At 37.9% G+C, this 72,089-nt stretch overlaps 1 protein-coding gene and 3 long non-coding RNA genes across 7 annotated transcripts; 2 read left to right on the top strand and 2 right to left on the bottom strand.

The window, feature by feature from the left end:
• Positions 1 to 17,001: 17,001 nt before the first annotated feature.
• On the bottom strand, positions 17,002 to 19,150 carry LOC131233702 (uncharacterized). The gene is made up of 6 exons (XR_009165329.1): positions 18,993 to 19,150; positions 18,816 to 18,888; positions 18,533 to 18,607; positions 17,557 to 17,600; positions 17,358 to 17,462; positions 17,002 to 17,252 (listed from the first exon to the last, which is right to left on the bottom strand). It is a non-coding gene; the product is annotated as an uncharacterized LOC131233702 (long non-coding RNA).
• A 6,912-nt stretch (positions 19,151 to 26,062) lies between these two features.
• LOC131233853 (uncharacterized) lies at positions 26,063 to 29,187 on the top strand. Its single transcript, XR_009165380.1, has 3 exons — positions 26,063 to 27,622; positions 27,792 to 28,458; positions 28,650 to 29,187. It is a non-coding gene; the product is annotated as an uncharacterized LOC131233853 (long non-coding RNA).
• Positions 29,188 to 36,707: 7,520 nt separating this feature from the next.
• Positions 36,708 to 38,498, top strand: LOC131233170 (uncharacterized). Its single transcript, XR_009165105.1, has 3 exons — positions 36,708 to 37,049; positions 37,144 to 37,222; positions 38,394 to 38,498. It is a non-coding gene; the product is annotated as an uncharacterized LOC131233170 (long non-coding RNA).
• A 4,336-nt stretch (positions 38,499 to 42,834) lies between these two features.
• Positions 42,835 to 52,276, bottom strand: LOC131232656 (sulfate transporter 3.1-like). Of its 4 annotated transcripts, XM_058229047.1 has the most exons (12): positions 51,678 to 52,275; positions 51,364 to 51,571; positions 50,737 to 50,908; positions 49,892 to 49,957; positions 48,005 to 48,118; positions 46,804 to 46,920; positions 45,606 to 45,732; positions 44,871 to 45,157; positions 44,349 to 44,539; positions 44,053 to 44,138; positions 43,604 to 43,680; positions 42,835 to 43,380 (listed from the first exon to the last, which is right to left on the bottom strand). In XM_058229047.1, the coding sequence occupies exons 1-12, from the start codon at positions 52,015 to 52,017 to the stop codon at positions 43,186 to 43,188; spliced, it is 1,980 nt and encodes a 659-aa protein (XP_058085030.1). In that variant the 5' UTR covers positions 52,018 to 52,275; the 3' UTR covers positions 42,835 to 43,185. The 4 variants fall into 4 exon arrangements, with proteins under 4 accessions (XP_058085030.1, XP_058085032.1, XP_058085031.1 ...); XM_058229049.1 differs by lacking the exon at positions 46,804 to 46,920; XM_058229048.1 differs by lacking the exon at positions 49,892 to 49,957.
• Positions 52,277 to 72,089: the final 19,813 nt, after the last annotated feature.

The following is a 72,089-nucleotide window of genomic DNA, read 5'->3' as shown; positions in this document are numbered from 1 at the left end:
CGTACACGTGGTGTACAAGTCATGTGCCGTAACTTGGGTCTAAGGGTGCACACTCTGTATCCGAATTTCAGGGTGTAATATCTCTGGTTCGTGACGGCCATGACAACAGGGGTGGATTAGCATTTTGGTGGCTACCAACGATCATTAATGCTTTCCAACAGTGACAACACTCAAGTTGGGGATTGACAGTCATGGATTAGATTTAAAAATTGCACCTAACATTATCTGCCTTGGCTATCGTTATGGTTATGATGTCGGGGCTCTCCTCTGGAGCAAGAGTCCATTCAGCAACCATTGGTAGTGGCAATCTCCTCTATCCGAACCTATGGATGATTGGAATCAATGGGTTCACCCATTTTTTCGATGAACAAATGTCGATCTTCTTGCGAGAAGTAATTCATATTTATGTATTGAGATTGCGGAGAGCTTTGGCAACATGTATCATTTTTCCTCTACAATGGCATTGGCGTTATGCGATAGCCATTTTCACGTGGCATTAAGGTGACCCAACTGTTGGCATTTGGGAAGAAGATAGACTCGTTAACGTATTGTTATTGTACGATAGAGCAGTTGGATTCAAAATCGGCGAAGGTTGGCAATGGCCTCCCTCTGGTTGTTGTTCTGGGGTAGGCGAGAAGTTGTAGCGGCTAGGGTTCTTTACCCTTTTCCTTTTCTTTTAGGTGCTTCAAATGAGGCCCTCAATGGGAAAACTTATTTTAGCTAATGAGTGGACTTGTTTTCAACAGTTGGCTCGATTGCCAATAGTTTGGGCCTGATCTTATACAAGCTTTAAGCCTGGTTTTTTGGGCTATTCTGATACCCCTATTTGGGCATGCTTTTGGCAAGATTTTAGGCCTGATTCTGGGCTCAATTTGGGCCCATTCAGGGCTTAATTTGGGGCTATTATCTGGGTTTGTTTTAGGGCCTAATTTTAAGCTGCCTCTGGACCTAAATATGGGCATGGTTTGAGGATAGTTCTAGGCCAATTTTAGGGCCTGATTTGTGGTTGGTTCTGGGCCTAATTTTGGCAAAGTTTTAAGGATTATTTTGGACCAAATTTTAACCTAGTTATGGAGCTTATTTTAGACATGATTTTAGGCCACTTTGGGGTTGTTTTAGACTATGTTGTGAGCATGTTTTAAGCCCATTTATAGTGCCTTAAAGAAGCCTAGTTGTAGGCCTAATTTTTAGGCACTTGATTGGGACCCATTTAAGGAAGGATTTTCCATTATGCTTATTTCTAAGCCTAATTTTTAGGTACTTGGTTAAAATGTACAATCTTGCTTATTTTGGTTTGTATGAGTAGATATGGATGTGATACCCACACCAATTAATAAGGATTATCTATACATGTGCATTATCATGATAGATGAATGGTAATGCTTAAACTCATCATGCTAAAATTGAAAGTGGTTAAACCTTGTTTGGATTATCGGCATTAGTCACTTAGGCCTAATCTCAAAGATACTAGCCTAATAACATTGGACAACATTTATGGGCATTATGCTCATTCAATTTTTCATGGGTTTATGCATTGCAATTAGCTAGACATACTACATATAGTGACCCATATGGTTTAGTTCACCCGTCTCCTTGTTTATGTGGCATCAAGAATATCCATTAGGGGCAATTGGATTGGATGGGGTCCTAGTTTCTACGGTTTAGTGGATATTATGGGTTACGTGCTCCACTAAAGTGGATGTGACTAAGCATACCTATTGGAACTTAGATCAAGAGCGTGGTACAACCATCATGCATCAAGGACGTATGAGGTGGCATTTGTCTCCAAACAGGTAGTGTTCGACCTAAAGGAGTTCATTGTCTGGCTATGGCCAAATGGGTGGGGTGGATGGTATTAACAGCGTAGGATCTAATGGTCCATCTTTCCACAAAAATGTTGAATTATTTGGCCTTATTTTATTGATATTCACCCAACCTCATGTTGTGAAGACTGCTCACATGTTGCAATCTCGGCCCAAAGGAAGGGCATCATACCATATGTGTCCTCATCGGAGTTGGTTCACCACATATAGCATGTATAATGGTGGTGTGGTTCTTATGGGCAATGATCATACTTGTAAGATCATAGGAATTGGTTCGGTTCGCATCATAATAATTGATGATGTTGAGCATACTGTAACAGATATAAGGGACGTTCCAGATTTAAAGAAGAATTTGATCTCTTTGGGAACTATAAATGCACTTAGGTGCAAATTGTTATAAATGTATCCTAAAGGTTTCAAAAGTGTTACTCACAGTTATGATAGCACAGAGGACAGGAAATATTTATAAGTTGATCGGGAATACTATATCGGGTGGAGCTACAACGTCTATAAAGAAGTTCATGTCAACACGTTTGTGGAATGTACTTCTTTATCAGCATTTAATTCTTAGTTTTAAAAGTTTTGATTTAGATATATATAAGCATTGCATATACAGGAAGCAATCAAGTTTAAGCTTTAAAACTAGAAAACATGTTAGTAAAGATCAACTTGACTATGTGTATTCAGATGTGTGATGGTCGTCACTTATTTTTATGCAGGGTCATCATTCTTTGTTACATTCATTGACGACTTCTTTAGGAAGGTTTGATTTATTATTTGAAATATACATCCAATGCATTTGCCACTCTTGAGACCTAGAAGGCAATGGTTGAAAAACAGATTGGTAGAAAAGTGAAAATTCTGAGGATAAATAATGTCAAAGAATTTACTTTTAGGAAATTTAACGAGAATGTTGAGTAATTTTGGGTTAGGCAAGGAGCTATAGGTTGAAACCATGTCTACGGCTTGCTATTTAATAAATCGATCCCCCTCTAAAGCTACCAATTGTAAAGTTTCAGATGAAGTATGGAATGGTCATGCATTTAATTACTTGGGACTATGTATATTTGGTTGTGATGCTTACTCTCATGTACTATCAGTTGAGAGAGATAAGTTAGCCCAAAGGGCTAGGAAGTGTACTTTTGTTGGTTATGGTAATGGGCTAAAAGGTTACATATTATATAACTGGGTTTCAGGAAAAATCATATTTAGTCAAGAAGTTAAGTTTGATGAAGGTTCCTTATTTCGAAAGGATGAGCACAAGAAAGCGTAAAAATTAGTTGTTGATGTTGAAATAGATGAAACACTTGAAGTACCTAAGTTGCAGGTAAAGGTACAAGAAAAGGTGGAGTAGCCACCTATTAGGAGAAATCTACCAATAGATCGCAAGGTATCATTGAGATACAAGGATGACTCAAACGTTGCATTTGCTCTCATTACTGATGAGGGAGATTTGTCTACTTTTCAAGAAGCTCTAGAACATAGAGATAAAGAGAAGTGGATGGCATCAATGCATGATAAGATGGACTCTCTTTACAAAAATGAAACATGGGAACTGACGGAGATGCCCGTTGGGCAGAAAGTGATCGAAAAGCGAAGGGTAATAATCAGAAGGAGGGTGTCGACTTCAGTAAGATATTCACGCCAGTGGTAAAGTAAGTATCTGTCGCATTTGTATTGGCCTTGGTTGCTCAATACAGGACCCGAGTATGTGACCCGTGTCCCAGAAACCCGAGTGTTAGCTTTAAAGGATGGTCAAATTTGTGTGTACATTTTTTTTTCCTTCATCAGAGTAAGCAACTAAGCGTAGTGTGGACAAATCGTCATAAAGGAAAATTCCATTATCATTCAAATTTACGAGAAGCTGCCCATAATGACTTATACAAACCAATGTCTCTGAATTTAACAAGTACAAAATTTACAAGCATTTAATACATGAAGAATAGCGGAAAGCATATGAATATAAGCCGCAAGATCACGCAGCCCCTCCAGGTAAATACAGCCATGCATCCCTGGCAATCGTACCCTGCTCCTCATCAAGTCTGAACATGCATATCACTAAAGCCACCTGTACTACCTGTACGGTTGTATATTTGATGGATGAGTGGCCAACTCAGTGTGAATTCCCCTCAAGATTACACACCGCCGCATTAGGTAAGAAATAGTATAAAACATCCAGACAACCAAAACAGAGTAAATGCAGTCTTATTAGGTGCATGGATGCATGAATGCAATCATCGACCCGGGTAAATCATCCGGACGGTCGGTGCCCCAGGAAAAACATCCAGATAGGCAATGGGGTCATCACCTAAAGATATGACTGGTCATCAGCGCAACACGCGGTGTAATCGTATGGGCATGAGTGATCCAAGTCATCATCATAAATTGATCAGCTGGTCATTAGCATAACACGCGGTGTAATCGTATGGGCATAATGATCCAAGTCGTCGTAGTATGCCATGCATGCATGATTAGCCAAGTTATTATTAGTCCATTTACAACCAGCCAATTTAGATAAGCTCAAAGGTCACTACGGGAAGCACATGGCCCAGCGTAGGCCGACAGCTCGGGTATAGTGTCCCATTACCACCATCCCCGGCTCATGAGGCTACCATCTTAGGATGTTTAATGGAAACCTATCGACTAGTGACCAATCATATTAGAGTATATGGGGCTTACCATCACATGGTTACACGGTATAAAACATCGAACCCATATAGGAGAAATACCAGAACAAAGCCACATAGGGCGATATCAAACAAGCCACATAGGGCAATATCAAAATAAGCCTCATAGGGCGAGTGTCAAAACCATGCGATAAAAGACCATCCTTGAAAACCATTTGGACACAATAACCCTGGATGGTAGGCCCACATCAATGATTCATTTAGACCACTACTCAATAACCACTAAGTCGAAGGTCCATTTTAATCACAACCAGTCGGGTTACATCCCAAGTATGGGTGTACATTTATAGGTGGGGGTTTCCCACTAATGTACCAGTTCAAAGTCCATAAGCAATACACAAATAATCCACAAGCATGAACAAATATACAGGATGAACATTAAGCAGGTAATATAGCAATTCAATTTCCACCAGCTAATACATGTGATTATAAGAGAGAGAGATATCAATTATAATTTTTAATAAAAACTATAACTTAAGCTAATGAGAAGATGGAAAGCTCAAGGGGAAGAATCATCACCTGACGTATAGGATCACCTACTTATGTCGTTAGGAGGTACGTGCGCCCTTAGAGTCAAATCCTATCATCAATTATAAATTTTGTATAGTTAGATCCAAGTTTCATATGTTATCTATGGTTAAGATCATGACCTATGGTTTGGATCATTTAGATTTAGGGTTCTATTCATTAATCTAATCCTTTACTTTCGTTTAGGGTTTGAAGTTCAACTCACCTAATTAAAATAATATTATAATGGAGTAAAAATAAATAATAATTGCCTATTAATACTAATAATGTTAATCTTATTATCAACAACCTACAATGACAAAATAAGAATAACATGATAATAACCAATACTTAGCAAAATTAACCTATATATCAATGGTTAGCCACATTTAATAATTGTAATAATTATAGTAACTCTAATGATGATAATAAATACTAAGATCTACTATTGATGATAATAATTAAGAATGAAGAGTAAGACACTCTTATTTAATCATGAAAATCTGTTTGTATTAACCAATATAGGCCTTTTACTGATGGTTAATCATATGTGCTATTAATGATCCTAACAATAGTGATACTTAATAATGGTAAAATAAAACACTACTATCTAATTGTAATTGAAATCATTTAAATCTGGGAGGAGGTGGACTTATCTTGGCTGACTCAGTTCGAGTTGAGTTGACTCGGCTCAACATAAACACCAACACCTCTACATTCTCTCTCTCCTTCTCTCTCTTTCTTCTTCTCCTTTCCTTCCTCTTTTCTTCCTTGCTGGAATTTTCCAGCAATGTCTGGACCAAGCCCAACCTTGACTCGACCAAGTCAAACTCGGTTTCAACCGAGTCAACTCGGCAGTAACTCGCAACCAATTCCCTTACCTGTCTCGTTCTTCTTCCTCTCTCCCTCCTCCTATTTTTTTCCCTCTGCTGGAGGTCCAGCAGCAGCAACTGGATGCCCAGGCCAACTTGACAGCGAGTGAAGGACTCGGCTTGAGCTAGTGCGGGAAGACAGCCACCGCACGAAGCCTCCTCACTCCTCCTCCTTCCTTCTGGTCGTGCAAAGGACAAGCAACAGTTTGCTGCTTTGAGAACCTAGTCGGTTTGGGACCGAAACCAGTCAGAAACGAGTCAGCACTAGCCTAGCCCAGACCAAACTCAGTTGGGGTTGGCATGAGCGGTTGGTGCGGCATGTAACAGTCAGCCCGACACCCTCCTTCTTCCCTAGTTTTTCCTTCTCTCTGGAGATTCAGAGATACTCTAAGCCATACCAGGGGCGGGACAGTGACTCAGTGGCTGGACTGAGTCACGTCAGCGGGCCTGGGTGCAGCGGCAACTCCGTCGGGCCGAGCTGGTGCAACAGACTGCACCACTCCAATCCCTCATCCTCTCTTCTTTCTTCTCCTTCTTTCTCCTTTCTGTATTTACCATAACCGAGCCACTGACCACCCCGACTCGCCCCTGAGTCGGCCCATTTGGTACAGTGTGGTTGAGGAAGAAGGTCGGACGATCATGGCAGATCTCTTTCTGATGATTCTTTCTCCATTCCGACAGCATGGGAGAATTTCTAGGGGTGTAATGGAGCTTGGGGGATAGTCGGAATGGAGCTCTAACAACGTTTCCTTGGTGGGTTCGAAGGTTGGAGGGAAACAGCCGGTTTTGGGTTGTGGCTGCGAAAATGGAGGGTGAGCTCCCGTTTCCTCGATCCTCTCGCCTCTTATGCTTGCCCTGATCCCTCCTAAACCGTCGGATCAATAGCCAGTGGCCAGGATCTCCTCTGGTTGAAACCGCCTCCCAAAATAGTGGGCGGAATGGGACCGGTCACGGTTTTGAAGCCCTAAACCGCGGTTGGAATGAACGGCTGAGATCTCGCTAGGAAGGATGGCTGGGATTGGAAGGGGAGAGGGCACGCGGATCGCTGAGCTGGAAGGAAGACAGGTTTCCATTTTCAGAAACATTGTCTTTGCAGGTCTTGCTTGGGTCGAAGATGGTGCACGTGCACACGTTCGCCAACACGTGAAAAAGGTTAGGTTTAGGTTGGACCTAATCCGTGCACACGATGGACGGTCTGGATCATCAAGGTGGGTCCACATTTGTGGGCCATGGTGGGTCCAAAACGGACGCTGTCCGTCGACTGGCGCAACGAGAGGGAGAGAGAAAAACTCTCCATTTTAGAGAAGCACGGGTCAGCCCGTGCTGACCGGTCTAACTAGCCTGGTGCACAGCGGGTGCATCCCCTGTGGTGCACGTGCGACGCAGGTGTGGGGTCCACCGTGATGTTTGTGAGAAATCCACTCCGCCCATTCATCCTGGAAGGTCCTGTTCAGGGCCTCTTGGCCAAAATCAGGCAGATCCAAGCCTCAAGTGGGCCCCATGGCTTGATTTGGGTCACATTGGTGGATTCCCGCTAATCTAATGGTCGGATCGGCTCGAAACTGAACGTCAATGGTTAAAAGGGTTCAAGGGTCCATTTAAGGTTTTCCTCCTACATTATTAACTAATACTAATATTAATATGGATTAACATGTAATTAACATAATTAAAACTCATACATAGATATAAATATAATTTCTAATATTAACATGCTACTAATCACATATTTATTAATATAAAATTCATAATATACAATATCATATTATACCTACATATAAATTGAAAATAGTACAATATCATATTTGAAATCACATTGTTAAATACTCGATTTTATTTAAAATATCTAACAATTTTTGTTTGCATATTTATGAAGAATATTTAATGCTATACTAATATTATAATTCAATTATACATTGTGAAATTACCACTCATCATGTTTATTTAACATAATATTATTTTCAAAATATTTCATATACATTAAATATATATATATATATATATATATATATATATATATATATATATATATATATATATATATCACCATATTCCATACATTTTCAAGTAAATTATTAAAATACATCCATAAAGTTTGATCTATGTTTGCACAAAATAATGTACTTATGAAGTATCATTTGATGTATGGGCGGTTTGATTTATCTATCAAGTGATTGAAATTTGAATACAAGATTTATTTGATGATGTAGCGGTCTTTACGTTCAGGTTTTATGCTAGGACATGGGGACATTTAATTTAATTAGACTAGTGTCTATACTAAGTTAGGTTATGTGGTAACACCCGAGTACTGAAAAGTATGGGGTGTTACGCCTTGGTTGCTCAATACAATTTAGAACTAGAACAGTTAGATGTGAAGACTATGTTTTTACGTGGGGAACTAGAAAATTAGATCTACATAAAGCAACCTGAAATGTTCGATGTGCAAGTAAACTAGAATTTAATTTGCAAGTTAAAGAGGTCATTGTATGACTTGAAATAGTCACTTAAGCAGTGGTATAAGAAATTTGATTCTTTCATATTGAGTTTATCAAAAGAAAATTCGATCATTATGTCTACTTTAGAGCACTAAGAGCGAATTCATTATTCTAGTGTTGTATGTTAATGATATGCTTATCGTCAGTCATAGCATGTCTAAAATCAACATCTTAAAGGCTCGGTTATCCAGGACATTTAAGATGAAAGATCCGATGGCTACAAAGAGGATTCTCGGCATTGATATACATATAGATAGTGAAAGGAGAAAACCATGGTTATCTCGGAAGGAGTATCTTGAGAAGGTCTTGGTTAAGTTTGGACTGGTAAATGTTAAACTAATTAGCACCCCACATACTTACTTTTGACTTTCTTTGAGTTCATGTCCTACGTCAGATGAAGAAAAGAAGCATATATCTTGTGTGCCGTACTCGAGCGTGATTGTTAGTCTTAGGTATGTCATAGTCTGTACATGTAACGTCCTGGATTTTCACTATTTTGGATTTTCAAAAATTCTTGAATTTTTTTTATATAATTAACTTATCTTATTACTTACTGACCATTAATACTCACTGTTAGTTTATAGACGGGTGGTACCAGTAAAGAACTGCATAAATTCAATAAATCAACCGTAAAAAGCCGATGAACCCACCCAATCACTAAGTATCGAGTTTAGCCTCATGATTTGTTCACATAGGGCCCAAATCTAACCAACCTACCACTGATTAAAAACAGCCCATACACCACAGTACATGCACTATACTCAACTTAAAGATGAAACAGATAATTTAGGGGGACCCAGTGGGTCCCACAGAGCGAAAACACAAACCATAGGGGACTGACCACCGCCGAAGGCTCCAAAGGAGCGCGGCGGCACTTCCATGACCATGTGGGTCCCTCCCACGTGCGGGGGTCCCCTCTCATGACCTTACACCCCCTTTTACCCCTTTCCAGTTTGTTTTCACTCTCCCAAAACCCTCCTTCACTCTCAGATCTACCCGAAGCCAAGTCAGATAAGGCCTAAACCTTAACTAATAGACCAAATTAACCCCATTACTCTTTTAGCCTAAAACCGATGGTTTAGAGTAATCATGACCAAATCTCTACTTCCACTAATTATAAATAAGCCACACTATGAACATAGTTAATCTAAACCCTAATCAATTCCCATGAGAAATCTCAATACCTAATTCATTATAGAAATACTCTGATTTTTTGAACAAGCTTTAGACTGTTCGTTAGTGGGCCACTAGTTCCGAAACTATAGAATAATGTCCGTCTCACTAGGCTTGATGTCCATCGTGAGTGGCAAACCAAGAAAGTGCCTAAAACAGCTCTACTTAGGCCGAAAGCTAAGTGCTTGCAATGTGCGAATCCCCTAGGCCGAAATTCGAAACCTAAGTGAAATAGACCTTTCACTCTTTCGTAAAGTTGTGGCTTTCTAACCTTTAGATCATAACCAAACTCGAGGCATGAGTTAATGATATTTCACTACTCATATCCGTATAGTCGCGGTCCCGATCAACCATCGGTGACTATTAAACAAACTTCTAATCATATCTGTTGGTTGGTACATCCAAATGATGGGCCGATCATATTTATACATAGATCGTCATAGGTTAACTATCATATAGTGTATATCGACATGTACACCCCATAATGGGCCCTAGAGGTTAGAAACACTCTCCCATAGGGCTAATATGATAAAAACTTAGCCCTTGGGGCAATTTGTGCAACATCTGACACTATATAAGGGCCTCTTTTGGGCACCCCCTCTCCCCATACGAATTTGTATTTTTTAAAGGAGAGAAAGAGTGAAAGAGGAAGAGAGAAGAAGAGAAGAAGAGAGAGTAGGAGTGGAGGGAGGCTTTAATGCTTTCCTTTCATCGGTTTCTTCCAATCAAAGCCCTAGCATTGATCGTTTTCCTCCGCTAAATCCACCACATTCACGATTAGAAGGTAAAAAATAAATCTTACTTCCCAACCTAGGTTTTTCTAGGATGAATTGTATGAATCTTACCTAATTATTTCTAAATTAGTATAGGATTCATTTTTCCCAATTTTCTAATCCTAGGAGTGCCACGAGTCAAGCGGATCGTCATAAGGTGTGGACCATTATTTCTAAGTTTCTATTTATCGACCCTTGAGGGTCTCAGTTAATGATTAACTGCTTATAGATGAATTTGTGCATGCTAATATGTTGACAATTTCATTTTTCTATAATATATGTTATTGGTTGCATATGGATGCTTACGTGTTTGATAAAATATCTAGGTGATTGAATGTGTTGTTTCATGGATGCTCATATGCTTGATTGAATGCTCAACTGAATGTGTTATTTTGTTGATGCCCACATGTTTGATAAAATGCCTAAGTAGATGTGTTGTTTCATTGATGCTCACATGTTCGATGAAATGCTTGAATGATTGTGTAGTAGAACCCATGCTATAATTGTGTGATATAATGTTTAGTCCATAGTGATACTTAGGAATTTTATGATGTTAGGTCAGTTGGCTAACTGCCCGAACTAAAAGAGTGGCACAAGTTAGGGCGGCCACCCTAGGCTTGTTCGATCGACCCGGGTTGAATACGAAAGACCAATAGTAGTTGGATTACATGGGATGCTTGCACCCAATGTCGGTTGCATCATAGTTCTCCCAGGTTAATCAAATTAGCCCACTAGCCAACTGATCATGTACGTTCACAATGTATGACACGACTAAATAGAATCTAGGATACCCCGTTCTCAATGGATGTGTTCATTCATAACTGTTAGTACGATAGATCCACTAAGACTCATGAGTCGATCATGGTGGTATGAGACACCGTGTCTGAGCTGTCAACCTACATTAGGGTGACTAGCCTCCCCGTAGTGACCAATGAGCAACTAAGACTCATGAGTCAGTCATGGTGGTATAGGATACCGTGTCCAATCTGTTAGCATATGCTGGGGTGACGAGCCTCCCCATATTGACCAGTGAGCACTGATGAAGGTGATAGACCATTATTCGAATGGACCCCGTCAAATTACCCGGTCGATGGTTCTGTGCTAGAGTATCGTTTGAACAACCGGGTGTGAATGGAATTAGGTAACGAGCCCTTTCTTTTGCATTGATTTGGTTTAATGTGATAAGCCCACACCTCTGTAATACCCTAGCCACTGTTCATCCGGGTTGTGGTCCGAGCGTGGTTTATCATCCGGTTCCATGTGTGGGATCGGTCAGGCTTTGAACATAGCACTCCAGTAGGTCGGGGCAGTGTGTTGTGGGCTGTTACAACCTCGGAACTAAGTGATCATACTTGATTTTGATGATGACCCATACTGGGTTGATCCTCATATATTTAGATATCATACTGTACCTTTAGAATTGTTGATTTGTGGGATAAATAGGTAACACCTAAATTTGGATCAAATGACACTGGTAAGGAGTTGCTACGTACGGCAACGAGACACATGATCCAGATAAGGACTCGTGATATAACGTCGGTATCCTAGCTTCGCTAATATGCTGGATGAATTGAACTAAATAATTACTCGGCTAACATGATCATTCATCGCATCGCATTAGATTAGAATGTGGCGAAACAAGCGTGGTTGTCGCATGTTGAGGGAGTGTTGTCATTTACGAACTAGGTAGTTAGAGTCTCGTGTGAGGGAGTGTTGTTTGGAAAGAGCATGCATCATGTCATATCTTCATATGCACATTTAATAAGAGTATTTAGGAAATGTTTGATTTATTGTTTCATCATTACCTGTGTTGATTAGGTCGATAGCATGTGTAACTTAGAACTAATGAAACCACTGAGTTAGCTACTCACTCCCACCTGGGACAGTATTTTAAAATAGCAACCAGACATATCATTGATGTAAGTACTAGTAAAACCTCAAACGGGTAGGCTTATATTAGGTCGCGCTGAAGCCGTCATGTTTTGGAGAATTGAGAGTAAACTGAAAGCTTTACACTTTAATAATATTGGGTATATATATTATAGCTTGTATAATCCTATTTTGGGTGATCATCACAATGGAAATTGTACGTATGTTTAACCCTTAGCCCCATATTTCTGAATCTATTGTCGTCTCTACCTCGCTTTGGATCTGCTAATTCGAATTGCGCTACTTTGATTATCTATGTGTGAAATGAAATTGAATCTGAATAAGGACACACGTGCGTTTTCATTTGGTTAACACCTGAGAACTCGAGATCGGAGTCTATGTACTCGGGTGCTGATTTTCAGGGCGTTACAGTACAATACCGGATATTTCACATATGGTGGTGGGTGTTGTGAGCATATACATATCAAACCCCGATAAGCATCATTGGGAAGCTGTGACATGGTTACTTCGATACATACGAGTTACGATAGACTATGTCTTAGTTTTTAAAAATTTTGAGGAGAAACGTGTATGCTATGTAGATGCAGATTATGTAGGGAATGTGGATAATAGAAGGTCCACTTCTAATTAATCGTTTGTGTTAGTGGGTGGATCTATCAATTGGATGCCAAAATTTAAGTCTGTGGTTGTACTTCCTGTAACTGAAGCTGAATACATTGCAGTGACAAAAGCATTTAAAGAAGTTGTTTGGTTGAAATGGATTATAAATGTCTTGGGGCTTTAGCAGAAAGTTGTGCATGTGCATTATGATAGTGAGAGCACAATCAATTTGGTGAAGAACTTGGCGTTTCATTTCTGACATAAACACATTGATGCTCATCATCATTTTATCTGATAGATGCTAGAGAAAGGAGGTGTCACTCTTGAGAAAATTCACACCAACAAGAATCCAACAGACATGCTTACGAAGGTTGTTCCTATAGAGAAGTTCAAGTTTTGCTCGATTTCTCTAGGCTTGGCGAAAGAGAAATCAAGACGGAGTGTGCATGAGAAGCGATGGTGATGATGTTACTTTGAAGATAATTTGAGATGGTGATAGCGGCTTGGAGCAATGAAGATGGAGGATTAAACCCATTACGAAGATTATTGATCGAGTGCCTTTAATCTGGTGCAAAGATATCCTGTCTCATTTCAACATAATTAATCATCGGTTCGACTGAATTAAGGGTGGATTCTCAGGGAGCACGTTGTCCACTTTTTTCATGTTTTCAGTTCAACCAAAGGTTTGTGCGTCAGTATGGTTCGACCTGACCGAGAAGGTCTCATGATTCAACTGAACCTAATGCGTAAGTACGGGTTCTGTTTCTAATTGCATATGAAAGTGTATAACTATGCTTCTAATCTTGATTAGGGTAAGAGAAGAACAGGTTTTAGAGCCTAGAATGAATTCCCTAAGGTTTTGAGGTTAAAGCTAGGGTTTCTATTTATAAGTTGTTCCATCTCTTTTATTCTTTTAATTATAATGTGGATTGCTCATCGCTTTATACCATAATTTTTTCCTGCATAGGTTTTTCATGTAAAATTCATGTGTTCTTTGTGTGTGCTTGGATTTTTCTTTCTTTATTGCATGTTTGATTTATATCTAAAGTTGTTATTGAGCCCAATAAAGGATATTTGCACCTAACGGCCTCGCCCCCACTTATAGGCCATAGATTAGTTTGGTGTTAGACATAGGTTGGACGGTGTGCTCCAGTGTTATTGTTTCCACCATAGCTAGTGGTGGTGTCGGGCTTTGTGGGGCATATGAGATGCATTCATGACATCTATCTATTCATCAAATGCATTCCTATGCCTTTGGTCCAGTTGGGCCACACCACATGAACAATTTGAGAGGGACACGATTTATTTGGGCCGGGAATCATACACCATCACTACAACAAAAAGAGGTACAAACGGCATTTGCGTTCCTCTTTTATCAGCGCTATGTAAGACCCTACCCAACGGATATCTTGCTGTGTATATATATATATATATTTAAAAAAAACCCTACTGGCGCGGCCTACCCTCATTTTGTTCCCAGCCCCTGCGCGACTCTCTCCTTCTTCCTACCCATCACTCTCTCCTTCTTCCTACCCCTAACTCTCTCTCTCTCTCTCTCTCTCTCTCTCTCTCTCTCTCTCTCTCTCTCTCTCTTTCTCTCTACAACTCCACGACTCTCTCCATCTACCAGCCCTCGACTCTATCTTCTCTCTCTGCTGTCATTTTGGAAGAAGGCCCCTGTTTTTAGACTGGTTTTTCAAAATTTTCATTTGGGCAAACCACCCTAATTTCAAGGGAGTCAATGCAGACATCAATTTCAACCTTAGTGATTATGATGAAGATCTGAAACATGTAAGAGTCTAGATTTCATCAATTTCAACCTTAGTGATTTCCTAATTAGGGATTTACAATATTGAAACCCTAATTAGGGATTTACTATGTTAAAACCCTAATTAGGGATTTTTCTATGTTGTTTGATGCGAATACATAGAAACGATTTGTTGTGTGAAATGATTTCAGACTCAGTGCTGGTATACTTCCTTGCATTTCTGTTTCTTATGGGAAATGGTTTCCACACAGGGTGACTTCAACTTTGATGACAGACTTGGAAGACCATCTCTTCATCCACGAAGTAGTTGATTTCCAGTCTTCTGATCATCGATCCTCACAGAAGACCACTGCACAAGAGGTATATAGCATGACCATTAGTCCATTCATGTTACATTAGCTACTTATGCTCAAATTTAAAAGGGCATCCATCATACATGCTGGCCATATCTAGGTATTATAAGCTGCTGGTATTGTGGGCCCAGACAGATATTAGGATCAACCAATGGGGATGATTTTTTGCAGTGCCTCTAACCCACGATGGAGCCCCCACATAAGAACAAATGATGGTTCAGACATTTGTGTATTTCCTGTTTAAGTATCGGCATTCTCATGAATTTCTCATCCAAAACTAGATAAAGTCCTTGAAAAACTCACTGAAATGTCTCAAGATGCTCTCTTCAATTGAATTAGGAACCTCTTTGTCTAGGATGTGAACAAATCTTCTGGAGGGAGACCTTCCATTTTATTGAATTGATCTCTGCAGGTGCTGATGTCTCGATGGATCTAGGAAAGGCTTGCAAAGAAATGCATTGGCATATTCCTTTTTGGGTCACCAAGGATTTTTTGAAAGGAGTTTCTATTTAAAAATAAAATCAAATTTATCCAAGATAGTAAATGCCGCAATCCCGATTTTTATTTTTATTTTTTAATAGAGAGAATGATGAAGCTTGGAACGTTGTCCCAATTGTCAGATTTATGAATCCATCTCACTTAGTCATGGTCATGAATCCCTCAGGAGTGGAGATATATATAAAGTTGAAATTGTGTTTAGGTTTCTAGATGGAAAGTTTGATCTGAAAAGACTAGACCATATTGAAGATGAGCCAAAATTTTCTGCAATTGCAGGCAGTTCATTTCATAATGCATCTTTAAGTGTGATGGACATGGAATTGGCTGCAAAGGTATCTTCTACTGGTAACTGTGGAGAGAGATATAAGCCAGAAGAATATATTCATCATTTATTAAACCAAATTGATAGGGCTATAAGTGCTGGTTGAAAGGGGTGAATTTCCTTCTCTTGTTTTGCTCCCCAGAGATGTATTTAATTATTTGGAGAGCTATTATATGCAAGCAGCATTTCATTTCACATTGCAGCAGCCTTAAGACGTTTGCATTTAGTAGAAAATAATGTTCACCAATCAGGGCAGTTAAGGAATAGTGCAACTCAAAATGATCAGCCTTTTGAGCTTTTGCCTCATTGGATAATCAGGTGGAATTTTCTAGTTTATTGGTAAAAGCTTACAGATGGTATCTCAATATTTATACCTCTACCAATGAATTAAATTGCTTCATTTGAAAGGGTTGTCTCTATCAATGCTTCTACCCAATCTTCTAGAGGCAGTGGAGCTAATGCTAGACAAAGTGGAAGGCTTAACAATATCCATCGAAAAGTTCAGGTTTTGATGCAGAAGAATGCTTTGTATAGAAGATATCAAATTAGAGCGCAGAATGACAAAACAGATCACAGAACACTCATACAGAAGATTTTTTTTTTTTCATCCAAAACTAGATAAAGGCAACCAAGTAGAGTTTCAATTCAACTAGGATTTAAGCCTTTGCCAGTTCTAACTTGAATTCTGAGTTTTCAAACATTATTCTTATACACACTACAAGAAAAGATGGCTTTAGCCTCAGTTCAAAACTGTGGCTAAAAATGTTAAAAACTGAGGCTAAAGCCTTTAGCCTCAGTTTTGCCTCAGTTATCCAAACCGAGGTTGAAACCCCCGTGGCTAAAGGCTTTAGCCTCAGTTTTAGTAACCGAGGTTAAAATGACTTTTATAGCCTCGGTTCTTCAAGTGAGGCTAAAAGAATCTTTTAGCTTCAATTTTCTCGAAATGAGACCAAATCAAAATTTTAGCCTCCATTATTTCCAACTGAGACTAAATCCAAATTTAGCCTCAGTTACCTCCAACCGAAGCTAAAACTATTTTTAACCTCAGTTCTCAACAACCGAGGCTAAAGCCTTTAGCCACGGGAGTTTTAGTCTCAGTTTATGTAATTGAGGCAAAACTGAGACTAAAGATGGATTTAGCCTCTTTTGGCATCAACCGAGGCTAAATTTGATTTTTTTTACCACATTTCTCTATCAACCACCGTTGACAATATCATAATCAACAAACGACTGAACCTGTGCATATTTCACCCATTTAACATTCATCAAGACAACAATCAACACAATATCAACAAAACAATTATATCCATGCACAATATCAATTTTCCAAAACTAATCATATGAACTGTTTAAAGTTCATATTTAAAGTTTTCAAAAGTAATTATATCCATGCACAATATCAACAATCAGCACATGAACTGTTTCAATAAGGTCCCCTTCTAGCTCCTCTCTCTGCAACTGTGGCCTTTCAGCCTCTCCTTTGACAATCTCCACCTAAAAGAAATGGAAAGTAAAAGCTACTTGAGAAAACTATTAAGCGAATTAAACGTAATACAAGAAACGTTCTGTATATATCCTAGTAACCATTGATGAGCTGACCTTGTTTTCCAATACATTTACAGTATATTCTAGCTCTTCCACAGACTTCTTTAATAGCTTCACCTCCTCCTCCTCTTCAGCATAGTTCTTCCTTGCCTCAACTATCTGAGATCGAAAGGGAAAACATTGAGAACCAAACATGACACAAGTAGGGGAAAAATCAGAAATAAGGTAATGATAAAAAAGAATCAGCAAGCACCTGTCGAGATTCTGTAGCAATTGCTTCATTTTCTTTAGCAACAGCTTGTGCCATTTCTAGCTGCTCTTTCAAAACAAGTACCTCAGAATCAAGGCAATCCCTTTCCTTAGTAACTTATTCAGATCACTCTTCAAACCTTCAAGGTTATGATTCATTTGCCCAAGTGAATCACTCATTTCAATAAGTTCTTCTTCCAGTCTTTCAATTAGCTAACCTTTCTCCATCAACTCCTCAATGAAATTTTTCGTCAACAAGAGATCTTCCATGTAAGCTTTCAACTCAAGATTTTCATCTGAAGAGTGTTTTAGTGACTTCTGCTCTTCCATAAGCTCGATATTAGCCGCTGCCCACATCATCACCCCTCTCTAATCTCCTCACCCAATGGAGAAGGAAAACGGAGAACGAACCAAAATCAAGGGAAATGCTATCAGCAGTTGCAATTGGAAGAAAATGCCAAAAATCTTCAATAAAAACCAATCTTAAGCCCCAACTAGGGTTGTGTGGAGAATAGTTCCAGCAAAACAGAACCATTTTAGACACCAAAAGCACCCTTCCAAATCTTTCCATTCAGAATTTGTAGAGAATTGCAGCCATAGCTCCATTCCAATGCGTTTACATTTACCAACCAGCTAACGACCACTATCTTAAATGTAATGCATTCCAAAGAAATGCAATCAAAGCCCAATGAGACTTGTTGAACAAGCTAACTAAAAATACCACATCCTCGCAACCTAGTATCCATGACTTTGACTGAAAGAAGAACATTACTTAACTACCCCAAATTGAAATGGAAATACCTAAACTACCCCCCAAAGTCCAGAAAAGGTGGAAAAGACCAAAACACCCAATATTTCTTGAATTTTACTTCTCATTTGTTCCTTGAGCATTGCATCAATAACACTCAAGGAAATGAAGATTGTCTTCACTGCATCAAACCCAAAAAAACAAATGGCAAGCGGAGGAAAAGGTACAATACCAAGCTCCAACTGCCTGCTTAGGAATTCTTCCCAGCTCTCCTATCATTATTGTTGTAAGTTTTGATTGAGATTACCTATAGCCAAAAGCATAGTAGCATCATCAATAATGGAAAAACAAATTTAAACCATGAATTGAAACTTCTAAATAGACCCATTCTAGAAATATCACAAAACAGTAGCCACAAAATTTAATAAACGGATGCAGAAGAGTGATGATGGAAATCTCAGAGATTGCTTAGTATTATTAATCCGGAGATGGCAGCCATTTAATACTGAAATTACCTTGCATGGGCACAGGCACCTCTGAGTCTAGAATTTCCTTCCACCTCCCTGAATTCGACCATCATCTCCACAGCTACATGAGATGGGTGAGGTCAGTTTTCAACAAGGTCAAGTTCAAAAGCAATTCTTAGTTACATCAAATTTTAGCATTTCATAAAAGAATGCTTTCAATGCAACCTGCACGATGCTGCTGTTCATAGCATTTCCCTTGATTTCTTTCTGCCTCAATGCACTCACATCATGGGATTGAGTTATTCCAGGGTACCAAAATCCTGAACTAGGTTACGCATCCAATAAAAATAACAATCCGAAATGCAAAATGAACTAGTCATCCACAAACATATTCAAAATGAAGCTTAGAAATGGAATGCAATCCGAAATGCAAAAACAAAGAGCACAATAAAAGAAATAATCTTTCGCTTATTTAATAAGTTTAGGGCAACAAGAGCTGAAAATAGCTTTAGCACACAACTAGATGTAAACTTAACAAAGAAGCATTGCCAAGTAAGAATAAAAGCAGCGGATATTGAATTGAGGGAGGAAAAAAAACAAACACAAAAATACAGTCGTAATGCCTTTAGGAATATGGGGTTATAGGAAATCCCACATCAGAGATATCAACAAAAGTAATTGAATATGGTGGAAATCAAAGCTCAAAATGGAAATTCAATTTTGGAGAAAAGAATCAGCTCCTCAATTTTAAAATGACAAGAAAGCCATAAAAATTACTGGATTCATCACCTTCTTACAGAGCCAAATGAAAACGCCTCCAGACAGGATCCCAATCACAACCCAGTTGCCACTACCATAGGTTTGCCCTTCCTGTATGAGGTCAAAGCTCTGTTGGCTCCAACATCACCCCACCAGCTATTCCATTGCACACTCCCGCCCATTGCGGCTCTAGCTCCACAAAGAAGAATGGTATTGCACCCAACCCTGTTGTCGCTGCCATTGCAAGAGTAAACCATGCAACCGTGGACACAGAAACTCTACCACTTCCACCTTTCCTCTCATCAAGACCATGGAGACCATCTTCAGTACCACTAAAAGCTGCCTCCGTGCTAGTACCATCTATAACACTACTTTCTAAGTTCCTACGAGGAGCAGTCCTTATCCTTTGTATGACTTCCTTCTCAGGTTCCGCTACAGCAGAACCATAGAGCGCTATACAAATCACCAAAAATAGCAGGACTGGCCTGACCCTTGAGGCCATCACTGTTCAGATTTCAGATATAATTCACTGAAACAAATCACATATCGATTCCCACTTCCTTTGGGATAAGTCAGATTTTCCAGTCAATAAAACAACCAGAAAACAAAATTTGTTCTTCTTCATCTACCCACCTTAGCTAGACACATTCACTTAAGCTTGGCCTTCATGAGCACATGAACAATAAAATCAGAGAATTAGAATTGCAGAAATTCATTCCCCGAAAAAGCACCAATCCCATCACCACGTTCAGACCTCTAACACCACCAACATGGAAGTCCACAATAGACTTGAATTTCGGATACTACACTTAAAAAGACCACCTCAGATTAAGAAACACAGAAGCCACCAGCTCATAGATGAAGTTTATAAATATCCCCTGCTAAAGTCCAGCATTGCTCAAATATAAGAAAATGCAAAATCTATTCTTGGGGAAAAAAAAAAACAGTTCAATGTCAACATGGCCCATGCTCCAGTCCAGATTCAGATACTTTCATAACCAACATGAAATTTATGCAGAAAATGTGGAAAATCAAATATTGCAATAAAATGCTTAACCCACAAATTGCATATCATCCACACTTTTTTTTTCACAAATTGAACAACCAATTAATTTCCAAAATCCAACAAAGAGCAAAATTTAAAACATTTTCTCAATTTGAAGTAAGAAATTCCAAATACAGTGCCTTACAGGATCAGAAGAGAAAAAGAGAATCCAATATCAAAAGAAAAAAAAAAAGAGTAAATATAAAAAAATTACTTCTTAGTTTATATTCTGAAGTGCATGAATTCAAAGAAAAATTTCAAATTACCACAAATTGAAAAGTGACAAAAAACCAGAAAAGTTCATAGACTCCCCATTAAACTTTTGGAAAATTAAGCAACTAAAAAACATGACTTTCCAAGAGCATCAAGACAATTCAATCCCTAACAATAGAATTCCAGTTGCAAAAAACATTTTGTGCGATTCCAATATATACATACATGTATATGACTTTTTCAAGCAATGATTGGTCCAACAAAACCCTAGTTTTTTTTATTAGGTAATCCACAAGCCAGGAGAGTTATTTTAATAGAATTGGGCAGTTTTTTTTATCAGAATGCCAACCATAAGAAGAAGTTATAGTCAGATGTCATTTAGAAAACAAGATAGAATTTTCCAAAAGATTCTCAGTCCTGAAAACCCTAATTCCACTTGAAACAGCATTCCCAAAAACCATCAAAAAAATTTATATGGAAAATCTTTCAAAAAGAAAAGGACTCATTTCTACAATCAATGATCACTCCACTAAAGCCATAAATCAACATTTCAAAAAGCAGAACAAGGAATTCAACAAATATAAACCTAATTCATTCCGATCAAATATCAATTCAACATAGATTACAAGAAAGGAAATGAAGAAAGAACGATACCTGATTTTTTACCGTCGATCACTCCCTCGAAACCCTAATTTTCACCAGAAAACGACACACCCAGAATCAAAACGAGAAATTATATAGAAAAAACCCATTTTAATGAGAATTCTAACAAGAAACGAATATTTTCTGATTGATAAGTACTCCTACAACCCTAATTCCACCAATGCTAGCTTTTGGAAAACCCTAATTCCCCCAAAACCCCTAATCAGAATCGATTTAAAAGACTCGATTTTCAAAATCAATACAAAACAAAACCTTAATTTCTGAAAAGTAGGAGCAGAAATCCGAAGGATAAAAGAACCCTAGATTGTAATTTCCACAAAAAGCAAGATCGAAATGGCAATAAATAACAAAATAACGTATTCACGTAAGCACCCAGTTTCGGGAGAAAACAATGCAGTCAATAAGATGTACGGAAACCACTGATTGTGGTCAAAACCGTCTACCTGGAAGAAGAAGAAGGTGGTTTTCTATGGTGGGGCAGGCGGAAAACCGGTTTCCTGCGGTTTCGAGGGGCAGAAAAGCGGTTTTCCGACAGAGATGAACCTTGAGGACGGAAAGGAGGATTCATCATTTGTGCAGACGGAAAGGAGATCTTCTAGTAGCTCTCCTTCTTCCAATCGAGAGAGAGAGAGAGAGAGAGAGAGAGAGAATGGATTTGGATCTGGATCTGAATGATAAGGTCTTCTAGCAGCTCTCCTTCTTCTAATCGAGAGAGAGAGAGAGAGAGAGAGAGAGAGAAGAATGGATTTCGATCTGGATCTGGATCTGAATGATAAGGAGGTCTTCTAGCAGCTCTCCTTCTTCCAATCGAGAGAGAAAGAGAGAGAGAGAGAGAGAGAGAGAGAGAGAGAGAATGGATTTGGATCTGATCTGAATGATAAGGTCTTCTAGCAGCTCTCCTTCTTCCAATCGAGAGAGAGAGAGAGCGAGAGAGAGAGAATGGATTTCGATCTGGATCTGGATCTGAATGATAAGGAGGTCTTCTAGCAGCTCTCCTTCTTCCAATCGAGAGAAAGAGAGAGAGAGAGAGAGAGAGAGAGAGAGAGAGAGAGAGAATGGATCAAGGGTGTGGATCGGAGCACACAGAGAGAGAGAGAGGGCGTGGATAGACGCAGAGAGGAAGAAGTGAGGTTGGGTTTTTTTTTAATATAGGGTACACATGGTACACATTCCACACGTGCACGTTCTTTCATGTTTGTCACGTTAGAGCAAACAAAGGTGGTTGGGTCTAATGAGCTGAGGGACTACATGATGAAGATGAACGATCGATCAAGTGCCATGTTAGCAATCATGCACGTGGGAAGCGGATCCCAGTGCTAGCTCACGAGAGAGGGTGGAACGTGCACAATATGAACCCGATGTGCATCACTAAACCCGTTCAACGTGTCCGCAGAGCCTGGTTACGTGTACCATTGCCACGTAAGCGTCTCATCCTTTTTGTTTATTTTAAATACATGATGGGCCACATTCATCAGAACCATTTGTTGTAATCAGACGGTGCTGATTAATGTATGACTGAATGCTTGATGGGTTTGGACCTTCAGCTTCATGAGACCCACCTCATGAGCGGTGTAGAATTCCTAGGACAAACTTTTAGCCTCAGTTGCTCACCAACCGATGCAAAAGGGTAGACTTTTGGCCTCAGTTTTTCACCAACGGAGGCAAAAGGGTAGACTTTTCACCTCAGTTTCTCACCAACGGAGGCAAAAGGGCAGACTTTTGGCCTTAGTTTTTAACAACCGAGGCAAAAGGACAGACTTTTGGCCTTAGTTTTTAACAACCGAGGCAAAAGGACAGACTTTTGGCCTTAGTTTCTCACTAATCGAGACAAAAGGACAGACTTTTAGTCTTAGTTTTCAACAACCGAGGCAAAAGGACAAACTTCTAGCCTCAGTTGCTCACCAACCAAGGCAAAAGGGCAGACTTTTGGCCTCAGTTTCTCACCAACCGAGGCAAAAGGACAGACTTTTAGCCTCAGTTTTCAACAACCGAGGCAAAAGGACAGACTTTTAGCCTCAGTTGCTCATCAATCGAGGCAAAAAGGCAGACTTTTAGCCTCAATTGCTCACCAACCAAGGCAAAAGGGCAGACTTTTAACCTCAGTTTTCAATAACCGAGGCAAAAGGGCAGACTTTTGATCTCAGTTACTCACCAACCAAGGCAAAATGGTAGACTTTTGGCCTCAGTTTTTCACCAACCGAGGCAAAATGGCAGACTTTTAGCCTTAGGTTCTCAACAACCGAGGCAAAAGGACAGACTTTTAGCCTCAGTTGCTCACCAACCGAGGCAAAAAGGCAGACTTTTAGCCTCAGTTGCTCACTAACCAAGGCAAAAGGATAAACTTTTAGCCTAAGTTTCTCACCAACCGAGGCAAAAGGGCAGACTTTTGGCCTCAGTTTTCAATAACTAAGGCAAAAGAGCAGACTTTTGGCCTCAGTTGCTCACCAACCGAGGCAAAAGGGCAGACTTTTGGCCTCAGTTTCTCACCAACTGAGGCAAAATGACAGACTTTTAGCCTCAGTTTCTCAACAACCGAGGCAAAAAGGCAGTCTTTTAGCCTCAGTTGCTCACCAACCGAGGCAAAAGGGAAAACTTTTGGCCTCAGTTTCTCACCAACCGAGGAAAAAGGGCGGACTTTTGGCCTCAATTTCTCATCAACTGAGGCAAAAGGACAGATTTTTGGCCTCAGTTCTCAACAACCGAGGTAAAAGGGCAGACTTTCAGCCTCAGTTGCTCACCAAATGATGCAAAAGGGCAAACTTTTGGCCTCAGTTGCTCACCAACCGAGGTAAAAGGGCAGACTTTTGCCCTCAGTTATTAATAACCGAGGCAAAAGGGCAGACTTTTAGCCTCAGTTGCTTACCAACCGAAGCAAAAGGGTAGACTTTTGACCTCAGTTTCTCACCAACTGAGGCAAAAGGCAGACTTTTGGTCTCAGTTTTTCACCAACCGAGGCAATAGGGCAGAGTTTTGGCCTCAGTTTCTCATCAACCGAGGCAAAAAGTGAATTTTTAACCTCAGTTCCTTACAACCGAGGCTAAAAACCATATTTAGCCTCCTTTTTTTGAACCAAGGCTAAAAAATTGAGGCTAAAGGCCTACTTTCTTGTAGTGACATTATATAATATACACTATTATTAATTATTATACTATAAAAATTTGTCCTGTAAACAGCTTCTACTGCGTCCATGGGTGAAAGAACTTGGAGAGTTATTAATTATTATACTATAAAATTCTCTGTTTTGGGAGATTCTCGCCGCTGTGAGGTTGCAGCAACCTCTTCTAGTTCTTATGCACCGTCAATCGTTGAATATCCAATTCCTAGCACATCCGCTCAGCTATCAAAGATGGGGCTGTGGGCCCCACGTTTCCATTTGATCAGATGGCATTTATGGTGTTGATGCGTTTGCAGTTGGACCGGCTTTGTCCTTGTTTTAATAAGGGTGAGTTGACTCTGGATACTTTTTACTAGCCAATATTACTTAGAATATATATAATTAGCCAGTTATTATAAAATCACTGTGAATTTGAGAATTTGAAGATTTTTCAACTTAGATGACTTTTATGTTTGGTTTGCGGGAGAGGATTCTATTTAAAAGCATTGATGGTATAAAAGAAATGCGTTAAACATGTTTTTTTCACGGCACACATGTAGTCTCTACATCAAGGAATTTAAGGGTTTTTAAAAATTTATTAACTTCTAAAATTCATTGCTTTAGTTGTTTGATTAGAAGTATTTAAGAGGAATTGCATCTTATTTTACACTTTTTAAGCATTAATTACATACTATAGGAATTTGTGATGGAATGAATCCTATACGACATTGATATAAGCAACTTTTAAGTATGGGAAATGAGATAGACTCTGTAAGTCCCAAGCCCGGGTAAAGGAGGAGGGAGAAAGGCTTGAGTGTTGCAAAGTCAATAGCAGAGGAAGCTGGTAATTACACTTGACTATCTCGTTTATATGTGTGTGTGTGTGTGTGTGTGTGTGTGTGTATAAATATATATATATATATATTAGGTGTCGTTTGGCTGCATGGATTTGGATTCTAACTTACTAGATTTCATCTCGGCACATGCAGAACCATAACCGTTAGCATCCTCACTCACCAAGCTGGTAAAAGTCCTAGTTAGAGTCCTTGCAATCTCAGGAAGCACAAAATCCATATGTAATATTTTCCATCTAATATATTTGGTATGTGTGTATCATGCTTGTGTTTTGCGTGTGCCATCAAACGAATAAATCCCAGGAACTTGCTACTGCTACAAGCATCATGTATCTTTGTTCTTTAGGCTTTCCCTGAAAGCTGACCATTTTTGCTTTCTTTCTTATTTTCGGAGTATCATCTCAGAAGCCTAACTCATTTAGTTTACTAAACTACAAGGTGGCCATGTGCACTTTGATTAGTAGCATACACTGTTGATCTGAGTAGAAAACGTGGTTGTACCTGGATCCATGGGTTACCACAACCTACCTGTGCCAATCAAAGTGCATGTGAGCACCTTTTTTCCTTACATTCATATGTTAAGATTAACATCTTCTACATTAAATAATGTGAGCAAAATAAAGATACGTTAACATTAACATCTTCTACTTGCATTAATTGTTTCAACAATCAACCTGCCTCTCAGGCTAAGGTATGGCCTTTGTAGGCATCTTCACAATAGAAATGATAATTCCCACTAGAACCAAAGTTGCAATTGAATTGATATAGCCTTTGTAGGCTTGGTACTGACATTCGATCCTTGGTGTGTCTTAAGTCAATTGAATTGATAAAGTTTGTTCTTCATTGGTTCTCCCTTCTGTTACAATTCACTTGCCAATTTACGGTTTGGCGGTTCTTAACTGCAGTTGATTGCTTGTTCCTTGGGTGTGTATTGGTTGATTTTGGAGGTTCTTTTAGAATGGTATTGGATATTTGGTGAATTTTTTTAGTAGTTGAAATGTTGAATTAATGAAGTTCTTACATTTGCTAATTAAGTCATAGACTGCAAATGCTCGTTGTTGTTTCCTTGTGTTTGATGGATGAACTAACTTGAAGGCTTCTTCTTCTTCTTTTTAAATATATTTTTATCTTTCAAAAAAAAATCCATAACAAAAAAATTATTGCAAAGAAGAAACAAGAAAAAAAGGGGTGAACTTGCCATCCATCAAGCTAATGGAAAAGAAAGCTTTTTTAACATGTGCCAGATGGTCTCGAAAGCTAGCAAGAGGAGAGAAGAACCTTAAACGTGAAGTCCTTTAGTCATGTGTCTTTGCTAAAATATATTTTTATTTGTGTATTTTTTTTTTACTATGCTTTACTGAGTCTAGGAGAATATGTAGCCCAAAAAAAATTTATTGTAGTAATAAACAAATTGGTACGGTGTCTGTTTCTTTGTTACCTCAACTTCTGAATATCCTTTTTTCCCAGATACTCAACTCAAATCCAGAGGCTATGTCAGATATGATTACTGAAAATGTCAGATATTTATTCTATCGGCTGTTTGATTTGTGTACTGCAAAATTTTTGTTTGATATGAATTGCAAGTGGGTTGTGCCAGCTGTGTGGGGTTCATAATGTGTAGCATTTGAACTTTGGGTGTCTTCAATATGTTATGGGTAATTTGTAATATTTTCTAGACATTTTTAATTTAAGCCTATTTTCATGGAGATGAAGGATGATAAGATAGAAAGGATTTCGTGGTCAGGTGTATACAAATGTTTTATTAGGGTGTGTTTGGCAGTTTTCCATTTAGTGTATTTGAAGGGATTTCAGTTTGAAGGTGCATTTGGCAGTTGGAATTTGGTGTGTTTGGATTTTAATCTAATTTAAACCCCCATTCTAGAGGGTTTTTGAAAATGCAGTCCTGAGGTGAGTCTCTTTTTGCAATGTGCTCTGTTCCAATCCTGGACTACCATTGCCTTCTGCAACTCCTTTCTGCAAGTGTCAAATGTGTTATTGATTCTGGCAGCATTAGCATTAGCCTAATGATGGCATTAGCATTAGTGTGGTTTTCTATTTATGTGGTGGAACTGATTATGCCAAAAGCTTGACGGGTGTGCATGTGTTGATCTTCTATTTTACTTGTGCGAATTTTAGGTGCATTCCTTTTGTAATTAATCTCATGTTGTTGTGAATGCAGATGGGGATTCCAATTCAAACTTCATCAAAATCAAGCCCATGGAGAAAGGTAAATTTTGGAGTTGTACTTATATGTTCTTACCCTGACAATTCTGGGCTTACAAGTTGAGTACAATGGAGTAGGACTCTTAATTGAGTTCATCTAATCTCACACGACCATGCCCGCACAATGAGAGGTTGAAAAGCTTTAGCTCTTAATTGAGTTCATCTTTGTGCAGCTAGCCATAGTTCCTTGCAAGCTTGCTGGTGATACTGTGACCTGGAGCTGAAGTTAAAGCTCTTCAATTGTTGGTGCAGTTGGAATATGAGCTTGGGGCCATGTCTTCCTTTGATTATAGGCAAGTTTTTATCAACTCGGTCTGGTCAAACTTTAGAACTAAAAGGCTAAATCTTTCCTTGAGTCCTAGTATCCAACATTATGGTGCCTCTATACTACAAATTTTTGCTACGGCCTATTTGCTCTTTTTCTTTTCCCGTGAGAATCTAGTTATATGCATGTTTATAAATCATAAGTTGAAGTTGAGGTGACCTATATGCATGTTTATTATTTTTTCCAGTTATAAATTTTCTCTGAATTCAAGTTTCAAAATTATTAATTTATTGGGTAGTAGCAGTGCCTTTTGTAGTTAGTCCATGACTGTTCTGCTAATTTTTTTGGATAACTTTACTAGTGTATGTAAATCATTGTTGGCATTTTTTAGATGTAAAACATTATGCAGATTGGTTAAATTCTAACTGGATGCGTTCTGTAGTAGGATTTGTTTATTGATCCTGCTGTTATTATGGCAGGAAGCATTAGAAAATTTGGGCTTTTATTTAGGTGAAGAAGATATGGAGTATTCTAACTTCTCGAGTGGGACTGAACGTGCTGTAAAAACATGGCAAGTGAGTGTTAATCTTGGTATATCCCATTTTAAAGTTATCTTGGAAGGACTAAACAAAACTACTTCTAGGAAAGGGCCAATGTTATGTGACTTTAAATAAAATGACTGAAATAAGATAAGCTACTCCATCATTCTTGCTGACTATATCTTTCCAATGGGACTGAAGTTATAAATGGTGATTTTTCTTGACAGGCCTCAATGGGCACCCGTGAAGATGGGGTTATGACTGTAGAACTCCTAGAAAATGCCTTTTTCTTTTCATTGGAACTGTTCAGATTGCAATCTTACAAAGGGAAGCATTTTTCCTTCCAAAATTGTCATTTAAAACTTCATATCAGAGGCAAACTTTTTGCCCCCCATTTTTTTTTTTTAAAAAAAAAAAAAAAAAAAAAAAAAAAAAGAAGAAGAAGAAAAAAGAAGGTTGGGACTCCCTTGTAAAGGTAAAGCAAATGAAAATACTTTACTGCAGCCTTTGTTGTTTCCCAAACAGATGCAAATGTCTTGTCGATGCAAACTGGTTGCATTCCCTAGTTTTCATTCTATCTAAACAGGCCCTTAACTTTTTGAAACAGATGCTTTCGTGCTCTCACAGCAGAATCTCTTGCTGTTTGGCTTCACGTTTTGTAAAACTAGAAGTAATACTAGTCTACCAACACAAACTAGAGAAATAAGAATCACTTAATGTCTCTCTGCATAAAATGTTTTGGATTTTGTAAAAAAAAAATAATAATAATAATAATAATAATAATAATAATAATAAATAGAAGGGAGAATTGGTCCAGTGCTCTCAGAGCATTATAATTATAGCACTCCTAGTTTTTATAATTATAGCACTCCTAGTTTTTGAATGTCATGATTTTTGTCTAATCCATTGATCAAGTTGTTGACTGGACCTTTTTTGTGTAAATGATCTTGACCGTCCATACTAAAGGACATTGATCAAATGGTCAATATTTTTCAGAATGGTGTGATTTTTGCATGTTACACTACAGGAAAGTAGGCCTTTAGCCTCAATTTTTTAGCCTCGGTTCAAAAAAAGGAGGCTAAATATAGTTTTTAGCCTCGGTTGTAAAGGAACTGAGGTTAAAAATTCACTTTTTGCCTCGGTTGATGAGAAACCGAGGCTAAAAGTCTGTCATTTTGCCTCGGTTGGTGAGAAACTGAGGCCAAAAGGCTGCCCTTTTGCTTCGGTTAGTGAGCAACTGAGGCTAAAAGTCTTCCCTTTTACCTCGGTTGTTGAAAAATGAGGCCAAAAGTCCCTTTTGCCTCGGTTGATGAGAAACTGAGGCCAAAAGTCTGCTCTTTTGCCTCGGTTGTTGAAAATTGAGGCTAAAAGTTTACCCTTTTATCTCGGTTGGTGAGAAATTGAGGCCAAAAGTCTACCCTTTTGCTTCGGTTGGTGAGCAATTGAGACCAAAATTCTACCCTTTTGCCTCGGTTATTGAAAACTGAGGCCAAAAGTATGCCCTTTTGCTTCGGTTGGTGAGAAACTAAGGCTAAAAGTTTGCCCTTTTGCCTCGGTTGGTGAAAAACTGAGGCCAAAAGCTTGCCCTTTTGCCTCGGTTGGTGAGCAACCGAGGCTAAAAGTCTGCCCTTTTGCCTCGGTTGTTGAAAACTGAGGCTAAAAGTCTGTCCTTTTGTTTCGGTTGGTGAGAAACTGAAGCCAAAAGTCTGCCCTTTTGCCTCAGTTGGTGAGCAACTGAGGCCAAAAGTCTGTCCTTTTGCCTCGGTTGTTGAAAACTGAAGCCAAAAGTCCGCCCTTTTGCCTCAGTTGGTGAGCAACTGAAGCCAAAAGTTTACCTTTTTGCCTCAGTTGGTGAAAAACTGAGGCCAAAGGTCTACTCTTTTACCTCAGTTGTTGAGAACTGAGGCCAAAAGTCTACCCTTCTGCCTCGGTTGTTGAGAACTGAGGCTAAAAGTCTACCATTTTGCCTTGGTTAGTAAGAAACTGAGGTCAAAAGTCTACCCTTTTGCCTCGGTTAGTGAGCAACTGAGGCTAAAAGTCTGCCCTTTTACCTCGGTTAGTGAGCAATTGAGGCTAAAAGTATGCCATTTTGCTTCGATTGGTGAGCAACTGAGGCCAAAAGTTTACCCTTTTGCCTCGGTTGGTGACAAACTGAGGCCAAAAGTCTACCCTTTTGCCTCGACTGGTGAGAAACTGAGACAAAAAATCCACCCTTTTACAGGTCATATACCACGGTTGTCACTCAAAGTTGTTGCCCATTCCTAGCTGGAGACGGGTTGGGTAGGACACGATCCGCGTCCAAAGGGTCATAAATGATATGCAAACACTTATAATACATGGAATACAAGTAATTAAAATTAAACGGTTCAAACTATTTATGAAATTTCAGGTGTATCATCAACCAAAAATTAAGCTTATTCTATTATCCAACTATTATATTGGTGGATATTTATTGGACGGTTAAGAATTTAAAATATCCAAGGGCCCTGTTTCAACAAATAAGTGTCCACGAATCTGTGGCCAGGATTGTTCAAACTCGATTATGACCTAGTGTTACTGATTTCTACGATGTAGATAGTTTGATTTGAGTTAATGTATGCTCAGTATATAGTTTCTGAGTGCATGCGTATCAAGCGTCGTATGCAACCGGAGCATAAAATAAAACTCGCCTGTATAAATCCCTCTATTCATTTTCTCACTCTCTCAAACTTTCGCGCCCAGAAGATGAAGTCTTCTACTGTCCAAACACCTCAAAAAGCTGCCATCCGTCGATCGAAGGAGAAATCCCACAGGGTGCGTTTGAAATCTCTCTCTCTCTCTCTCTCTCTCTCTCTCTCTCTCTCTCTCTCTCTCTCTCTCTCTCTCTCTCTCTCTCTCTCATTTCCCTTTCCCTTTCACAGATCATCGCAAAATCCCTAAATCCAGCTTTCTTAGCTGCATCCGAAGCCGATCCGCTCGATTCTTCGTTCATCTCAGCAATCACAGAAGGAAATCAAGAAACTGATTTCTCGAAAGTATGTTTCAGATCCCAATTCTCTGAAATCTATGTTGAAATCCATGCAATCTCTCACGTTTGTATGTCCCGTCTGCAAAGCGGTCCAAAACCCTCGTTTTCATCTCCGTCGGACGCGTTTGACCCCACCGATGCATTAGAATCCTTCTCTACACCGTCGATTGCTGATGGGAATCAAGGATCTGGCGGATCAGAGGTTTTCAAGACGGAGAATGTGTACATTCAGGTGGCCATCGATTTACTGCTCGCCGCTCGTTTCCAGGTCTTGAATTCTCCCAATGTTGATCTCCAATGGAAGAAGCTTCTGGATTGCTTGATCAAGAGCGCAATCGAGCCGTTGGATTGGCTACCAGAAGAGCAGGACAGGTTTTACGGGCTTCTCCAAGAGAAGGTATGGATCGGATTACTCCGTGTTTTCGTGTGGATCATTTCGGTGTCAGTCATCATGGATCGAGATGCCCGAACTGGGATGGGATTTCCTGGCATGCCGCCTCCTACATGATGGTTTCTAGGGATGGCACGTGCGTTGCATGTGAGACGGAGGCCGAAATGAGATGACAAAGCGGTAAAAAAAAAAAAAAAAAAAAAAACAGACAAGTATCTATTTTCTAGTGGATCAACTTACTTGTTCAGGCAAGTATCTATTTTCTCTTATACCTTATGAAAACCTCAGAGAATTAAATGATTGTAATTATATGGAGATTGATTGAAACTGAAACTCCTGTTCTTAATTATGTTGTAGGCAAACTGTGAGATTACTAGTGCAAGAAACTAGGTGATCGTTGTCAAACAAATATGAGTTTTCCACTTGCTATCCTAAACATGACCCCTAATAATGGAATCCATGCCTCAACATCGAAAAAATCATTACCTTTCTTTTCTTTTCCCTTGGAATACATGTATCCAGACAAGTATCCAAGTTATGAAGCACTCCATCTACATATCTATGCACTGAAATACAAGGTCTCAACCATTAATTTGTCATGCCCTACTGATTAGAACAACTTTGCCACCAATTGGAAGGCTTCTGTCAATTGAATGTTGACCATTGGTTGGAGTTTTCCTAGCCATCCATTTGCATCCTCAAAAGTTCTCCGAACAATGGATAGGATCACCCGAATTGTGTGATTTCTGGAGAAACACTTTTTCAACTTCAAATTTGGAACATTTTCCTAATCCACAGTGGGCCCATTAGGTCAATGGTATGGTTCACCCAAAAATGTTCCATGGATCACCAAACAATGTTTGAGACTTGTATGAACGGGCACATCCAGACCCGATAAATCCTCATTGTTTAGAAGAATTTGAACAGGGTAGATCATGCTTCACAGATTCTGCATGTTTTCACTTGCTAACAAAAACAAGCAGTATGTTTGATAATTCAAGAAATAACAAGACTTGTCAGTTAAAGATATACTTCCATTCTAATTAGTGATCGTTGATGTAGGTTATACTCTGCATCTTTTCTGTTGCAAATTCCCTTTTAACCTTAGCAAGGGCATTCTCATTTGCGTTTGGTGGTTTACGTGCTGCAGTTCAGGTGCATACTAAGCTTCTGAACAAGCTTATCAATGCACCTGTAATATCTCAAAGCTTCATTCTCTTTTGTATGGTTTTGGTGAGCCCTCATGAACCTCTCTACATGCAGCTTACATGCCAACCTGGCAAATGTAGCAGACATCCGAACCATGCAAACAGTGGGGCTCACTGTGCAGATGAACTGGCCCAAAAATCGGCCTTGTCAGCTCATCAGGTAACACATCTATGGGTGAATCTTATCCACTGACAATTTTTTAAACCCATCCATTATGTTTGTAAATGTGTGGCCACCTTATGAGTTAACAATCCAAATATCTGATTGGACTGTTTTAGTTCTGTATGATCATATTTCTTAATACTACCTAGATAAAGTATGTTCAGACATTTAATTGATATGTGCAGATTCCGTTCTTGCTTCTATTATGACCGTTTTGGTATATCTACAAAAACTTGCAGGTATGTGTCTAATACAATTTCTTTCTGCTAATATTTATTCCTTAATGATGAGCATACTTGGGATGATGATAGTAAAAAACCAAATTATTTATTTTCAAGTTAATCTGTATGGTTTTATGATTATGTCCATTTTCTTAGTTTATTTCTAAGAAAGTAGGTGAAACTAGTATTTTTAAGAAAGCAGAATAGCAGTAGGCAAAAGAGAGCGTGCATATAGGTAATTTTCAAGAACCGAGCTGAAAATCATATAATTCTGTAGAGTTTTTATTTGCATATTCATTTGTCTATGGGCATGACGAAGAAAGGGCAAGTCATACTGGTTTTGGTCCCCAAACGAGTCACGTTCTGAAACGCTACTTAAATCCATGCCCAGTGGGGTACACGGAGCCCACAAATAAATGATAATAAACATCTAGTCATTGTTTTTGCTGAAAATACTAATCATTTTCACAAATTATTGTGGTAATGAAATAAGCAGACTGCTGATTTTTGAATTTGGAGCATCACCACCAAGAAGCTAAACTGTTGTTTGGAATAATTCTGAGATACATTCAAGGTTTTTCTTTGTTTGAGCCTGTTTAAACTTGTGTGCCATGTGAGGAGTAACTGCCAAGTTCAGAATGGTAACAACTCTTCCAACAGAACATGGAAAAGTTATATGATAATCTAGATTGTACAAATAACTTAACCGATTGTGCTTTGAGCATAAAACTGAATTTCACCAGCCACATGAAATTAATCATTTGATTTTGCCTTGGAATTTAAACCATTCACTGTTAACCATCCATTTGATAACCATCAATCAAATGATGATTATCTTTGATTTATTAATGTGAATTTTGAAATGATAAATAGCCATGCATGAGTGTCACATTTGAGGAAGATGACTCACTAAACTACCATTTTCAAGATCTTTGTGAGCTCTGACATGTATGTGTCTAAACTTGTGTCTGATTTTGAGGCATACTTGTCGTAGTCTGGTTTATTAAAGCTTATTGCTGTAGAGCATAACAATGATACTTAAATATCATCTTCTATGCATTCATGGTAATGAGTGGGTCTTCTTTGTGAGAGTGAGATTGCCCAGAGTTGTGCTGCATGTTCAGCGAGCAATGTGAGCTATTGGAAGCACAATGGTTTGTTACTGTCAACAATGGAAAAATGTCCAAGTCACTAGGGAATTTTCTCACAATTTGTGAGGTAACTGACAAAATGTGTGTTTGGGAAACGTTCTCATTTCGTAATTTGAGTTTATTTTGAGTCGAACATCTTTGAAATCTTTTCTGCATTCTTTCTTGCTAGAATTGTTTTGGCCATAACCAATTAATTGTGTTGTAGTTCTTCAAGTTGTACCATCCATTGGCCTTGAGAGATTTCTTGATTAGCATGCACTACCAGTAGATTAAGGTCTATTTGGTTGATGTTCATCTGGCCAAGCTGACAAGAAACATTCTTATCAATGATGGACGCTCCTTGTGGGAACTATTGGTTACCACGCAGCATGACTAATTGTGGAATTTGATTGAAGTTCATATTTCATTAGCCTTGATGCCAAAAACTGAAAAGGAAAAAAATCTGTTGTCTGTCAGGATGGACAATGAGGCGATCTCATATTATGAGAAGGCACTTGCCCTTTCGACCAAAGTTTGAGCACCTATGCAGGTCTGGCGTACAGTCATCATTTGCAGGTAATCATACTCTTTAAGCCATGGAATCTTTTTGGTCTTTCCAATTATTTCCTAAAGTAATTGGGAATTCATTGGTGAAGGGACATACATAAGGTTTTGAGCAATGAGTTGGAATTTGACCGATTTTTAAGTTGTCCTACTGTCTTATTAGTTACTACTTTATTAAATTTTTTTGCTGGATGCCTTCGATAAGTTTGTGAAGAGCCATGGTGTGTGCATTGAATAAACTTGATGAAGTGCTCCTATGACAGCAGTTAAGGATGGTATTCCAATTTAAATGTGGATGAGACATTTTATTAGGTTGATGTAGCTTTGGGTTTCCGTGATACTTGTTTCCATCTTCTATCTGATCTTGGAATACTTGCGTTCTTCTTTCATCCTGTTTGAATTGCATGATCTTTGATGGTTTTTACTGATAATCTTCAATCTATTTGAGCCTACACCAACAAACTGTGCTGCGAACTATGAATTTTTTTTATTTTTTATTTTTATTTTTGACAATTGATTTTATTAAGAAACAAAAAGGAAACAAAGGCAGCAACAAAACAGTGATCATCCAATCTCATGCTCTATTTTCTTTAGATTCTTTCATTTGATTTTCCTTTTTATTTGCTCTTTTAAATTCATCGCAGACTGTTTGTTTGATTTCTTTTTGTGCAATCTATGGGGTATATCACGCTTTTGTATGATCTCTCTTAATTTATGTCTATCCTCTTACAATTTTGTGTTTCTATTTTCAGGTAAACATAGGTACATATCTCGTATCAATGGCCAAACAGCACATTATGTTGCTTCCTCAAGAAGGAGACCTCAACAGTCCCAGTCTCAATGCCCTGTGGCGTAATTCCCAAAAAAACACAACCAAGGAAAAATTCTCTCAATGAAGCTAGCAGCAGCAATGACAGAAATCGTGGATGTACAACAACAGTAGCAATGGCAATTTGTTTGTTTTGAAAACTTTAAATATACCATTAATTGTTTTGTTGGTATTGTGTTGATTGTTGTCTTGATAGATGTTAAATGCGGGAAACATGCACAGGTTCCATCGTTGGTTGATTATAATATTGTTAACTTTTGTTGATAGAAACTAGATTTAGCCTCAGTTATTAATAAATGATGTTAAAAATTGAATTTAGCCTCAGTTGACGGCAACAAAGGCTAAATTCATCTTTAGTCTCGGTTTTGCCTTAGTTACCTAAACTGAGACTATAACTCCCATGGCTAAAGGTTGTAGCCTCAGTTGTTAAGAACCGAGGTTAAAAATAGTTTTAGCTTCGGTTAGAGGCAATTGAGGCTAAATTTGGATTTAGTCTCAGTTGGAAACAATGGAGGCTAAAATTTTAATTTAGCCTCATTTCAAGAAAACTGAAGCTAAAATATTCTTTTAGCTTCACTTGAAGAACCGAGGGTATAAATGTCATTTTAGCCTCGGTTGCTAAAACTGAGGCTAAAGCATTTAGCCACGGGGGTTTCAACCTCGGTTTGGATAATTGAGGCAAAACTGAGGCTAAATGTTTTAGCTTCAGTTTTTAACCTTTTTAGCCACTGTTTTGAACTGAGGCTAAAGCCCCCTTTTCTTGTAGTGTTAGCCCATGAAAAATGGGTTGGACCTGGTGAACAGTATAGTAGATCAATGGATTTGACTGTCTGATTCAAGTAGGACCACTATAACTTATAGTGCTCTGATAACACTGGAGAATTTCTCAAGAAAAGGAATGACACAATCATACGTCATTCTAGCATTATCTTTCAGAGATCCTTCTTGTTCATCACATACTTATTACATTTCCCTATAAATTGAGTAGGTAGTTGCCGGGAGTCTTAGTACTTGAACATAAAAGGTTGTGCTTTCATAGCATACATCACTCAAAAAACTGCTCTATTTGATTACAGAGTGTGATGGTACTGGTGAACCCAACATGGAACCACAGGTTAGATTGGGTTTTACTGCTTCAAATTATGCTTGTATTAATCACTTGTTGTGCTCTTTCCCATTTGTTTTTATTCCTGAACTTCATCTTGCAGTTTTTGGAAGGGGTTGATGAAGTAGCAAACTGTCCTTACTCTGAAGGCATGGGCTATACCATCTGCTATGTATGTGAAGGTAAAGCGACAATCCAGACATAACTGTAAACCATACAAAACTGTAGATCTACTTCTCTCTCATTATACATGATATATGCATATGAGATGGTGATATTACAGCATTTTTCCTCTGTGGTTCCTCCAAAAGTGTTTTCTCTTCGGCACTTGCCAATGTAGTTCTTTCGGTTAGGCTACAGCCCTTGTAATTTTTCTGCTTCCTCTTCTTTCTTCAATGCATATGATGTAGGGGAACTGATAATAAATGTGAGTCACATTGTAGCTGAAATTCAACCAGCTTCTTAACAGACTGCGAATGGGACACTATGTTTTCTATTGCAAAAAGTTGAAGCTATAAGTAGAATTTGTATGTCAGAATCCATGGAAATAGGGGAATTGTTAGGGAAAAATTCAAGTATAACTTGCCACCCAAATCAATGGTACTTGTGTAATTTCTGCTTACATATTTAATTCAATTTTTCACTTGTTCATTGGTTTGTCAAGAGATTCAGTTTTTGAACCTTGTTTCTTTGTCTATGCAGAGAAATAAGGCGTGGGTTTTCATTTACCCCAACAATATATGAGGTAATGCTTCAATCTTTTGGAATGGTTTTCTTTGATTTTATTTTTTTTAATATTAGAGTATAATTAAATTGAGAGTTGTTGTAGATGCTAATAGATTCTCAACTTTCTAAATTTGTTCCTTTACTACTATTATTGTGATCATTATGTAGATACTTCCTGTTAGTTTATTTGTGATGGGTGAACTGCTAAACTTTAATTTTATGGAATTAACACTATTATCGGATAATAATTGCGTGTCTGGAAATATTATGGTATTTTGACCATCCAATCTTTATGCAAATCATATTATTCCTATGAAAAAATATTGAATTAAGTAAAACTGGTATTTGGCAGATCATAGAATTGTAATTAATGAACCAGATTCACCACTGATATTGGTCACATGTACACTTGAATGTCACGTGTGAAGGGTGCATATGGATGGACGGGCGTGGATAAAACACATGCATCAATGTAGGGCCAATAGATGTAATGGAATTCAAGTTACAACATTTGTTGCCTTGATAGTTTTTACTTTTTAAGGATAGGATCAAAGGATTGATTATTTTCCATGCATCAATTTATTGAATGCTACTTTTTGACCTTCTTTTTTTTTTCCTTGTATGCAGGATTTTAATCAATTGTGCCTGAATTTAGGCCTACAAGCACTTCAGCTTTTTGATGGCACTTGTGTTACGAGTAGACCATATAGAGGATTTATTTTTATTTATTTATTCGAGACCATTTTTAATTTATTGTAATAAATATTATATTTTTTTTGTGAAATAATATAATTTTTGTTTAATATTCAGTTTTAATTGTATTGCATCATTTTTTATGTTTCAAATATTTTTTTAAAAAAATGCAGGTTTCAATTGAATTATATGTAATAAAAAAATATTATTGGCCTGCTGGGGCCTTTCAAATCTATACAAAGACTTTTAAAGGTGCTTGTGTAGAGTTTTATCGGCGCTTTTCCGTGAAAAAAGTTTTTAGGAACAGTGTTTTTAGCGGCGCTTGGACAGACTTTAGCGGCGTTTTTCTCACTTTTACGGATTCACAATTTCCGGCGCTCATACAAGCGCTGGTAAACCTTTCACAGCCTCGCGCCGGGACAAGAAATGGCGTGCCTTTTTCAGCACTTTTGATGTCCTTCTTCTTGTAGTGCATCCTGTCCATTCATCTGGCTTATTTACATCATATGAATCCACACCACAAAACTAAGCCATTCTGAAACTCAGGTGGCCCCAACGTAAAACAATAAAGCACGTCATTGCTACTTTTGTGGCCCACCTGAGTTTTGGGTCTATCACACTTGGCCAAATGTGAGGGGATACATCTAACAAGCAGGTTGCATGCCGTCCTACCATTAGCCTTGGTGACAACGATAGCTATGAGTGGCCTACCATGGGTTGGTTGATACGGTGCTCTGTCCAAAGTTTGTATGGCATTATTGGGTTTTCAGTTGTACAAGCCCGGGATCCAACCCATTCATATGATGGCCTCATGCTGGATGACTCATGTACCAAAAACTACCTAGTTTTGAAGATCAATGCAATTTTTAATATTTGGGCCTCTTACTCATCTGAGTATTTATTGAGCAATGGATTTTTCTACCTTGGAAATTTTAGTGTATCAGTCATCCATATATATATCGCAGCCAATAATATCAATGGTTCAGATAGTGAATCTGAAAAATGATGTAGGATAAGTCATGAAAAGTCTTGAATGGTTAGGAACGAAAGAAATCGTGTTAAATAGTTCGATCCAAAGGTCTGGCGCAAACTATAGATTCCGATGACTATGACTTTGCAATCAATTATTCATTTCGGTGTATATATAATATGGCATTAAAAAGTTATATATGAGTATTATATGCCAGCCAATGCTAAAAGTTATTATTGATCATTGAATAGTTTTTCAAAAGTAGGTCGTTTTAAAATTAATTTTAAGTTATAAGGTAAAATATATTATTGTTATAACTTTAACTTCTCTATTTTAAGAGTGTTTCAGGGTTTCAAGAATCCTGTGATGATTTGAAGTCTTTGTTTAAGTCATAGGAAAGTTTGAACCAATTTATAAGTTGTTTACAATTTTAAAAAACTTTTATTATTTTGAACAAGTTGTGAATTTAGGCTTGGTATTTATATAAGTCGCATCAACGAACTTTGCAACTAGACCTTATTTAATTAGTTTTTTCATCAATTACAACATTTTGATTTTTTGATTTTTTATTTTTAGAGATTTTCCTCTCCTTGTGGATTCAAGGATTATTTTTTAGAAGAAAATGATGATATTTTCTTTTTCTTTATGCACCTGCTACGTTATTTGGTATGGAGTGAGATTTTCCTCAGTCGTGGTGTCTAATAATGGATCGGGGAGGTGAAATCTTGTGGACATTGTTTTGGGGAATCAACCATGATCTAAGAAAAAGTTGGTAGCTTTTCAAAAAAAAAATTTCTACGGTTAATGGAGAAGATAAAAGTGATGATGATCGTTCAATCAACTAGGTCATGGATCATAAATATATATAATCATGATCGTCAAAAAGGCCTCAGGGTTGGTCTGTTTGTGCTCAAGTAATTATGCCCAACCATAGCCTACAAACTATGGAGGAAAGGTTCACTCATAGAAGGTTATAAATGTTGACCAATTGCATGTTAAAGAAGAAGAGTTGATTTATATAGATGGAGTGCCTCTTGAGAATTAAGAAGAAGAGTGGACTTCGCAGATGAAGGAATACCTCTTGAAAATGAAGAAGAAGAGTTGGCCTATCAAGATGGAGTGCCTCCTGATGAATATACGATCAAAGTGCTTGAGGGATTCACAGATTAATTAACTCGTGAATTGATGGATGATCTAGAAAAAGTTCCAATTAAGTCAAAACCTCAATTGATAGATGAATCAATAAAAACAATTGATGAATTGGAAGATATAGATGATTCGATGGCCCAAAAGATGAAAAGTTTTCATGGTTATCTTGAACCCAAGAAAGATGGCATCCTTATACCTTCTCAGCAACAGTCAAAATGTATAGATCGAATGCCATAGTGATGACAACAATACCTTGACTGGCAGAAGTTGAGTGACGAATGAATTCTACAATCAACGATTAAGCAATCCACAATCACAAATCTATTATTGCAAAATAGAAGGTAAGATTTTGTTTCTATTAGGTTTCTTCTTTTATGAATGAAATACAATCTAACACGTAAGCATTCACCATAAGTTGCTATCGTACCAAAGAAGACATGCATGCTATAAAGGTGGAGTTTTGTAAGGTGCTACCAGAATTTTAAACTCAAGGTTGAGTTTAACTTTTCAAGTGAAAGGGTATGATGTAGGATAAGTGAGGGAAAAATTCCATGAATGGACAATATCGAAGGATATTCAGATAGAAAGTTCAGTCCAAGGGTCTAGTATATATGCACTATAATTTTTGAAGATTGTAGCTTTGCGATTGCTTATCTATTTTGTGTATAATATGTTATTATGAAGTTATTAATGATTTCTACATGCTAGCCAATTCCAAATAAGGTAGAGCTAACAGTTGGGTGTGTGTACTAACATGCTAACCAATAAAAAAAATTCTATTAATGACTTCTACATGCTAGTCAATTCCAAAGGCCATTATAATTAACTTGAACAGTCTTCCAGAAAAATAAGTTCTTTTAGAGGTTGATTTTAAATTTAAGTTAAAATTTGTTACTTTTAGTAAGTTTAGGTTTTTTTAAGGGTGTTTTGGAGTTTAAAATCCTTATTTAAGTCATGTAAAAAAGTTTGAGTTAATTTAAAAGTTGTTCACTATTTTACTAAATTTATTATATATTTAGGAAAGTGTTGTTATTTCAAGAAACTTATAAATTTATTGCGTAGAATTTATATAAGTCATGTCAAAAGGCTGTGTAAATATATTTTTTTTAATCTTTTCATCAATAATAATATTAATTTTATTTCTCAGTTTTAGAGATTTTTATGTCCTTATGGATTCAAGGACTATTCTTGAGAAGAAGGCTATGATCTCTTTCCTTTCTGGCACCTTCTACGTCAAAGGACAATGGTCTACATTTTATTTATTTATTTATTTTAAGGGAATTTTACAAACCATTACCTAATCATTCTAGAAATTACATCCCAATACCTTAAAAAAGGTTTTTATTAAACCACCTCATTATTTTGGTTAATTTTCACCAAGATACCTTTCCTTAGAGAAATCTAAGAAGTTAGATTAGGAGTTATTTTTATAAATGACAAAACTGCTCTTTTATTGAGAATACCCTTTCAAAAAATAAACATCTATTTACAAATCATAGGTTAGGATTGTTTACCAGATCTCATTTTGGGCGACTCTTTCATCTTGATGAGGCACACGAAATGAATGGATTGGATGGCATATAAACACCATGGTGAGCCCTACAAATGATGGATATCTCATCCAAACTTTTTTCCATGGGTGTGTCCCACCAAAGTTCTGGATGGTCATGATTTTCAGGTTCTAAGGCGAACAAGAGACAGAATGCCTGATGGACAAGGTAGATAATGAAATTTCCTTGGCTCTTTATGTATAGGGATAGCTCCATCGTTTACAAAATAAAAGCCTATGATTGATATATGGAGAGGAATTTGGTAGAATTTAGAGAAAAATATTGCTATGACAATTAATTTAATTAATAAGGTAACTTAATAAAAAGTTAATTTAAATAAGTATCAAAATGTAAATATTAAATTAATGAGATGATCCCTTTATTTAAGTGCAAGAGCTTGATCTATGATGGGCATACTTCAAAATCTACCAGACTTTAGTTGGTCCTTGAAACATTGGAAAAGACGTGATATTGCTAGTTTTGGCCATTTCCAAATGGATTCCACTCGCCAAACGCTTAGAATCGAATCAAACTGTCCTTGGAATTTTTATTTTTATTTTTTAAAATCTTGGATTATTTCACCGACCCATGTGAGTGGTGGCCCACACGTGCCCAAGACGTCACTGTTGGCAGTACTTCCACCACATGTTGGTGGACCACAAACATAAAAAGCGTACGTCCCATCAAACACACCAAATGAATGGACTGCAATCATGAAACGAGTGGACCCCACAAAAGGCCACCATAAAATGAAGGGTTATTTTCCAACTTTCCATCTATATATGCTCTCTCTAGATTACAAAGATTATATGAAAAGCCTCCATTTTCTACCTTTTTAAAAGGAGGCTGCATTCGGGCTTATTTGCCTTCCATTCGGTCGGGACACGTGGCTCTCTTACATTGGCTGGAGACACGTGCCAACAACTCGATCGTGGAAAACTCAGGCTCGATTTACATCTGTAGTTTGTAGACCTTTTACTATGTACTCTGATGCAATGTTGTCACGTGCATCCATCGAACCATCCTGCTTGCACGTGTGGAGCATTAAGCTACTCCTTCAGACAATGTTCTCACGTGCGTGTGCATCTACGTCCACGTTTGTGGCTCCAGGTTTGCACGTGTGAAGCATGAAATTGCATGCGCCAACCGCCTCGCCAACGGTCAGATAGATCCACTCCTGGCCAATGAGGTCAATGAACTTGGAACGGTCGAGCTTCTTCATGACCACACTTCCTGGGTTGGCCAATACGAGCTGAAAAATCAAAGAACGAAAATGCATGCATGTAAGAGTCAGCTTTAATAAATGATTTAAGAAAATGTGTATGACATCTAATCCGTCCAACAAGATTATACTATCATGAAAATAAAATCCTCTAAAAAATGAATCGATTTAATTATTAAGTGGGCCACATCATAAAAAAGAATAGCCAATGAAAAGAATATTAATTAAGGAAATCACTTAGGGTGATAAGTACCTTAAGCCCCCTTCTATCAACGATCTTCTTGACCTCCTCAAGCATGCTAATGCCACTCGTGTCAATGCTGCCGACAGCTGTTGTCCAAAATGCCACATGTGAGAGTTAGAACAAGAAGGAAAATAAAAAGAAGATTGTGGAGATTGTTTTTCTTATGTCGCGACTCAGGATCACCAGCATGTGTCAGCTCATGGGTCCCACATTGAGAGAAGGTTCGAGCGGATGGACAAATATCCGACAATGGTCTTGAAAATGAGTTGAATGTCAGCCACTGAAAATTTTCCTTTCAGTAACCATAATCATGGCAAAAATTTATTCCCTTGTCCTACCTGGGACCCAAGACGAGAAAAGGTTTAACTGTCCAACCATCCTTACATGTGAAGACGATCATGAGTTTTGACATAGACAATATAAAATCATCTGGTTGCTATGTTTATGTAATTACTAACCGCTAAAATCTAAGATGATATACTGTAAGCTGCTCTCTCCTGATTGTTTAAGCCTGTCTTCCTCATCGTCGATCCACCTCGAGATTCTGAACCCGAAAAGTTTTTTAAAAAAATGAATATGCTAGCACAGTAATTCAGGCCAAGTCACCCTTGTGACCCAATTCCCTGGTGACTCGGCTCGAAATCTTGTTGAGTCGAGTTGACTCGGCATACTTTGAGCTGAGTCACCAGTTTTAGAACTATGAAAGAACAAGGAGGCCTTTAGTTATATATATCATGATTATTGGATCATGTACCTTTCTCTCAAGTAGCCAGAGTTGGCAAAGTAGATCGGAGCATCGATTTGCAGGATGAGAATCCCAGGAATGCTATTAGCGTCTGGGTACTGATCGACATTTCTGTAGATCATGGAGTTGGGGATGTTGCCAAGAACAGAAGTCCTCGGCCTTGCGACGAACAAAAGGACTCGAAGAATGGATATTGCAACCTGAATCAATATCAACGTACACACAAGGGTTGAGCAATTTGGGCTAGTGGTTAAGGTGATAAGTAACTCGGTGAGGGCTACCAACTGAGTCAACTCGGAACTCAGTCACGAGTTTTGAAAGGTTATTGTGATATAAATGCTCTCAATTTGGTATTTTTAGGTATGTCTTGAGAAACCCAAGTCACCATTTTAACTCAGAACTGAGTCTTGATCCGAGTCAAGCTTTGGCAGTGATTGACTCGTTTGTGTGACTCAGTGCTACATCAACTGGTAGTGTTATTCAAAGGACTACATCTTGAAACTTAGGTTGTTGTTGGACTAGATCACATACCGCGATGACTAGGCCTATCTCGACACTGCCGAAGACGACACCAAGATACGCGCCCATGCAGACGCAGAAGTCGATTTTATCAACTTGCCAAAGATGCAATGCAGCCTCGTAATCGATAAGGCCGAGCATGGCAGAGATGATGATGGAGGAGAGCACCACTAAGGGAGTGTAATGGAACAAAGGTGTGAGGAACAACAGTGTTATCATCACAGCCATCGCCATCACCATGTTGGAAACCGCCGTCTTGCATCCGGCATTGTAGTTCACCGCAGATCGCGAAAATGGCCCTAAAATTCCAATTTGCTCATCTTTGTCAGTATGGTCAAATAATATATGAAAAGTGAAAAAATAAAAAATAAAAATAAAAATAAAATGAAAAGTAAAAATCTAGGACCAACCATCTCAATGACCAAGATTGGGAGAACTCAGAAAGAAACAGGCCTAGCAGCGGGCCATCTGGGTCCACAATCTTGCAATGATTGGGTCAGATCTTTAGGCCAATGGGCCCATTCTACGCCTACCACTTACGATGATCAAGGGCTCGGGATGGACCAAGGTCAATCCAAGTCCAGCCCATTTGTATCTTCAGCCCAAAAATCATGCTTAACAGCTTGATACTATTGTTGGCCCTAAAATAGAACCCAAGCCCAAATGACCCACAGAGACATTCAGTAGAAGGGTACTTTGGTCATTTTGTAGTCTAAGAGACAGTTTGTGTGGGTAAGAAAAACAGACCTGTGGTCAAGTAACATGAAGTGCAGGAGCCAGCAATGTTCATCATCCCAAAAGCAATCATTTCTTTATTCCCATCAATGTGGTAGTTTTTGAACATTGCAAAACTTCTTCCCACAGCTATTCCTTCCTGTGACAACAACCAAAGACCAGACTTAGTCACAAAAATACCATACATATAGGAAAACAAAAACCCCTCCTGAATCAAAGTGGACCACGGTAAATAAAAAATATAAAAAATAAATTAAATTAAACCGTCCAAATTCCCAGGTCTATATGGATGGTTCATCACCTCCAAAATCAGATTAAATAGTCAATTCTAAGCTCTGATAGATAGACATTTGTTTATTGAATTCAGACCATCAACTACTTATCATCTCAAACTTCCCCTAATTATCCAAGTAAGAAATCAAACCATTGTAATTATGATAGATGATTGACCTTAGTTTGGATGGTTTAACTCAACGTATACGAATTGCTTGTAACCTAAGTTATATGAATCAAAACTAATATTTCTAATGCCGGCGTACAAAATGTCTTTATTAGATTACGTCAGAGTTACAGGGAAGTCTTGTATTCTAGCATCTTAGCTTAAATTACTTATGTACCACGTGTAAGCTTTATAATGCCGTGTGTGGTACGAAATTTTTTCTAGAAAGAAAAGAAAGGGGGCAACTATCACCTATCAGTCACCTAGAGGCCACATATGTATTCCTACCTCCAGCTTCTTCATTAAATCACTACATTCGCTATCACGCAAGAAAGATAGAATGGACTGATAACAAACAAAGGTATATAGTATGACACTCCATGGTACAGATGGGGCCCATCTTTTGGTTAGTAACAAAATGGGACCACCCATGTTCTAATGTCTCCCCTATCAGATGATCCCAACCATCCAATAGTAATGGAGAATTCCAAACAACAGTCGATGTCCCATGGAGCCCGAGTCTAATGGTCATGATCAATCAAAGTGGGTACATGAATGATATTGCAAGGTGGGCCACACATGTATTAGTTTTTGGGTTGAAAAGATTCACGCCCATTACCCACGTGAAAAGATACTAATAACACCAAAAAGATTTGCAAATATACTCTAATGTTTCTTTTCTTTATATGCTTTTATTTATTTATTTATTTTAAGGGGATTGCTGTGCCCCACTAGCGCATGATAGCAAATGGAAGGGAAGAACCCACTTACAGCAAGAGCAATGACGCCAGTGATGATGCCGGTTTTAAGGGCTATGGAAAGGTATGGGGATGAAAAGTTCAAATCCGTCAAAGATGGGGGATTTAAGCCTTTCTTCAAGTGTCCAATCTGCAAAAGAATATAAACCAATCAATTGAAGGAAAAATGAGATGACATTCACACCCCCACGTTTTGATTTTCCTACACCCCATTTTTCATTTTAGGAATTGGAACCAGTACATAAATATACAATTTCACTTCCCAAGAGGGAAAAAAAGGTGCATGGAAATTAGTCTTGGTGGGTGGGTGTTGATTTCAATTCTCTAAAATTGACCTAGATAAGAAGGCAATAAGCTGCCTAAATTTAGGTGCATTTCTCAATCTATATGAATTGTCCCTTGGATGGCCCATTGTTTGGTGTTGTGGTCCATTCAATAGGTAGTCCAATTCAGGTGGGCCATTTAATATTTGAGTCATCCTTTAAATATGTAAATAACAGAATTTGTCGAATTTTTTTTCGCATGGATTTTTTCATATAAAATTCAATTTGTTTGAGTTTGAGCTTAGTTATGTAATTGAAGTATTTGCTTGATTTATCTTTGTATGCTTTCACAATTACCCAACATGCCTTAAGTGGGACAGAGTGGATGTAACATAAATGACATGATGGGCACTTTAAAACTCAAGGTTATCATGAATTCATGATATCCATCCATTTTGCTATCTCATTTTAGGACATGAACTTGTTTAAGGTGATGTAATCCAAATTTCAAGTACGATGGCCCGCCATGTGTGATCTAACTCATACACATGGTGATTCTTAGCACCGTGAAGCAAAAACAAAATTATTATCATGATACAAGTTTATGTTGCTTGGGAGAAGGTTTGAATGGTAGATGCTCAATTTTCACTATTTCTTGTGATGTAATTTATCTAAGTTTTAAATAATCCATTTCATATTTTCGTTGTGTAGAATTAAGATGATGAAATAATCGTTTTATGATGGGCCCACAAAACTTAGGTTTACAGGAACCCTGTAAACCGGATGAGATTCAAGTCGCATCTTTCAGGTAAGCTATAGCTCAAAAATGTGACTATTAAATAACCTATGAAATTGTATTGAATAATTAGAAGCATCCAATGGGTGATATTGGTTGGTGGCCCATCAATATTGAATTGTCCAAACTCCAAGGAAAGAGAAATGACTACTAACCACTTGAACGCCGTGCTTCTCGGCATGGGTGAGGTAGACAAGAAGGCTACCTAAAATAACTGATGTGAGAGGTGCCGCTGCTGAAATCCAAAAGAACTTGGGTCGTCTTTTGCTCTGCACGTATTTACAAACATACAAAAATACATTATTAGGATCAAACCGTTGAAATTTATTTATGTACTACATGTTCATGGTGGCCTAAAAATCAGGCTGGTTCGCTCATCAGGTGGGCCACATGTGTAGAATCGCAAACATGTGCCACGTCAGCACATATGTGGCCAATAGCTTGTTTAGTTTCTCTTCGCGCGAGTGGGTTTAGCATTTTTAACATAACAACGTAGTATTCTGCCATCTATAATGATCCGGTACGAATGGCTGCGAATTCCTTTGTAGTCCCAAGGTAGGCCCATCATGGTAGCTACTGACCGTTGGATAAGATGGATCCACTGATGATTGGTTGTGGTCCAAAATCAACTTGAATTGATGATCAGGACCATCAAATTAAAGGCATGCAAATGAACAGCGAGAGCAAACATGTTCCCACCGTTCATTTTGCAGGACCTTAATCAGATGGCTTCGATCATCCAATCAATGTGATTTTTGACCCATAAGAAATATACATGGGACCTTGGCATCTAATGGTCCTGATGGTAGGTGGTCCCACCTCAATCCACTGAGGAATTTGCATGGAATAATGTCAGGATATAAAAAAGTAAGGTAAAATTCAAAACCCAGGTGCATGAAATTCCACCTAACACTGAAAAATTCATGCCATGAGAAAAAGAAAACATGTCGTTCTTGGAAGAAAGCCAGAAAAAATAAATAAATCAATCAAATCAAATCAAATCAGTGTATTATTACGTTAGAAGAATGAAGAATGTGTTTTGCTGTCATGTTTCAACTGCAACAGATAGGAAAGTGGTAAAAACCAGGTTTCCAAAAAACCATTTTATTCAGTATGAGCCAAAAAAAAAAAAACCATGCGAGCCATCAGTCTATTTATTTAGAAAAGCCACTTGGAGTACTGTTTTTTTCAGCTGCAGCTGCTGGTGAAAGCATGAGACTAGATGACAAGAAAAAACAGCCCTTCCATTGTATTATCTTACACCAAAATCCTAAATCCCGACAGAAATTTATTTCCGTTGCAGAAAAAGGTGGCAACCCAAGTCAGGTTTCTTGTTTTTTTTTCAATAAAAAATGGGTTTATATATTTTTATTATTTGTAGAGGTTTGCCAGCACCACATGGGAGTCTACCTTGTTTGAATCTGGCATATGTGTAGTTCATCCGTGCCGTTTATCAGGTGGGACCAAAGTGGCTTTGATGATTTGATTGATCAAAAGAGTGGACAGGTAAATCATTAGGTGGGCCGCATATGAACAACACAAATGAACGGTTATGATCGGTCCTTCCTTTATTTTTCTAAGTGTCTGGCCTACTTGATTGTTGACCATCTGATTTTCTCATCTGATGAATGGTTCAGATTTCTTACAGGCATGCTGGGTTAGCTTGTGTGGCTGTGGCACTTGCAACTAGCCAACCTCTATTTGTAATATAATACAGTTTTCTTTTTGAGGAAAAATAATAAAAAGAACCCGCCGAAACATCTCAACTGTACATGCTGAAATTATCACTGTCGTCATCAGAGACATTGATTTAGTGGGGTGCCAGTTGGATGGGCCATGTCCCAAAAATAGAATGGAATTGAATGGTGGAAACCACTCGATCAGTGGCCTAAAAAAGGTGACCAGTAACTTGATGGTTAGAGTAGCCAAATCACATTTTTTTTTCTTTTTTTTAATTATTTATCCACCGGTCATCCAGGTGGTAGCCCACCATATAAAAAAGCTATGAGTGTTTGCCACGTGTATGGTGTGGATGAACTTACCAAGTAGCGGGTGAGGAGGAGATAGAAGAGGAAGCAACAGCCCAATACAACACTTTCCCATTTCCACTGCAACATCCACCAAAAACTATTAGTTCTAATAATTAAAAAGAAAAAAAAAACGAAGATTTCGAAATAATCAAATCATTATCATTAACCCCAAAAAACGTTTTTCATGTTACCACTTAAACAAACATGATTACTTAAAGGAAGATCCTCTATCAAGGAAAAGGCTCTCCCTTTTCCATTTTTTATTTGAAAGATACCCAAAATGTAAACCTTGTTAAAACATTAGTCCTGATGATCTTGGGCTATGTTTGGCGATCCAAACCGTTGATATGATAAAATACATAGCAGATCTTAGCTGGCTCAAAAATCTTTAAGATAGGAATATCCTAAACTTTCCATTAAGGACTCACTAAACAACGGTCAGGAAAGGAGTTAGGTGATCCAATATATTGGGAAACCAATATTCATGGTGAGTTCACTCAGAAATGGTTTGGATCACTGAAACATGACCCCATTGTTTATAAATTTTCAAAGAAAAATCAATTGAGGGAATTATTTGAAAAGTAAAATCATTTTTTTTATCAATCAATTTTTGTAGTACAGGTTGTGATGTATCTCTTGAGAAGTCGAAAAGGGAGAATTTTTTTTTTCTCTCTCTCAGAATGGGAAGTGAGAGAAAGCAAGGTGGCCCCACAAAATTTCATCTGAAAAGCCTCTGATCATCGATGAAATAACACAAGACAATTTTTTATTTTTTATTTTTGGGTCAGATTTTCTTGAGAAGGGGTGATGGCATTTTTGGGTTTTGAATATTTAAAAAAAAAAAAAAAAAAAATTACCTGATGTGTTTGGGTGAAGACGGAACGCATGACAGAGACCAGGTCAGTTCCAGTAGTGAAATGTTGGAGGCCAAGGATCCCTTTGAGCTGTTGTAGACAAACAACCGTAGCAGCTCCAGCCATGAAACCCACTATGGTTGCATGTGAAAGGAAATCTACTATAAATCCAAGCCTGTTTAAACACACATTAGAAAATGTTTATTAAAATATTACATACAAATGCACCCCATGATAATAACCAAACTTTCAAACATTTCATTACCCACGAAAAATAAATAAAATAAATAAATAAAGCACTTTTTAAACTAAAATTTTCAAGTTGATGAATTTTGATAATCGGGTTTTAAAAAAGCAAGAAAATTAATAAAAATAGCACCCTTTTTTTTTTGGTATGTGTGTAATTTTGAATTGGATAGTAGAAATTTCAAAAATCATCTCTCTCTCTCTCTCTCTCTCTCTCTCTCTCTCTCTCTCTCTCATTTCATCACTATCATCATCATCATTTTCTTCTTCTCTTCTACTTCTTCTTCCAAAAATCAACAAAAAGAAAAGATCCACCTCCAATTTTATTCTTTTTTTTTTTCCTTTCTTTCATTTTTATTGCTTTCATGATCTTATAATACTAACCTCAAGAAACCCAAAGCAGCTTGAAACACCCCAGCAAAGAAAGTAGCAGTGAAAGCAAGGTGCATATACAGCTTCGGGTTTTCAATCGCCGACACCTCTTTCCCCAGCATCGACGCCATAAGAAGCGATGCAACTGCAACAGTCCCCACCGCCAAATCTCTTGAACTCCCCATCATTGCATAAACCAAAGGAGGTACGAAGCTCGAATCTACATTGCCAATTCATGAAAGATCGAAATCAAAACCAGAGACCGTTACAATCCACCAAAGACCCACTTCATTTCTACAAAATAAAATAAAATACCACCCACTTACATAAACCAAGGATGGGCGGGAGATTGGCTAGCTTGGCGTAGCTGATGCCTTGAGGTATAGCAAGACTGGCAATTGTGATGCCGGAGACAAGATCCGACTTGAAGAAGTCGAAAGTGTAGCGTGGGGCCCACTCAAGGATGGGCATGAAGTACTGGAGGCCGAGTACCAGCCTCCTTGAAACTGGCTGGTTCTTGAATTGACGGAGGGGATCATCTGGGAAGAAAGTCTCTTTGAGGGAGGATTTGAGGGAGCTGAAAAAGGGTTGGGATGGAGGGATTGCAACACGGTGTGCACACTCCACCGTCGGTGCGGTGGGGTAGACGAGATCAACGTTCCCCATCTGCCTGTGATGGATTGCAAATGGCCCACTCAATTCAACGGTAGTGATGTAAGTGATGTTGGTATTGAGTTAGTGAAATGGTGAACTTCGTATAAATATTTTGTGGTTGTAGTGAAACAACTACACAAAAGTCGTGTTTTTTGGATGAATCTATCAAAACTTAGTGGCTTCTATAGCAAAAATGCAGAAAACTACTAAATTTGGAAAGACATGAGAGAGAGAGAGAGAGAGAGAGAGAGAGAGAGACTACGGCTGAGACTGAAGAAGGGAGGAGGGAGGGTTTATAAAGAGGCGGAAGAGAGTAGCGTGCTAGTGCGTGTGGGTCCCACGAGTGGACTCACACGTGTGGAAGAGAAACGTGGCGGAGGGCGCAGTCGGATGGTATAACTCCCCAATTCCGGTAGGCAACTTCAGGGCAGGTCGCATATAGTGGAGAGTGGACGGTGTAAATGCCAGCGTGGCAGTAGGTCTCCTGACACCGCAACACGTGGGTATTTTCCATTGGTTAGTCGTAGAAGTCGTCACGACTAGAGACGTGGACGGTTGGTTGCGTCTGATGAGGTCTTCGGTAAGATGCGTTATCTTCTTCCCTTTTGTTTCTCTGCTATTCACGTACTCCGCGGACTACAAACAGCAAAAAAGCCCAAGAATTCGCAGTCGGTTAGTCGGACATCGATGTGGATGGTTGGAAACGTTCATCAGGTGGACCCCACCACGGATAGGTCTTGGTAAAAGTATGAATTCTTGAAACGATCCTATGCGTTGGATCTATGGAAGGTGAGATCATCCAATGGACCGACTAGTTACATTGTTAAGATCATTGGATAGGCCTGGCCATAGCTTATCCATGGTGGGGCCTACCTTTCTGAAGTGGGTCTTACTCCAATCCACACCTTTCAGATCAAAGACTATGATTTCCCTTCAGTAATCCGCGGACTAAGTGTATTTTATCTCTGCAGCAGCATCCTCTATCATTGCTACCAATACTTTCTTTATTTTTAATTTTTAACTTTGATTTTCAATACACCGAACCAGACCTGACTTTTTGGATATTTTGATACGATGTGCTGGGTTGGATAGGAAACGACCATCCATCAATCTGAACGGTCCATTAAATTTGTGCCACTTGTCATGCTGCGAAGCCTATTTGTTTGTTTGTTTGGTTGGTTACTCAGTAGTGCAAGGGCCACTTATTTTTCCAATTTCCTTTGTAATTATAAGTAAATTAGCTATCATTAACTTTGAATGATGCTTGTTAATACAATAATTACTGCATAAAATGAATAGTAAATTGCCTAACGCAGTAAAAAGAAAGAAAATTATAATCATTGTAACTTTTTATTAAAAAAATTACCTTATAATAATTCATGGATAAAACAAACAGCATGAGCTCATCATCATTACAAGTAAATTACACTAACATACATTACTTGTTAGTAGCCACTTATCGGTATGATTGGAAATACAAACAGCCCCAAATGGAAAAGTACCCTCGTTAAATTTTTACTATCAACAAATCAAATAAGGGAACTGTAAGCCAAATATACATGCATTTATGAGATTGGTAAAGAAATTTATAATCTATACACTTCTTATAGTATTATTAACAAAGATCTTGAATATAAACAATGACATAATATATGGATATAATGATTCGATGTTAATGAAAAAAAATGTCACCATTATAATTCTACTGTCAACAAACTCAACATAAAAAATCAGTAGTCAAATACAAATGTTATATGGTAAAGGAATTGTACTCATTGCAACTTTTTTTTTCCTACCTTACCATGGAAACTAGTAATCCTTGCTAATTTGACTAGTTGAGAACTACACTTTCTACACATGGACAAAAATACATGAAAAATGAAATGTGTTGCAAATTACATTAGCATTGTAATATAAAAGTATTGTCATTAATTACTTTTCTTTTTTTTACAATGTTTATTTATGTGATTCGACAATCAAATGCAATGGTAATAAGAAATTTAAAAAGGAATTTATAATCACTATAGTGGAAATCTCCTATCCAAATATTTGAATTAGTGTATTTTTCTTATTGATTAGACATTTCAATAATGTGAAAGTATTATTATTATAATTTTACCACACATATCCATGTATAGAAATTGTTGGTCAAATTACCATCCTTTCTAAGAGTTCAATAATATAATTTTAATCATCCCATTTTTACGACAATTGGGATGCAATTTCTATCCAAACATGCATTTAAATCTTCTGCTTAAAGTGTAGCGCATGTGATGGAAAGCCAACATCTCATACGCATGTCAGATTGTGAAATATGTGCCCGTGTGTGGATGTGCCTGTGTGTGGTTGTTTATAGCTCCCAAATGCACGTGGAATATCAAACCTACTGCAAATATTAGTCTCTCATTTCATAACGTCTGATTTTCCAAGCCATCAATGCGATGACTATAGGAATTGGAGCGAATTAGATGTGGCCCTGGACATGGGCCCACCTTGATGTATGTTTAGTATATTCATGTTGTCTATCCGTTTTGCCAGATCATTTCAAGGCATGAGGCGAACAACAAAGAAGATAAATGTATTGGATGGACCACACTAGGAAACAACGGTGATTGAACGCTTGCTATTAAAACTTTTTTAGGCTCAGTGTAATGTTTATTTGCCATATAACCTTTTGATAAGGTCATTAAGACCTAGATGAAGGGAAAAATAGATATCAGCTTGATCCATTAATTTATGACTCACAAGAAGTTTTTAATGGTCAATAACCACTATTTCCTATAGCATGGTCCCTCTAAGATTTGGATCTACTTCATTTTTTTTGTCTCATGCCGTAAAATGATCTCAAAAAACGAATGGATAGCATGGATATACTACACACATCAAGGTGGGCCCAATGGTTAGGGCCACACCTAATCCACTCACATATTAATATGATCAATGTGTTTTCATACAGGGGCCATTTAAATAGGAGTAAATGGAGGTAAATCAGGAGAATTTGCAATAAATTGAGGTAAATGATATTTGAGATGCATTTGGATGAGAGTAAATGTATAGAAATAAAATGATATGAGAGTAAATGAGCATGTAAGAGTCGGTTTATTTCCAATTTACTATCTGTAAAAGTATGCAACTAAATAATCATTACTTACCATTGTAAATGGTATGAATTTTCTCTATTTTACCCCTATTATTTTCTCTGTTTGATTTCAAAAGTGAATGATCAATTGATTTCTAGTTTCATTTCTAGTTGAAGGAGGGAAATGCAAATACTTTCCATGGTATGATACTTCATAGATCTAGTGGTCCGTGCTCCTAGGGTCCCACCATGATGTATGCATTTTATCCACATTGGATGTTCATTTTTCCATATCATTTTAGGGCTTACTCCCAAAAAATAAGGCACATCTAAATCTCATGTGGACCACACTATAAGAAAATGTTTGTGGCCTCCAAGAAGTTTCTAATGGTGAATGTCCAATCAACGTTGTTTCATGTGAAGTAGTCGACTTGAGATTTGGATTTAACTCAATTTTAGTCTCACATCATAAAATAATCTTGAAAAATGCATGGACAACATGGATGAAATGCATACATTATGGTGGGGCCCAAAGAGTGTGGGGAGTACCAATTTAGATGCACATTAGGACTACGAAGGCGGCAAAAATGTCACGTCTTAACCTTAGAACCGAATGGGATTTCTCTTGAATTTTCGATGGAAATCACGAAGATATCCCCTGCCATGACTGTAAATACCAAACTGAAAGTTGCTTGTAATTATGGCCACTACATGATACTTTTCATCTACAATAATTATACAGTTACACATTCTTACATTTAATTCTCACCATTTACAGCAAAATAAATAGGCCCTAAATGAAATCCCCTCTCCAAGGAATTGAAAGTAAATAAGGGTGAAATGCTTTTTTGAGCTTCCTTAGAGAGTCACACAAGTAGATAAAGGTGCCACTACACATTTGTCTACCATACATGTGACACATTAATGATACTCTGAAACAATCTAAATATTATTAGCTATATCACCAAAATCACACCAATAGAATGATCAAAACCATTTAACTATTAGTTATCTAAATGGACGATTAAAAAATATTAACAAATTGCTTGTGCTTAAAATTCTCTTATTTTTTGTAAAAGTATATATTTCAATAGGCTGATTACAATCATTATGTTAAATATCACATGTATACGCTAATTTTAGATATTAAAACTAATTTGATATATTACATATGTTCATGTTTGTGAATGTATTGAAAAGTTCCAAAGCATTTCAATTCTTTTCATTTACATATATCTAAACAAAATATTTAAATTTTAAATGCATTTCATTTACTCTCATCCAAATATAGCCGAATGAGCCATTTACTCTCAATTCATTTATCCCTAAATTATTTTCTCTTTTACCTCCATTTACAGGCCTCCAAACCTTCCATATTAAGGTGGACTATTCACATTGATTGTTACTAAAATTGAGCCACGTTGGAGGAGCCAAGAAAAAGTGCCTGATGTAGAGAATGTGACTGCAATTAGAAAACAAAAAGTGGGGTGGGGTAAAATGATCATTTTTTGCCGGGAATTTATGATGGATGCGGATTGGGTACCAACTTGCCGTCTTAACTAGGAACTAATGGGAGAGGCAGATTGGCTGGTGTACCTTTATACACGTCAGCAAGTTCTATGGGTTTGATCATGGGATATGTGTTGTATCCAAACAGTACATTCATTTGGCGAGTCGTTTTAAGGCTTGAAATGAAAAATAAGATAGATATGACTATCAAGTAGACCACACTGCAAAAAGCAGTGGGGGGTTGAACGTCTACCATTGAAACCCTTTTTGGAGTTAGTAGAAGTTTTGGATCAATATGAAATTTGTTTTTCCTCTCCATTCAGGCCATTTTGACCTTACGAACTGATTCGATGGAAAATAAATGTCATGGTGATCCCTACGAATTGTTTAACAATGAAAATCATTATCTTTGTTGCTATTTGTGGTGTGGTTCAGATGATCTTTGGATATGATTTAGTTTTTGGATAATGCTCTAAAATGATCTCTAAAAATAGATGAACGGTGTAGATATGATATATAAATCATTGTGGGGCTCATGTAACCTTGATCTCCTTTGAACCATTAGTACAACTTGGAGCTAGAGGTAGAGGTGTACACGAGTCGAGTTGGCCTCAGCTCGACTCGGCTCGGTCACTGGCTGACCTCAACTCGAACTCGGCTCGACTCGGTCCTCGAGCCTAACTGGCCAGCTCGACTCAGTTCGGTCAATAGCTCGGGCCAGCTCGGGCTGAGTTCGAGCTACGTTCGTCATTGAGACATTTTCACAAATACCTGGACTACAACTTCAAAATCCATCTGTTTGTCAAACAGAAACTTCAAAATCCATCTGTTTGTGAAACAGAAACAATGGTTTTACAACTATTTTATCAAACACCTTCTATGTAACATAAAAAACAAGAAGAAAAAAAAGAAAAGAAAGAGTATTTGCCTAATTTACATGCCTTTCTTGCCACAGCTATCCTTCCTCTAGGTTGGGGACTAGTTGGCGCATTGCAACCAAGAGGACATGCTCCATCTACATTTGGGCCCATGAAGATGGGATATGACGTCGCTGCCCACTGGTTGGATGAGAGAGAGAGAGAGAGAGAGAGAGAGAGAGAGAGAGAGAGTTTCGCTCGGGTCGGGCAGGGAGAGAGGGAGCAAGGGAGAGGGTTTGGGTGGGGTCGGGTTTGCTGGGGTCAGGCAATTTCTCAAAAGGGGAAAGGGATGGTTAGGGTTTTAAATACACACACACACACACACACACACACACACACACACACACACCACTCGACCGAGTCGAGCCGAGTTTCGATCCGAGTTGAGTCAAGCTGGGGTCAGCTCGAGATCGGGTCGAACTCATTTTCGAGTCATAAAAAACGGCGCGACTCGGATTGAACTCAGTTTCAAGTTTGGCCGAGTCGAGCTTTTTTGGGCCGAGTTGAGCGAGCTAACCGAGCTAGCTCGGTTGGTGTACACCTCTAACTGGAGGAGCGCCGGTGCTCGTCTTCGCAGATATATAGCTAGTGTGTGGTACACCAGCCAATCCGCCTACCTTATAATGGGGGCTCTCGCTCTCATATCCAAGGGTCAACTGAACCACATGGTCCATACATTTTGCGGTATTATTTTAATATGTAAGCCCACAAATGAAGCAAATCCAAAGATCAGCTGAACCACACGGTCCACACCACAGGAAGAGCAGTGATAACAATGACAACCACGGTTGAAACTTTACCAGGGCCCACCATGATGGTTAATTGCATCCAACATGTTCATGAGATCTCCTGGACCTGGATGAAGGGAAAACAAAAATATCATCTTGATCCAAAACTTCGATGGCCCAAAAAGTTTTCAACTGTGTGTGGTCCACTTGAGCCTTTCATTACTCAATTTTTTGTGTTTGTACTATAAAATGATATGGAAAAATGATAGACGGTGTGGATAGACCCATACATAACTGTGGCCCTTCAAAGCTCCTATCCTATTACCCAATCCACATCTAATTATAACATGCCCCCTTGACGCTGGAAGGGGTACGTGTCCAGCGCCCAGCTGATGCAGTCTGCCTTCATTTTTGAATTCTATTGATTTGATATCAAAGTTCTTCTGAGTCGTTGAAATTCTTTGTAAGTCCATCTTGTCGGTGGAAATTTTGTGGCTGCGCATGAAAATCGGCGGGAAACTAACTCACGGCTCGATTGTTGAATTAACAATTCACGCTCTAGCATCTTTAGACCATTCATGCACACAAGGTCTACTGAAGTGACCCAAAATCTGATATGCAAGATCTGGACTGTTCATCAGTCATATCTTAAAGGATATAGGCCATATGCCGGTGGAAATTTTTTATTAACCTCATTTTAGCCCTTGATCTCACCAATCAATGACTAAGATCACCTTATGTCTTTTTTTTTCTTGCAGTAAATTCTATCCATGTTAGGGCGCAATAGATGAAAGGTCTGGATTTTATACATATACACCGAATGTACATCAGTAGCAGTGGATCTTCTCTTTGTACTGCACCTGACCTGGTACGACCAATGGTCTGGATTAATGAACCATGGGCTCCACTACCTTTCGGACAAAGACCTTCCCTATGATATAATGGCTGAGATCAAGTCATTCTTCAGGTGGGGTATCATGCATGTGCCTTGACCCTTAGCTCAGGCAAAAGTACAGTGGCCAGATCTGTACGTTCAACTTCACATTGTTATCAAGCTTATGTAGCCGTCCTTTCTTTGGATGCATTTATGAGTAGTGAATAGTTAGGTCTTCATTATCTGTCCTTTTTTGGACGCATTTATGAGTAGTGAATAGTTAGATATTCATTGATAATCTAAAGTTTTAGAGCTGGTTGATGAACGGTTTAGATCTTAGGCAAGTGTATGCTTGAATATGGATGGACGGCTGCTAAATATACCTGTATCCATGGTACGTACGGACAGCGGGGTTGTCGGTTGTGTCAGGTACCATTCGACGGCTAAGTCAGGGTGCAGCTTAAAAATAGATGTGGGACCTGGGCAGAGTTTTTCGTGGTTACTTTTTTCCAATAATAGTGAGTGTACGTATAAACTTGTGTATCTTAGGTAGGATACTTTGAATTCGCTGGAGAGTTCTTATTTTAACGAAGATCTCACTTTAGTCAATGCGATGAGTTTTTTATGTTTCTTAGGTTAATTTATTGGGCTTAAGAGGTGAGTCTTCTTACTGAACCGTACCCCTTAAGCATGTTAGGTCGAGTTTGACCCAAGGTACGTATTACTATTGGTACCTTATCAACTTAAGGAGTCCATCAAGCTCATCCTACTATTTTAATCCGAAGCAAATTGGCTGGTGTACCACACACCAGTTATTTAGTTGGTGTATTGATGTTAGCAAGTTTTGTGAGTCTATCATGAGGTATTTGTTATATCCAAACCGTCCATCCATTTGGCAAGCTCTTATTAAGGTTTGAGCTGAAAAATAAGACCGATCTAAAGATCAAGTGGATCACACTGCAAAAAGCAATGGGGGATTAAACTTCTACCCTTGAAATCCTTTTGAGGGTCACAAAAGTTTCAAATCAATATAAAATTTCTTTTTCCTCTCCATTCATTGTATTTGTGACCTTATTAATAGATGGGATGGAAAATAAACATTATGGTGGCTCCTAAGGATCTTTAAACGGTAAAAATCATTATCTTCGTTGCTATTTTTGGTGTGGTCCATTTGAGGTTTGGATATGATTCATTTTTTGTCTTATGCTATAAAATGATCTCGAAAAATAGATAAACAATCTGGATATAATAAATACATCATCATGGGAGCCATGTAACTTTGATCAAGTGCATCTTGGCGTGACACTTACACCAGCTACATGGCTCATGTGTGATACACCAGCCAATCCACTTTCATTTTAATCCACTTAGGTTTTAAGATACTCTTTCAATGATTCGTGGCATTTCTGGTAAGAGTTAGGTTTTCCCCGCAATAAAAACACATGCCCACTATCTATAGTAGCTCAAGAACATTAATGTGATCAAGACCATTGATCTGTTGGGCCCCACCATGAATGTGTAATGTTCAACATTGATATCATAATCTCAGGTTCTTCTTAGTCCCCATCAAAACCAGAACCATCAAATCAACGACTTGGATAACTCGACCATAACCCTTCACGTGCACAATTTCCTATTGAATTGAAACATACACGTTTGCCCATCAATTAATCGGGTCAAAATGTCAGAAAATGCTAAACGCACTCATGAATGGACACTACTCAACCGTACACGTGGCATGGATGTACGGCACTTAGGACTGGTCAGTTCGCTTATTCGATTACCAATGGAGCATAACCTGAAATTTCACTGAGAAAATGATACTAACAGTCCTTATCTTTTTCATTTTGAATTTGGACAACTTACCAATTTAATCTTATCCATTCATCTAAACCATTTAGTAGAGATATGCTCCATGACCCAATATTTGGATGGTCTAGATTGATTTACGCAGTGCCACGTGTAACAAATCACCACCCTTTTCTAAATTTATTGAAAAATAACATACCATTCTGGCCCATTTTTTGAACCATGGTATTTACATATATTGAGTTGACCGACGAGCATCTCCCATCATGAACACGTTTGCCTCGTTCCCACGTGTGATATAAGCGTATGTTTTTCACGAGTGCGGGTGCACTTTGCTTTCGTTGAATTTTCAGTCAAAACGCAATAAAAAACAATTCCGTAATAAGGTTTGGTGGAATACTGACGTATTGCTATAGGATACGTCCGGACTTAAGACTTTGAGTGTTGACCCATATTTCAATGATCCAAGCCGATCATATGATGGGCCACATCTTGGATAGAGGAAATCCTAAATATAAAAGTTGGTAGAGCATTTCAACCATTTGATTAATCTCTTTAACCTTTGACTAATCAAAAGGTTGAAATTTCAATCTGTGGGTGTTCCTTTTAATATCCACCGTCAATATTAAAGTCCATAACATAAACGGCTTGGAGGCATTGTAAAAGACATGATACAATGGCTAACGTCTTCACAAATCCAATTCCAAAACGTGCGATGTATACTCGTAAAACCACTTCCGTAACTGACTTTAAACTCCTATTTTGACAGTTTGACCAGTTCGTTGACGTACATGTGTTTCAAAACGAGAAGTGCTGCATGCGTTGCGCCTGAGGCGCCAACCTCCACCATAGAAAAGCAGTTACGTGATACTCCGGCAGACTTTAACGCTTGATACACAGGCTCTCAGAAATCGCATACGTGGCATATATTAAACGAAATTAAACCAACTAAGTAACGGTACGAAAATCAGATTTTTTTGGGTGAAATTCTGACCTCTGATTGGTGGACATTTTATTGTTTTCATTTTCAACCGTTCAATACATCTCCACTAATCTAATAGTCAGATTATCAAATAAGAGTAACTTTCGGCGCGTGATACGTCTTGAATGGGTGGTGAAAAATCGAAGTTGAATTATTTTCATGCCACGTGTGGAATTTATGAAAATTTTAAAAGTGCCTGCGTATCACCTAACGTGTTCTACCTGCGTATCAGTGTCTTTTTCCCGAAAAGCGTCCGCAGGCGTTTCACGAGACCGGACCGGAGGTTGAACCGGACACGTCATGGTTCGTCCCATCCTTCCGACCTGTAATAGTATGACGTCATCACGAAATTATTTGCAGAAACAGATTTAGTGCTACCGCCGTATGATGTACGGTGCGCTTGCGTTTTCGTTGTCTACTAGTAGGTGCGTGGCTCATTGATCTAAACCGTTAGTATGATGGGACTCAATCTTGATGACCATTTACAAAACTTTCTTTTCTTGCTTGACTCAAAAGGTACGGGTTTGACCGTGGCTTGACATGGCAGCAATTGATTGGTCCACATGCCGGTCTTAGATATGCATGTGTGTTCGCCGTTATTGTCGTCGATTCCTACGAAAATCAATCAGGATGGATTACATGTAGGTAAGATGAACTTGCATGGTTTACTTGAAGATTTTTAAAAATATACTAAGATGATTTTATTATCACATGGTTAGAGCACGTAGAGTAATGTCACGTCTACTACATGTTTGAGTGAAGGTTGACTGTGCTTAAGTGGTTACAGAATAGATGACAAGTTTAAAAGAAAATATGGTTAAATAGTGTTAAAACAATTATAATAATAACCAAAATGTGGAAGGCATTCAAATGGTCGAGTTAAAATTATAAATAGCAAAGAAATTTAGTAAAATAAATTGTTTCGTATTAATCAAATCAAACTAAATTTATCTTTCAATTATCATTCCAATTGTCAACTACTTATATTTCTTAGTATAATCTTTACATTTATCAGTCATTTACATTTTTTAGTATAATCTTTCCATTTACTTGTTATTTACATTCCCTAGTGCAATTTTTAGAGGTAATCAAGTATCTATTAAGCTTCAGCTGTAATTCGAGTCTACGCTTATACACTAGATTAAGTTCAAGCATCAAGCAAAGTTCTTAATTTAGTAAGGTGTTTTGTAGTTGTCTCCACGACCGATGGTAAGAATTTATTTCTTGTTATTCTTTTATATGTATTGAAAAATCCTTTTGTATGAAAGTCAAATGTGTAACCCATTATCAGAGAATGAACTCAACCCTCTAACTATCACCTAATCGTTATAACATACTGTGCGAGTGGCTAAATAAACGACCAATCTTAATCAATCTTGGTCACATACTATGTATTTGCCTATCTTAACATTTAGGGTCATAGTTGCTTAGTTTAAATTGATCCACACATTAAATATTGGCACACTCATATTTATCATGTGATCGAAACTATAAATCAAACCACAACAATGCAATCCAATCAAATCCTAACATGTTGAGTTGGAGTGGTATTTATGGTAATTTGGTCGGAATTGGATTGCATCGCAATGTATAAAAAGTATTCCTAATAACTCGAATTAGTACGATTTCCTTGGCCACATGTCTATGCCGGAGGTACGCCTTAGCTTAGTAAAGCATAGATTGCCTGCCAAAGGCTATGGCAGGAATTCCCTATTACTATTATGGGAGGTTAGGTCAGGCCTTCCCTCATGTTTGTGAGAAGTCCATCTTGTCCATTAATTTTGCCAAATCATTTTAGGATATTAAGTAAAAAATTAGGTAGATACAAAAACTCAAGTAGGTCACATGAGAGAAAAAAGTGAGAAAAGAAATATCTATTATTGAACCCTTCCTAGCCCATTCAAACCATTTATAAGGTTATTTTCATTGGAATGAATTGAAAATACAAAAAACCTACTCTAATGCAAAATTTTTATGGTCACATAAATAATTCAATGATGGCCGTTCAATCCCCACAATATCCTCTTGTCAACCCACCATCCACTTGACTTTTTGATTCACCTCACTTCTTACCTGACACAATAAACTTACAAAGTGGAGTTTTCACAAACATCACCAAACGCCCCACATAACTTCCTTCCTAAGAAAAGCCTTCCCCACTTAATTCATATCTAACCTACAATCGAACAACTTAAAAACATAATTTACTTGTGCACACTACGTGAAAAATGGAAAAAAAGGATGGATTTAGAGACGGTTCTGGACCATCTCTAAAATTGCTTGGTTTAAAGACGCTTTAGAGACAGCCGTAAACCGTCTCTAAAATTTTAGACGGCCCTTGACCGTCCTTAATATTGTCTTAAAATTTTCACCGTCCACAAATCATTTAAGACGGTCATTGACTGTCTTATATGAGTTATCTGAGACGGTCATTGGCCGTCCGCATTAGAGACGGTCCTTGACCGTCTTATATGCGGTTATCTGAGACGGTCCTTGGCCGTCTACATTAGAGACGGTCATTGACCGTCTTTTACTTCCAATCTGAGACTGTCAAAGACCGTCTCTATTAAAGACGGTCCTTCGCCGTCTTAAAGCCCTATTAAAGATCGTCTCTGTTAGAGACGGCCCTAGACCGTCTCTATTAAAGATTGTCCAGGACCGTCTCTAATAAACCGTCTTATAGCCCTGTCAAAGACCGTCTTTAATGCTCAGGTCAAAAATGAAAAAGCTCAAAAAAATTATGAATTTTGAAAAAATTAATAGTTTAGAAGCTTAGAAAATTAATTAACAACGTTTAAGAAAATTTTAAATTTTGAAAAATGAAAACTGTAATTTTATAAAAATCTAGATTTTGAAAAAAATAAAATTAAGAACTTTGAATAATGTTGATAATTTTGAAAAAAAAAATTCGATAAAAATATGATATTTTGAAAACGAAAATTTAAAAAATTAAACAAAATTGTGAAAAAATTGATAAAATGTAAAAAAATATATTTTTTAAAAAAGAAAACTAGATTTTATATTTTGACAACAAAAATTGAAAAGTTATATAATAAAAGTGAGATTAAAAAAATGATATTTTAAAAAAGAAAATTTAAGAAATTAAACAAAATTGTGAAAATTTGACAAATTGTAAAAATATATATATTTTTAAAAAGAAAATTAGATTTTGTATTTTGACAAGAAAAATTAAAAAGTTATATAACGAAAGTGAGATTAAAAAAAAATGATATTTTGAAAAAGAAAATTTTAAAAATTAAACAAAATTGTAAAAAAATTAATAAATTGTAATATATATATATATATATATATATATATATATATATATATTAAAAAAGAAAACTAAATTTTGTAAAAAAAAGGTGGGGCCCGCATGAGTTTTGGATAAGGCTGAAACTTGGTCTGACCCCTCATCCAAGTGGGACACACATAATGAGTGGGTTGGATATGTGAATCACATTTAGGTAGGCCCAATATATGATTATGAATGTTTTAAGGAAACCTTTCTCCACTACATTTAAATGAGTTACTCGTTACCTTTACAAGAGTAAACTCTATGGGGTTCACCGTTATTAATTTATTTATTTTATCCACTTCATTCATCCATGTTAACAGATAATTTGAGGTCTAAAGAACAAAAAGGAAGCATATCCAAAGCTCAAGTGGACCACACCACAGGAAATAGTGTGATTGAACCTCTACCAGTTAAAATTTCTTGGAGGCCATAGAAGTTTTAGATCAAGCTGATGTTTGTGTTTTCTATTCATTTATATATTTTTGATATTATGAACAACCTTTAACTGTTTTTAAACAATCTGATCAGTCCGGACATGAAGAGTAAATAACTTCAAATGTTAAACTCAAAATTCACTCAAATTGTTGATCAATCTTGTTTGCCCAATATATTTCTCATATGTAGTTTGATCGAGGCGAGTAACTAGTCAAATTGAGGGTAATGATCAGTAAAATAGAGTGAATGGACCAGACATGTAAAATGGGTCCATCATGATGTGTGTCGAACATCAACTCCGTGCATTTGATGTCTCCCCTTTAGCTCATGAGATATCTCAAAAGTCATCCGTATATGAAACTCAAGTGTTAATTACCATCTAAAACTATGTGAAGACATAAAAATATATAAACAGTACAATATTGGATGTCATCCCATTTTGGGGCCATAAAAGTTTTGGATCAAGCTGATTTTTGTTTTTCCCCTTTATTTGGCCCTGTATGACCTAATCAACATATCGGATGTCAAATAAATAGTACAGTAAGCCTTAGGAAGATTTTAATGATGGATATCCAATTACTATTGATTTCATGTGGTGTGGTGCACCTATGATTTCTATGGTGGGGTCCACTACAACTTTTTATTTGCCTCATTCTTTGGCTCATGACGTAAAATGATATCTCAAAATGGATGGATGGTGTGGATATAACAAATACATCATAGTGGGCCCCACAAAACTTGGTGGATGTTGGTCAGTGCTCTATGGGTCCCACCATGATGTATGTGTTTCATCCAAGTGAGACACACATAATGAATGGGCTGGATCTATGAACCACATCTAGGTGAGCCCAATAAATGATTATTTTTAAGGTCGTGGCCCACCATGAAATGGTGCATCTGATTGGCGGGGCAGATCCAAAGTTCAAATGGACCCACCATAAAAAAGAGTGGGATAGTGACACCCACTATTGAAACCTTCTTAGGACCCGCCGCGATGTTTATTTGAGATCCAACCTGTTTATAAGTTAATACAAACATGGATGCAGTTGAAAATTGGTTTGACCCCTCATCCAAGTGAGACACACGCAATGATTGGGTTGATATGTGAATCACATTTAGGCAGACCCAATATATGATTATGAATGATCTAAGGAAACCCCTCCATTATATTATGTGGTGTGACCCACATTTAGGATGATGTATTGTATATCCTTGCCGCCCCTATATTTCTCCAACCCATTTTTGGACCGGGTAATAATGTAAAAATGTTTTAATTTTTAAAAATTTTTGTTGGTAAAAATGTATGTGTGTGTGTGTGTGTGTGTGTGTGTGTGTGTGTGTGTAGTTTTTATATCATATGAATGGAAATTTTTTTATATATAATTAAAAGGTAATATTTAAATGATTTGTAATATCACATGAAAAAGAATTTTGAAAAGTTTAGAAATTTTAACTATGTTTAAGAAAAATTTTGAGAACAAAATAATGCTTTTGAAGAAAAAAAAATTGGCATTTTGAAATTTTTGAGAAAGAATTAAAAATATGAGAAAATTTTTAAGATTTTGAAAATAAAAATTCAAAAATTGTATTTTAAATATTTTTGAAATATTTTATAATAAAAATGATATTTAGTTAAAAGAGAAAAAAATATACATTTTGAAAAAAAAATGTTAAATTTATTTGTGAAAAATAAAATTACTAAATTATCAGGCACATCCACTAATTGAACCTTTAATCGTTTTTGGACAATATAATCAATTCAAATTGGAGAGTAAATAACTTCAGATGTTTAAATCAAATTTCACTAAAATTGTTGATCAATCTTGTATGCCTAACATCTTTCTCATATGTAGTCTGATTGAGGCGAGTAACTAGTCAAATTGAGAGTATTGATTAGTAAAATAGCATGAATGGACCAGACATGTAAAATGGGCCAAATATTCTGGTTAAAATTATGACCTAATTTACTGACCTCGTGAGAACCTAAGAATTGATGTTAGTAAGTTTTGTGGGCCTTATCATGATGTGTGTTGAACATCAACACTGTGGATTTGATGTGTCCCCTTTAGGTTATGAGATATCTCAAAAATCATTGGTAAATGAAACTCAAGTGGGCCATACCATTTAAAACTATGTGAAGATATCCTAAAAAATATAAAAGCACTTGGTGGGGCCCACATGAGTTTTGGATGCGATTGAAACTTGATTTGACCCCTCATCCAAGTGGGACACACGTAATGAGCGGGTTAGATATGTGAATCACATTTAGGCAAGCCTAATATATGATTATGAATGTTTTAAGGAAACCTTTCTCTACTACATTTAAGTGAGTTACTTGTTACACTTACAAATTGTGAAAAATTGATCAAAATTGTGAAAAAATTGACAAATTGTAAAAAAATATATTTTTTTAAAAAGAAAACTAGTTTTTGAATTTTGACAAGAAAAATTGAAAAGTTATATAACAAAAGTAAAATTAAAAAATTGATATTTTGAAAAAGAAAATTATGGTAAGCCCACTTCATATTTTTATAGGCTTCATTTTTTAGCTTATGTAATAAAATTATATGTTAAAATGGATGGATGAAGTGGATAAAATGAATAAATCATGGTGGGCCCCACGAGATTGACTCGGTGCGCTTGGGAGCGGATTGACTACTCCCCCTGACACCATCCAATGGCTGGTGGTCGATGCTCTGTGGCTCCCACCATGATGTATGTGTTTCATCCATGCCGTCCATATATTTTTACAGATAATTTTACAATATGAGACCAAAAATGAGATATATCCAAATCTCAAGTGGACCACATTACATGAAACTGTGTTGAATGAGCATCGACCGTTAAAAACATTTTGGTAGCCATAAAAGTTTTGGATCAAGCTGATTTTTATTTTTTCCCTTCATCTGGTCCTGTATGACCAAATCAACAGATTGGATGTCAAATAAACAGTACAGTGGGCCTTAGGAGGATTTTAATGGTGGATATCCAATCACTATTGTTCTCATCTGGCGTGGACCACTTGAGATTTATATCCGTCTAATTTTTGCCATAAACCTCTAAAATGGTCTTTAAAAATGAATGAACGGAATGGATGAAACACATACATCATTGGAGTGCCCACGGAGCACCGTTCATGATCTCGCCCAAAAATGGGCGCGGTCTCGCCCAAAAATGGGCGCCCAATCCCTCTGCCCTCTCTGTCTCTCTCTCTCTCTCTCTCTCTCTCTCTCTCTCTCACACACACACACACACACACACTCCTCCCCTCTGCCCTTGTTCCTTCATTTCCCTCATTTTTCCGGCCCCATTTTTTCCTCCATCCGCAGATGCGAAAAGCATCGTCCGGTCTCTGTCCGATGTGCCCGATCTTTCCAAACCCTCCTTCCCTTTTTCCACCGGGGCCACATCCCCTCCACTTCCGACTCCCCCTCACCACCCCATGTGCAAGATAGCACCGACGGCGCAGTGGAGCGCCGGATCCGGGAGGTGGAGGACCGGCTTCGGGAGGCGATCGAGGAGCTGCAGCGCCGGCAGCGCCATCCCCATGGCCGTCACCCACCTTGCGAGCATGCTGAGTGGTGCGTCTCCGTTTCCATCTCTCTCTGGGTGTTTGATCCAAAGAAGGGAGGGAGCCGAGAGGATGCCTTCCTTACCTACGCACGCCCTGCTCAAGATCCAAAGAGGTATCTATCTCTCTCAATCTCTCTCGATCTCTATGCTGATTTATGAATTTGGGGATTTAGTAATTTGTGGATTCCCGATTCGATGTGGACCCCCATTTAGGGATTTGGGGATTTTAGGGCTTACAGATTTGAATGTGGACCCCGATTCAGGGATTTTCTGATATTACAAATTAGGGATTTGGGGATTTTAGAATTTTAGGGATCTTGAGGATTTTGATGTCTCTTCTTGTCAATCTATTAGGTCCTAATGTGGAGGAAATATGGATATATGATGTGTGTCCATCTGATGGATGGTTTTTATTGCTTAATGGTGGGTGCCTTAAAACTTAGGTTAACTTCCATGTTATATGCTACATGGGGTGGCGTTGTCCATTTTGTATTTGATAAAATGCTTCATTATCTGGTCATTGTGGATATGTAAATTCCCATTGGACTCGTTCCCTTGAAGCAATATTGATTGTGCGTCTTCTCCTCTCTGTTAATAGCCTTCCCATTGGACGCACTGTTGCAGGCCATTTTTTCCCCCCTAGAACGGGCATTACAGCCCTGTAACGCGCAACTCTTCCCACTGTTACCATTATGTAATGGCCTTTATGACCATTCCAGTAGAGTTTTTGAATACCTTGATCCCAATTGTATGCATATGCTCCATCAGCTCCCTATATGCTAGCATGTGCATCTCCATCTTCTATTAAAAGGCTTCAGCCTGTGCTGGTTGGAAATACAGCCATGAAACTGTGTCTGTTGCACATGAGAAAAAGGTAGGTACTTGAAAGTAACAATATTAGCATCCTTTGAACATTCTCTTTGATAAATACTTCTGGCACCACATTTTTTGGTGTACCTAGAACAAATACTTATCCAGTGCATATGATATGGCTTGCAAGTTGCAATGTAAGTGTCCGTATCAGTAGCCCAACAAGTGCTCCTCACAACTTGAAGCTTATTTAGTGCTTGGCATTACTCATGTGGGTTAGACTTATGAACTGTTTTTCATGTCATGTTTTCTGTGTTTGGTATATGTGGACCCAAAAGTGGTTTCTTGATGCGCCCCTTCATGGTCATAATTAATATATTTTCAGTCCAAAGAAGATGATGGCCATGTAATTGATGGTATCTTCTCTTCAACTCCAGAATGTAAGGCTTGCAAAGGTAGCACTTAGGCCTAGTGCGGGTAACATGGTGAACGGAATTCTGTGGAAGCTACTTTTACTGAAGGTTTGTCATTTTCTGTAACATTCACTATGCTTAAATTAAGGGGTCACTAGAAACCAGGTTCATTTGAATGTCTTAGCCCTTTCGTATATATTGATTCAGGAAAAAAACTCACTTCCACTACCCAAATTGGAGGGTGATGAACATGTAAAAGCACGCTCTCTGGCAACTATTTATTCACATCCGGTGGTATGCTTGTCATTGCACCTTCCCCTATTATTATTATTATTTTTTTCTAGAAATTTTACTTCAGGAAGAAGGGTTTTCACATTTTCATTTGCTAATATTTATTATTGAGGAATTCTACCACGGTAGCATGCTTCATTAAGTTCTGTGAAGTGTACATCGGAATATGTCCAATTTACATGTGGTGCCCATGCATGGTGATCAGCTCATCGATTTTGTGGACCTGAAAAGCAATGGTATTTGACTGTTCTAGCCAAGCATGTAAGACCCGTGTCCTAATCCGTACTGTTCTGTTGGCTTCCGCGGCCCTTCCGGTCAAATTCCGGCAACCTTCGCACCGTATTCGGTGTTTGCGAATGATCCTAAGCCAGGTCCCGCACACTGACGTCAACTCGATCCGAAACTTATGTCTTGGCGATCGCGTCGTCGTCGCGGTTCCAACGCCGTGACTTGCGCACCGAACCGATACCCAGGTAAGAAGATGCCGATCAACGTTTATTCCGAAGAAACACCGCGCGTTGTGGATTTCGAGGGAATCTCTACACAATTAGTCCCACTAATTAACCATAAATGCAACCATACCTCAAAGTACTTCACCCATTCCCTCTTTTTCCAAAAGTCCACCATCTTTCCACCTCACCATTCCTCTTTTTCTCATTTTCAACCACAACCATCTCTCTTCTCCACCAATTTCAAACTAAACCATACCCCTCATCACTCCTTTCTTACAACCATCACTCCACCCATCCCTCCATCCATTATTTCTATCTCTCCCTCTCATTCTCTAACAATTTTTCCAAATTCCATGAGAAATTTCACACATCCAACACTCTCTCAACTTCAAGTGTGGCCCACCCTCTCATCTCCAATCTCAACCATTCATCTTTCATCAACCTCCATTAAAAGTGAAGGTAAGGAGCTAAGGAGTCCAAGGGAGCAAGGAGAAGGAAGATAAGGTGGGTGATTGTCATTATTTTAAATTTTAGGGCCCACTTGTTGGTGGGACCCATTTGGATGTATGTGATTTAATCAAGAGGGCTCATAGTGGCGGGGTTCCTCTATCTCACCGTATGTCTCTCTCTATCTCTCTCTCTCTCTTTCTTTATAATGGTGTGGATCCCACCAATATGTGTTACATCTACTCCGTCAATCTACATCAGAGGGTGTGGCCCACTCTATTACAGGTGATGATCCACACCATCCACTGTTTGGATGGGTCCAATGCATCTTTATATACATATATATGTATATATATGTATATATTTGTATGTGTATATTTTATATAATATATAATATATATATAATATAATATGTATTATATATATAATATAAGATATATTATAAGTATATGCACATATAGTGGTGGGCC

This window comes from Magnolia sinica, chromosome 18 (assembly GCF_029962835.1).
Source record: "Magnolia sinica isolate HGM2019 chromosome 18, MsV1, whole genome shotgun sequence".
In the NCBI taxonomy this organism is placed as follows: Eukaryota; Viridiplantae; Streptophyta; class Magnoliopsida; order Magnoliales; family Magnoliaceae; genus Magnolia; species Magnolia sinica.
Note: the sequence above shows the minus strand (reverse complement) of the source record. Positions and strands in the feature narration are given on the sequence as shown.

Bases quoted from the DNA above. Each gene is read 5' to 3' on its own strand.
- LOC131232656 (XM_058229047.1), bottom strand. From the start codon at position 52,017: ATGGGGAACGTTGATCTCGTCTACCCCACCGCACCGACGGTGGAGTGT. The intron at 51,572-51,677 runs GTAAGTGGGTGG...TTGGCAATGTAG, and splicing joins CCCGCCCATCCTTGGTTTAT to ATTCGAGCTTCGTACCTCCT. The intron at 48,119-49,891 runs GTAAGTTCATCC...AAATACGTGCAG, and splicing joins TCCTCCTCACCCGCTACTTG to AGCAAAAGACGACCCAAGTT.